The sequence below is a fragment of the Leucoraja erinacea genome, chromosome 11 (genome assembly GCF_028641065.1).
Source record: "Leucoraja erinacea ecotype New England chromosome 11, Leri_hhj_1, whole genome shotgun sequence".
Taxonomy (NCBI): domain Eukaryota; kingdom Metazoa; phylum Chordata; class Chondrichthyes; order Rajiformes; family Rajidae; genus Leucoraja; species Leucoraja erinaceus.
In genome coordinates, this window is record NC_073387.1 from 1,637,841 (window position 1) to 1,709,929 (window position 72,089).

The following is a 72,089-nucleotide window of genomic DNA, read 5'->3' on the forward strand; positions in this document are numbered from 1 at the left end:
GAGTGATGTGGATGGGATGGTCTTTCTCCTAGTCTGCCTCATACATTCTGGGATGAGTAGTGTGACTGCAGGATCCACTGTGATTCGAGGCTAGGATCCACTGCAGAAACCTGTCTGGATTTCTGCAGTCACAAGTGATAGGAGCAGAATTGGGCCACTCGGCCCATCAAGTCTACTCCGCCATTGATGGCTGATCTATCTCTCCCTCCTAACCCCATTCTCCTGCCTTCTCTCCATAATCTCTGACAGTCAGGGCACACAGAGCAATTGACATGGACTGGTCGGTGTGGTGGGAGGGTGCCCTCTGGGCCTGGGTCAGCCATTGGTGGCGACAGGCCAGAGCCCTTCAACCTTTCAGACACTAATGACGGCCAAAGTTTAAAAAAAAAAAAAAAAAGTTTCTTAAATATGGTCTGAAACGTTGGCTAATATTAAACAATCACTAAACCGCTCATTCATGTTCAAAGTGATGTCATCCAAACCATTTTTTGCATTCAGTACCAGACATCAATGTCTCTTTTAGAGGACATGAGATAACTGTTTCCATTCTGATAAATCCAAGCCCGGGAATCCTTGCCATGTAAAAACCAAAGAAAGTTCGATGTTTTTATCTTACCAAATTCCATCTGGCAGCTTTAGCTGCAAGCTATTTTCCTGTGACTGGATATGAGCTTGCTGCGTGTGTGTGAGGCCGAGAGATTTGGCAAGCAGACAACACTTCATAAAGTGGAATAAAGAAGGGGAAATTATGCAGCAGATCGACAGCAGCCAGTTCCTGCTCCGCACAGCTTCTTCATGCATTTCACCGCACCACTCTTTCCTCCAGGACTGTGTGAAGTGCAGATGATTTCTTCAGAATGGCCTTGGATCTTGTGTTGACATAATATCAAGAAGTGCTGGCTTCTATCGGCTTGCACTCTTCCATTGAATCTGGTTCGGTGACTGTACATTCTTGGATGGATTTTATATGCAAAATATTTTGTTTCGATCACTCATCTTTCTGAAAGGTTGAGCGTATGTGGACAGTGACTCTGACCCAGGATATATTGAGACGGGAGTCCCTTGCATTCTGGAGCCACAATGAATTCAGTGCTGTCTGCTGCAGTAATGCTGCTCCTCACTCAGGTTGCACACAGTCTCCCCACCTTTTACCACAGGGGGTGGCTGCGGCTGTTGCACGAAGGGGATGGGTGTGGGGTGTGCCAGCCAGAGCTGTGCCCCCCGCTCGCTGTTTGTGTGGCGGGCACAGTGCAGGATGGGTGTGACTGCTGCCCCGAATGTGGCAATGCCGAGGGACAAATCTGTGACCTGGACCACACCAACCACTTCTACGGAAGGTGTGGAGAAGACTTGGAGTGCCAGCTCGACATCAATGTCCTCGTCTCTGGAGACATCCCTGAACCCCAGTGCACATGCCGATCACAGGAGAGTGTGTGTGCGTCGGATGGAATGACTTACAGCAACATCTGCAGACTGAAGGAAGCATTTCATAGTGGCAAGCATGGCAATCTCAGCCTCACGCACGATGGGCCCTGTGAATCAGGTAACCATTCACTACTCTGTCCTAATGTGCTCTTTACAGCCTTTTTCTCCAGATTGTTTGAGCATCTTACAACATCTGTTTCAATTTATTGCATCAGTGGCTTTTTTCTGATTGTGTTCCCATCATCTACCGAGAAGCAGATATTGTTCTGACCGGGTATTAACCATGTTAATATATTCCTAGATTCCGGGAATTATACATCTGACAGACAGACCCTTCACCCACATTGTCCACGTTGGCCACATGGTCACATAGTCACAGGGTATTAGATTCATCCAGCAAGCAAACAGGCCCTTCAGTCTAACGCATCAATGCTGACCATGGTGACCAGGAGAGCTACCGCCACTCATCTCCCTTTGTCCTATCTACCTTTCAACCTTTTCTATTCATGTATTTTAAATGTTGTAATTATATCTATCTCCACTACCTCCTCTGGCAGATTGTTTCATATATCAACCCACTCTCAGTGTGAAAATACTTGCCCCTCTGGTTCCCAAGACATGTATGCCCTCTAGCTTTAGAATCCTCTACCCTGGAAAGCGGACAATAACCTTTCACTTTCTCTATATCTCTCAGAATGTTATCTGTGTAACATCACCCCTTGCTCCAGGAAACAAAGCCCAGCCCTAATTATAACTCATGCCATCCATTTGCAGTAACACCCTCATGAAACTTTTCTTCACCCTTTCTAGCTAAATAACTAACTTCCTACATCCAGGTGACTAGAACAGCTCACAGTATTCCAGGTGGATTCTCACTAATGTCTTGCATGTCTTGCATGACATCCCAGTTCCAATGTTCAATGCCATGACTGATAATGGCTCGCTTGCCAACTGCTGTCTTCACCACCCTGTCTAACTGTATACACCTAAACCTCTCTATTCTACAACACTCTCCAGGATATTACCATTTACTTGTAAACCCTGCCCTGTTTTAATTGTTCAAATTGTAACATCTCACACGTGTCTGAAGTAAATTCTGTCATTTTCCCAATTGACTATATCTGTGAATTTAGATTTTCATTAAACATTTATACTGAGATTATTCAGTGCATTTCCACAGATCACATTATAATTCAGAATAAAGCTGTGTGATGTGTAGGAAGAAACTGCAGATGCTGCTTTACACCGAAGATAGACACACAATGCTGACCCGCTGAGTTACTCCAGCATTTTGTGTCTGTCCCATATGACAGATGTGTCTTACTCAATAACAATTGTTCCTCGTGTACCCTTCCAAGCTCCTACCTCATAACATTGTTGTTTGCCCTTCTCCAATTTAGCAGCGTGCTATAATGTCCAAACTTCTCTCGATTCAAAATTGTTTTAAAACTTGCGTATTTATGATCGCTATCCCAAAATGCTCATCCACGGAAACACCAGTCACCTGGCCAGGCTCATTCCTCAGGTTAGCTTAACTGTTTCAAGAAAATTCAGATTCAGATTCAGGATCAGATTACAATTTTAATTGTCATTGTCAGTGTACAGTACAGAGACAACGAAATGCATTTAGCATCTCCCTTGAAGAGCGACATAGCAAACGATTTGAATAAAAAAAATAATAGTGTCGGGGGGGGGGGGGGGGGGGGGGGGGGGGGGTGTAGGCCAGCTATCCACACAAGGTCCAGTATGTTCCTTTCTCAGGTTGGACGATCCGCTTACTGTTTCAATAAAACTTCTTGGATATACCTAAAAAATTCTGCCCCATCTAAATCTTTAGCACTGAGCAAGTCCCTGTCAAAATTGGGAAATGTTAAATCACCCGCTAAGATAACCATGTTTCTTTAGCATCTGTCGGTAATTTGTCTCCATATCTGGTCCTCCATCTTCTGCTTGCTATTGGAGTGCCTATAAGTTCAAACTCATTAGAGAGCTTGTACCTACCTTATTTCTAAGTTCCACCCATACCACCTCAGCACACAAACGCTCCAATGTCCTCTCTGATGCAGCCGTGACAGTCTTCCTAACCTGTAGTGCAAATCCTCTTTTGTCTCCCTTTACATCACGTCTGAGACATTGAAATCCAAAACGTTGAGCTGCCAGACAAGTCCCTCCTGCAACCATGTTTCCACGGTACACATAAATGCTGGAGAAACTCAGCGGGTGCAGCAGCATCTATGGAGCGAAGGAGATAGGCAGTGTTTTGTGCCGAAACGTTGCCTATCTCTTTCACTCCATAGATGCTGCTGCACCCGCTGAGTTTCTCCAGCATTTTTGTGTACCTTCGATTTTCCAGCATCTGCAGTTCCTTCTTAAACACCATGTTTCCACAATGGTCACAACATCACAGTCCCATGCGCCAATCCAGGCTCCAGGTTCATCTGCTTTCACCACAATACTCTTTCTTTGAAATAAACACACTTGAGCCCATCATCATCACCATATTCCTTCACCTCTCGCTACCTGTCCTTCCTTTGAGACTTACTGGTCCTGATCTCTACCTTCCCATCATCACACCTTCCAATTTCTGCGCTCCTACTCTGGTTCACACCCCCCCCGCCTCTCTAGTTTAAACATTCCTGAGTAGAACTAACAAACCTCCCTGCAAGGATACATGCCGCCACCATTTCAGATGCAACCCGTCCCTCTTGTACAGGTCAATGCTGCCCCCGAAGTGATCCCAATGGTCTAACAATCTGAATCCTGCTCCCAGCACCTTCTCCTCAGCCATGTATTTACCTGTCCTATCTTCCCATTTCTACCATCACTTGAATGTGACAACAGGATAATCTGGTGATTACTACCCTTGGTCTCTTGCTTTTAAGTCTGCTGCCTAACTCCCTAAATTCACTTTGCGGAACCACATCCCTTTTGCTATCTATGTCGCAGTGCCAACATGCACAATGACTTCCAGCTGCTCAACTTCTCCCTTGAGAATGGTGTGCAAGCACTTGGATCCAAACACCATGGAGGCAACACATGTGGAATCTCATTTGCAGAATATCTTGTCTATGCCCCTAACTAACAAGTCTCCTGTCACAATGGCTCTATCACACTTGTTCCTTTCCTGCTATGCCTCGGAGCTAGGCCCGGCATCACAGGCCCGACCACCGCTGTTGTAACATACTTACTGCAGGTCCTTAAGGGCATTGAAAATCCCCCTAACTTGCAACATCCTGCAGGAAGTGTCTGCCATTATCCCACCTGCCATTTCTCCAAGGCCAAAATGGTGGGAAGAACAGACTAACCTGCTAATACCCTTTCCTCAGTTCTCTCACCAAAGCCTCAGTGTTACACTTTCCCTCAATGACGTTTTCCTCACAACTGTGCCACTCTGTTCTTTATTGGCTGTTGAACCTCTTCCTCAGCCAAACACACTTTTTTTCAAATATCCCACCTTCACTTGAAACAAAGCCTTCTTTCAATCAAAACATTGTTTTCTTTCCATTCTCCTGGCAATTTTGTCTCCTCTCCTCTCAAAATGGCTGCCCACCAACTCTCTCCTCTGGGATTTAACAAAATGACAACCAGTACATTCAGAGTCATGCTCTCCAGCAGACTAAGCCACTGCCATGTAAGATGTTAGGGCTCATTGCGTGTTCACTGTAGAATGGTGCGTATCAAGCCCAGGATGAAGTTCGTGTGCTACAGAATTTTCTCTTCTCGGGAATACAAGGGAGACCTTCGTGAACTACATCCAAGTCCTTTTGGCCATAGTTCTGGCATTGATCTCTGGACTATCTCTGCTGACTGGCCCCTTGAGCAAGTGATTGAAGACGCTTCACTGGGATTGAGGGCACCTCTCCCCCAACAATGGGTCAACGGCAAGACAGCTTTCATGAGGAATCACCCAGTACAATCATTCAGATAAGCACCCCACTCCTTCTATCTGAACTTGGGAAAAGTAAAATAAAATATGGGTTGCCACACTATAGGAAGAATGTGATTTATGGGAAGAAACGACAGGAAGGTTATGAATCTACACAACAAGAATTTAAGATGACAGAAAGGAATATCAGATGATGTAAGCCACTCGGTTCTCGAGTCTGTGCTCCTTTTCAGTTCCATAACTCCTAGAAAGTGGCAATAATAGCGGTGGATGCCATATATCATGATTGCTTTCATAGGTCAGGACATAGCACACCAAGGCCAGCTCACAGCTAACAATGGCCTGATCCTTTAACACCGTTACTTTTTACCATATCTTTCATTTATTTGTACTATATCTCTCTATATCACCATCTACATCTCTCTTATCCCTTTCAGTCTGAAGAAGGGTCTCGACCCGAAACATCACCTATTCCTTTTCTCCAGAAATGCTGCCTGCCTCACTGATTTACTCCAGCTTTTTGTGCCTATCTTCTGTTTAAACAAGCATCTGCAGTCCATTCCTTCACATAGAATATAAAAGATGGGTCAATACAATAGACAATAGACAATAGGTGTGGTAGTAGGCCATTCGGCCCGTCGAGCCAGCACCGCCATTCAATGTGATCATGGCTGATCATCCCCAATCAGTACCCCGTTCCTGCCTTCTCTCCATATACCTTAACTCCACTATCCCTAAGAGCTCTATCTAAATCTCTCTTGAAAGCATCCTGAGAACCAGACTCCACCACCCTCTGAAGCAGCGAATTCCACACACTCACAACTCTCTGAGTGAAAATGTTTTTCCATTAGAAATGGCATACCACTTATTCTTAAACTATGGCCTCTGGTTCTGGACTCCCCCAACATTGGGAACATGTTTCCTGTCTCTAGCGTGTCCAAACCCTTAATAGGGTGGGAGATTGCAACCTTCTCGTGGTCCACCCTGTTTCGACAAATGCAATCAACCAGGTGTGCATATTCAAATAAGATCAAATAGAACAAGTTATCCTACAAGTTTAGGCTGTGCATAAGCAAGAAGAAGAAGAAACCCTTAATAATATTCCATGTTTCAATAAGATCTTCTCTCATCCATCTAAACTCCAGAGTGTACAAGCCCAGTCGCTCCATTCTTTTATCATATGATAGACCCGCCATCCCGGGAATCAACCTCGTGAACCTACGCTGCATTCCCTCAATAGCAAGAATGTCCTTCCTCAAGTTTGGAGACCAAAACTGCACACAATACTCCAGGTGTGGTCTCACTAGGGCCCTGTACAACTACAGAAGGACCTCTTTGCTACTATACTCATCTCCTCTTGTTATGAAGGCCAACATGCCATTCGCTTTCTTCACTGCCTGCTGTACTTGCATGCTTACTTTCAGTGACTGATGAACAAGGACCCCCCAGATCCCGTTGCACTTCCCCTTTTCCCAACTTGACACCATTTAGATAATAATCTGCCTTCCTGTTTTTTATACCAAAGTGGATAACCTCATATTTATCCACATTAAACTGCATCTGCCATGCATCTGCCCACTCCCCCAACCTGTCCGAGTCACCCTGCATTCTCATAGCAACCGCCTCACAGTTCACACAGCCACCCAGATTTGTGTCATATGCAAATTTGCTAATGTTACTTTTAATCCTTTCATCCAAATCATTGATGTATATTGTAAATAGCTGCGGTCCCAGCACCGAGCCTTGTGGTACGCCACTAGTCACTGCCTGACATTCTGAAAGGGATCCGTTAATCCCTACTCTTTGTTTCCTGTCTGCGAACCAATTTTCTCTCCATGTCAGTACCCTACCCTCAATGGCATGTGCTCAAAATTTGTCCACTAATCTCCTATGTGGGATATTACCAATGCTTTCTGAAAGTCCAGGTACACTACATCCACTGGCTCTCCCTTGTCCATTATCCTGGTTACATCCAGAAAATAAATCCAGAAGATTAGCCAAGCATGATTTCCCCTTCGTAAATCCATGCTGACTCGGACCGATCCTGCTACTGCTATCCAAATGTGCCGCTATTTCATCTTTTATAATTGACTCCAGCATCTTCCCCACCGCCGATGTCAGGCTAACTGGTGTATAATTCCGTTTTTTCTCTCTGCCGCCCTTCTTAAAAAGTGGGATAACACCCTCCAATCCACAGGAACTGATCCTGGATCTATAGAACATTGGAAAATGATCACTAATGCATCCACGATTTCTAGAGCCACTTCCTTACGTACCCTGGCATGCAGACCATCAGGCCCTGGGGATTTATCAGCCTTCAGTCCCATCAGTCTACCCAACACCGTTTCCTGCCTAATGTGAATCTCTTTCAATTCCTCCGTCACCCTAGATCCTCTGGCCACTAGTACATCAGGGAGATTGTTTGTGTTCTCCTTAGTGAAGACAGATCCAAAGTACTGTTCAGCTCACTATTTTCTTGTTCCCCATAATAAATTCACCCTTTTCAGTCTTCTAGAGTCCAACTTTGGCCTTAACTAGTTTTTTTTCCCTCTTCACATACCTAAAGAAGCTTTTACTATCCTCCTTTATATTCTTGGCTAGCTTACCTTCATACCTCATCTTTTCTCCCCATATTGCCTTTTTAGTTATCTTCTGTTGCTCTTTAAAAGTTACCCAATCCTCTGGCTTCCCGCTCATCTTTGCTATGTTGTTATACTTGATCTCTTTTATTTTTATACTGTCCCTGACTTCCCTTGTCAGCCCCCTACTCCCCTTGGAATCTTTCTTCCTCTTTGGAATGAACTGATCCTGCATCTTCTGTATTATTCTCAGAAATACCTGCCATTGTTGTTCCACTGTCATCCCTGCTAAGGTATCTTTCCAGTCAACTTTGGCCAACTCCTCCCTCATGGCTCCATATTCCCCTTTGCTCAACTGTAATACCGACACCTCCAATTTACCATTCTCCCTCTCAAATTGTGGATTAAAATTTACGTTACAACTTTACAAACACTGGATAGATTGTATTTGGAATATTGTGTGCAGTTCTGGTCACCACTCTATAGGAAGGATATGATTGCAATGGTGAGAGGCCAGGGGGAATTCAGCAAGACGTTGCCTAGAATAAATGAGTTTAATTATGGGAAGAGATTGGATGGGGTGGATTTGTTTTTGCTGTAGCAATGGAGGATGGAGGGTAACTTTATAGAAGTATATAAGATTATGAAATGCATTGATGGGGTCGATACTCAGAATTTTCCTCTCATGGTGTAGTTATCAAAACATAAACGGCCTGTACCACTTGGGCGTCATTTACGTCATTTACGCGACCGGCTAGCGTGTGGGTAGCATGTGGGTAGCGTGTGGGTAGCGAGTGGATAGCATGGAGTAGTGTGGAGGAGTGTGGTGAGTGTCTAGCCTGTTGCGTAACTGATGGCCAAAGTGGGACAGGCCCAAGACCCTGGCGTGGTGCAACGTCTCACCTCCAACAGCAGCAGAAGCAGGCAAACGATCACCGAGCTCGGCCTGGGGCTCACGGCCGTTGTTTTCCGGATCCGCCCCCACTTCTACTCCCAGAGTGGGACCAAGACGATTGGAGATAGACACAAAATGCTGGAGTAACTCAGCGGGACCGGCAGCATCTCTGGAGAGAAGCAATAGGTTATGTTTCGGGTCGAGACCCTTCTTCAGACTGATTTTGTGTCCATCTTCAAATGACGTCACACGCTCCAGACGGCTGTGCGGACGCATGATGGCGCGCGACCGTTGAGCGCCAGTCACTACCGGCCTGTCGCGTAAATGACGACCAAGTGGGACAGGTTACTTTAGGGCATCGGTTGAAGGGAATCTGGGGGGCACGTTTTTTATTTAATAGTTTGTAGTTAATATTTGGAACTCGCTGCTAGAGGAGGTGGTGGAGTCAGATATAATTATCAAGTTTAGAAGGCGCGTACGCAAACATTTGAACAGGCAAGTCATGGATGGATGCAGTCCCAATGTGGGCAAACGGGATTAGTGTAGATGGGCAAAAAGCTTGGTGTGGACATGATTGGCTGAATGACCTGTTTCAATGCTGTAATGTAATAATTCTCAACTTCGATTTACAATGAATTCTTAAACACCATCCTAAATAAAATCAACCCCAACCCGCCTGAGTAGTCCCACAAGTCACTATGTGCTTTGCATTAATTTATCCCATGTCATTTTCAACCTGACACCTACTTTCTTTTTTGTTGACTCTTGGAAACACTAACGTTAAAAGTGTTGGTTGGATTTTCATGGTTAGACTTGTCCACCAATCTCTCCTTTCTAAATCCCGGTGCTCAGTACGTTAAAGGGCCATTTGTTCATCATTATCCTCCACCAAGCCTCTGTTGGCCACAGGAATTTAAATCTGGGACTTGATGGTTGTCAGTGAACACTGGCCAGGATGCTGGGTAGAAGGTTTTTTCAGTCAAGTTTTGAATTATTCAATTATTTCAGCACCCAGGCATTTATGGAACATCTCCAGATTTTCTCAGTCCTTTGGCAAAAGGTTTCATGAATACTTGCTCTTCATCTGAATTTTCTAGCAGATAGAACTGATTCCTGGCATTTTCCCTTGAGTGTCCCTTAATTATCCTGAAATGTCTGCTGGGTTTACAGTCAACCTTCAGTCTCAGGGTGATGACATGCAAATTTATGTAGTTTAGATACATAATGTTATGTAGAGATTTAGACCCAGAGGAATATGCATGAAAGCCAAAAACTAGAGCATAAGGAAACATGATGCTTGGCAATACACAATACTTTATACTCAAATACTAAGTCAAAAATGAAATAAAAATAATAACATGAGGCCAGCGAGATATGGAAGTTTGTTGGTGACTATAACAGAACTTGATAGAACTGACAACTCAACATTCACGGTTGAAGTATTTTCAGTCCGGCTGGATGGAGCACGAGAAGGGAAACGTTTAGCAATATTGGTTAAAGAAGAAACCAGGAAACATTTGTTTGAAAGATTAACAAAGTCAGTCATTGGTCTGAAGAGGACCCTGACCTGAAATGTCATCTGTCCGTTTCCCTCCAGAGTTGCTGCCCGACCTAGTGAGTTCCTCCAGTAGTTTGCATCTTTGGAGAACATAGATAGGCGACGTTTTGGCTCCAGACCATATTCTCTGGAGAAGCAACCTGACACAGCATTCTGTGTCTTTTTTTTTGAACCAACATCTGCAGTTCCTTGTATCTCATAACAAATTACGCCCAATGTGTTGAATCTACGAACAAAACTTGAGCAGTTTAATTGCTGGAAGTGTGCTTTAGCCCCCTAAATGTTAGATACAAGAAAGTTTCTGACATTGCACAGTAATATGGATGCAATACCACAGGATTTCAATAATCTTAACATTACCTGGGTCGGTTACGGAGCATATCGTACAAAATGGGGCAGAATCCTTCATGTGCTTATGAGGAGACTTCTTTAATGAGCATGCAGTACATGGCCAACAGAAAAGAGTATGGTCTTTGGTTTAGTTTTAAAGAATGAACCAGAACAAATGAAGGAGACAGCTCTGTAAGGTTTGGCATAGTTATGGGAAAGGACAAAGACATCTGGAATAATTGGTTAGAGTTGACACTACCTGGCAGCAAGTTTCAATAAACATGAAGGAGAACAACCAGTTCATGGCAGAACTTAAGTAGGTGTTCAAGGTTAGGAAATAAAATTCAGGCACAGTATGTTCGCAACAAAAAAACAGAGAGAGGTCGTACTCCCGGACATCCCATATATACCCAGGCACAAGGACAAGAAATAAATCGTGGACAATTGTCAAGAGCTCCACGCAGCAGCAAACTAGAAGGATCCAAAACTGTGCCGTGAAAGAGGATATCAAATGAAAACATTGATAAGCCGTGAACAGGACAGGAAACTAAAAGGCAACGGTGAGGACAGGGAGTTGAGGGTCTTGCCATTGATACTGTCCCCTTACATTCAGCTTCACAAAGTCCAACACCTCTTGTTCATATTGGCCAAATCAGAGGTATCGCAAAATGGAGGATCTTGCAGTTGCATCAAAGCAAAATGCTCTGCTATAGGATCTTGCAGTTGCATGGCCTGTTTGGTCTCTTTCTGTGGAAAATATCAAGCGGTGAACGGGCACCATAAAGTCTGAAGCCTAGATAGATGGGCAGGATAAGGTGCGCACTAGATGTCCTTCCTTTGTCTAAATTCATGAGGACATTGCTCAGAGGTGTTGCAAATACATGATGATGATTAGCCGAATGGAGGAGGAGTTGCAAGTACCGTTAACAATGCTGCTGTATACTCAGGACTGTTTACAATTACCTGGGCAAATGTTTCTTTTCATATGCAAGTCCTGTTAACTGAGTACCTGCTAGAACTTTCTGCAGACACAATGTAATGGGGTACTTTGTGATTGGGTTGGGGAACTGTCAATAACTGTATAACGCAATCGATATTTGTGATTGGTTTGTAGGGGCTACCACCCCCATCTAGATTCACGCCACAATGACCTATAAAACAGTGAAGGGTACTGAACATTATGTGCTTGGATTTTATTAAGGTATTTGATAAAGTCCCTCATGCTAAGATGCAAGGCATCCACGGTAACTTAGCAGTCAGGATTCACATGGCCCCGTCGCGCAGAGAAGGTCAGGCTTTCCCCTCTCCCTTGCAAGGGTCTCGTCAAATTGCCTAAGGAACCTTTCCTGAACAAACGTGACAGATTCCATTCCATCTAAGCCTTTAGACTGTAGAGATATAGCGTTGAAACAGGCCCTTTGGCCCATTGAGTCTGTGCCAACCAGCCATCAGTACACTAACTCTATCCTATAGACTAAGGACAACTTACAATTTTTTTAATCAATAGACAACAGACAATAGTGCAGTAGTAGGCCATTCGGCCCTTTGAGCCAGCACCGCCATTCAATGTGATCTTGGCTGATCCACAATCAGTACCCCGTTCCAGCCTTCACCCCATATCCCCTGACTCCACTATCTTTAAGAGCCCTATCTAGGTCTCTCTTGAAAGTATCCAGAGAACCGGCCTCCCTCCGAGGCAGAGAATTGCACAGGCTCACAACTCTCCGTGAGAAAAAGTCTAAAGGGCCTGTCCCACGAGCATGCGACTCCATATGGCAAGCGTGACCTAACATGGTCGCTTGAGCCGTACGGCCTCGCGGGGCCGGTCCCACTTCGATCGCCGGAGCCGTATGGAGTTGTGCGGAGCTGGGCTCCGAAAAACTGACCATGTTCAAAAATTCCACGCGACAATGGCCTGCCGGCCCGCCGCTGCCTCAATGCCGTACGCACCGCCTCGACACCGTATGTCACGCGCGAACTTCCCGCGCACCGCTCAAACTTCACGTCACTCTATCAACCTTCGTGCGGCCCCCGCTTCCGGTTTGGTCGCGCTTGTCGCATGCAGGCGCATGCTGGTGGGACCGGACCTGTAAGGGGATCACTCGATCTCCGCGCGGCTCCCGCTTCCGGTTTGGTCGCACTCGCCGCATGCAGGTCGCATGCTGGTGGGACCGGACCTGTAAGGGGATCACTCGATCTCCGCGCGGCTCCCGCTTCCGGTTTGGTCGCGCTTGTCGCATGCAGGTCGCATGCTCGTGGGACAGCCCCTTAAGTCGATAAACCTACAAACCTGTATGGCTTTGGAGTATGGGAGGAATCTGATGCACCTGGCGATGACCCATGTTGGTCACAGGATGAATGGACAAACTACATACAGAGAACACCCTTGGTCACGATCGAACCCGGGTCCCTGGCGCTGTAAGGCAGCAACTCTTCCCGCTGCGCCACAGTGCTGCCACTGTATCGACAATGTGAGGTCTTGAACATCGCCCAGTCTACCAACTCTGAGCAGTCCCAGAGTTGTTCCACTGCCCTCCGTCTGACCAGCAACACGCAGTCCTCACCACAACGTTACTGCGGCACCACTGTGCCACATGTGGCCCTTGGCAACATGGCAGTCCCAGTCTATAATGGGAAGGTAAAATATCCTTACTATGTAAATCCTATCATTCTTGCAACTAGATAGGGGCCTATGGTTCAACCCCAACAAGTTGATCATCTTTTTAATTCTAGTGTCAAGAGTGTTTTATTATCATAGGTTCCAAACTGAAACTATGAGATTCTTAATTACAACAGCACAACAGATATGTAAACATAGTTCTCTGTAAAACCCCCACTAAACAACAGCAAAGTGTGCAGTATATATACTGTATAAAGGAAACAAACAGACAAATAAATAGCAATAATAGAGCAAAAATACAGTCCCCAGGTCTATATAGTTTGGAGTATCTGGAAGTTGTAGTGTTTAATAGCCTGAAGGTTTTAGGGAGGAAACTACTCCTGAACCTGGACGTTACAGTTTTCAGGCTCCTGAATGAGGGATCCTGAAATGAGTGTGTGGCCAGGGTGTTGTGGGTTTCTGATGATGCTGGCTGCCTTTTTGAGGCAACAACTCTTGTAGATCCCTTTGATGGTGTGGAGGTCAGTGCCTGTGAATAGACTGGACAGTGTTCACCACTTTCTGCAATCTTGTTCATTGCTGGATGTTCGAGTTACTGAACCAGGCGATGATACAACCAGTCAATATGCTCTCCACATGTGGCATTGGTGGGCTTTCTTTATGATTGCATCAATGTGCTGGTCTTTAGAGATATTCACAGTTCTTCAGCGATATGCACACCCGGGAATTTGATGTTTTTGACTCTTTCCACTACCGTCCCGTCGATAAAACAGGTTTGAGGATCCTCGTTCTTCCTCTTCGTAAGTCTGCAATCAGTTTCTTGGTATTACTGATATTAAGAGCAAGGTTGTTGTTCTGGCAAGATTTGACCAGTTGACCTCCACCCAATGCTCAGGCTCATTGTCATCTAAAATTCATCCAACAACGGTGGTGTCATTGGCAAACTTGAAGATGGAGTTCGAACTTTGTCCGGCTGTACAGTCATGAGTATAGAGTGAGTAGAGCAGGGGGCTGAGCAAGCAGCCTTGAGGTGCTCCCATGCTGATGGTTATTGAGGAGGAAGTGTTGCAGCCAATTTATACAGGTTGTGGTCTGTTGATGAGGAAATCAAGGATCCAGTTGCAGAGGGATGCGCAGAGACCCAGTTCTGTGAGCTTGGTAACCAGTTTGGAGGGGATGATGATAGCTGCTGTCTATGAACAACAGCTTGACATATGTGTTTTTATTGTCAAAGTGGTCCAGTGCAGATTGGCCAGAGAGATCGCATTCTCTGTTGACCTGTTGTGGCAGTAAGCAAATAGTTTCAGGTCACAGTTCTGGTTGAGGAAGGATTTGCTATGCGTATAACCACCTCTCAAAGCACTTAATCATCAAGGCACATCACTTTATTATTATTGGGCACCGGTATTATTGATGCCCTCTTAAAGCAGGTGGGAAACTCAGACCGCAGTAATGAGAGGTTGAAGATGTCTGCAAAAACTCCAGCCAGTTGGTTTGCACAGGTTATAAGAACATGACCGGGTATACCATCAAGTCCAAAGTAGACAAAAATGCTGGAGAAACTCAACGGGTGAGGCAGCATCTAAGGAATAGGCAACGTTTTGGGTCGAGACCCTTCTTCAGACTGATGTCGGGTGGGGGTGGGGGGTTGTGGGAAAAAGAAAGGAAGGGGCAGAGACAGTAGGCTGTGGGAGAGCTGGGGAGGGAAGGGGAAGGAGGGAGAAAGCAAGGTCCAGATGCTTTCCAGGGGTTCACCCCCATGAAGGATCTTCTGACATTGGCCTCTGTGACTGAGACTGTAATACCATCAGGTGTATGAAGGCTCGGGAAGGTACATCCCTATCAAAGCGTGCATAGAACTCATTGAGCTCATCAGGGAGTCAGATTCAGATTCAGATTCAGATTCAACTTTAATTGTCATTGTCAGTGTACAGTACAGAGACAACGAAATGCAGTTAGCATCTCCCTGGAAGAGCGACATAGAATATGATTTCAATAAGTAAATCTATTTACATGTACACAGACATAATGTTTTTCCTGTGGGAGGAGTGTCCGGGGGAGGGTGATTGGCAGTCACCGAGGTACATTGTTGAGTAGTGTGACAGCCGCAGGGAAGAAGCTGTTCCTGGACCTGCTGGTCTGGCAACAGATAGACCTGTAGCGCCTCCCGGATGGTAGGAGGGTAAACAGTCCATGGTTGGAGTGGGAGCAGTCCTTGGCGATGCTGAGCGCCCTCCGCAGACAACGCTTGCTTTGGACAGACTCAATGGATGGGAGCGAGGAACCGGTGATGCGTTGGGCAATTTTCACCACCCTCTTCAGTGCTCTCCGGATGGAGACAGAGCAGCTGCCATACCATACTGTTGGTAACGATGTTGGTAACAGTTGGTAACGATGCTCTCGATGGGGCAGCGGTAGAAGTTCACCAGGATCTGAGGAGGCAGATGGACCTTCTTCAGTCTCCTCAGGAAGAAGAGACGCTGGTGAGCCTTCTTGATCAGAGTTGAGGTATTGTGGGTCCAAGAGAGGTCGCTTGAGCTGCCTTCTGATTTTGGCTTGTATGTGGTGATGGTCATTCAAGTCCTGCACCGGTTGCTGAACATCCTTCTCATCCTACAGTTTGGAGTGAAACCTACATGTCCTTATTGGACAATCTTTCAACAACGTAATCTCAGCTCCACCCATATAACCTCAGTAAACGATATCCAGTCATTATTTTTCAGACCACTGCCGTGATATTCTCCTTAATCAAAAAAGCAACTCTTCCTACTTTCAATCTCACTCTTTCCCACCTGCAGCACCTGTCCCCTGATACATTATGCTGCCAGTCCTGTCCCTCTCTTAGACAGGGTCTCATCATGGCTACAACATCCCAGTTGCATGTACCGATCCACACCCTGAGTTCATCCGCTTTATCTGCCAGGCCTCTAGCAATGAAATAATGCAATTTAATCCAATTGCTTTCATTACACCTTGTTAGTCTCCTGCCCATCCTATCCACTGAACTTGCTGTCATTGCCTTGTGTACCAGCCTCCAACTGTACTACATTGGATTCCCGTCCCCCTGCCAATCTAGTTCAAACCCTCAGACTAGCACGAACAAACCTCCCTGCCAGGATATTGGTCTTCCTCTAGTTAAGATGCAACACATCCCTCTTGTACACGTCACCTCTGCCCCAGAAGGAATCTCAATAGTTCAAAATCCCTGACCCCTGCACCAACTCCTCAGCCACATCTTGCTGAGAAGTTATCCTATCTTTCCAGTCCTACCCTCACCAGCAAAGTAGCACCAGGATCCATCTGGAGGTTCCTGCTTTTTTAAACTTTTGCCTTATTCTCTATATTTACTCTGTAGCACTACATCCCTTTAGTTCAAGTTCAAGTTACATTTATTGTCACATGCACCAATTGGTACAGTGAGATTTGAGTTACCATACAGCCATATGAATAAAAAAGAACACAATACATGATAGAGTTTAACATAAACATCCCCCACACAGCGGGATCAACGTGAGGGAAGGCAATGAAGTTCAGTCATCTTCCTCTTTGTTCACCCGTGGTCAGGGCCTTTGAACCCTCTGCAGTCATCGCTACGACGGCCCGATGTTCAGGCCCTGTCGCCGGGATGATCAGAGCTCCGTCGTCGGAATGGAAGAACACACTCAGTGGCTTGGAGTTTCCAAATCGGCCGCTTCCTACCGGAGACTGCGACTCCCGAAATCCACATGCCGAGTTGGACGGAGCTATGGCAAATGGTCCCAGGACTCCGCGATGTCAGCGCTGTACCTGCACTGCAGACCACAGCTCCACGATGTTAAAGTCGGCTGGCCCAACACTCCGGAGCTCCAACACGGCAATCCCCGGTCAGGCATCGCCCGCTCCGCGATGGTAACTCAGTGCTCCGCCGCCGCTGATGCTCTGGCACATCTCCGGCAGGAAAGGTCGCGCCAATCCAGTCGGTAGGCCCCGAGTGGGGGGGGGGGGGGGGGCGACTCGAAGATGCGACTCAAAGAAGTGACTGGACGCATCCTCGACCCTCCAGGAAGTGACTGGGAACGGTTTCCCCGCAGTGCCACCCGATGACGTTTACCCCCTCCCCCACATAAAAAAAATATGAAGAAACCTCCAAAAACATACTAAAACAGACTAAAAATAACAAAAAGGGTGAACTGACGGACAGACTGCTGGCGAGGCTGCCGCACGCAGTGCCACCCGATGACGTTTACCTCCCTCCCTAAGTCATTTGTGCCAATGTGTATAATGACTCTGGCTCATCTACCCGCTTGAGACTCATCTGCTGCCACAGAGACTTCTCGGGCCCTGAAACCAGGGAGACAACACACCATCCTTGTGCTCGTTTGCTGTCACAAAATCCCCGGCCATACACAACGTTAGTCCCTCTGGCTCATCTACCCGCTTGAGACTCATCTGCTGCCACAGAGACTTCTCGGGCCCTGAAACCAGGGAGACAACACACCATCCTTGTGCTCGTTTGCTGTCACAAAATCCCCTGTTAGTCCCATTAACTACTGAGTCTCCTAATGCCATAGGAGTAGGTCTGGCCTGGCCATAACAGTATCCAAAAGGATATGGACACAAAAAGCCGGAGTAACATAGCGGATCAGGTAGCATTTCTAGCGAAAAGGAATAGTTGACGTTTTGTGTCAAGACCCTTCCTGCTCCACTCCTAAAGGATATAGTTGTTGTGGAAGGGAATGCCCTTCGTTCCTAGTTGATGCCTTTTTCTGGTGGCCACCCATCTATTGGGTGTACCTTCCTTTTACATTAGGTATGTCCACCTCACTATAACACCTATCTACGATGCTCGTAGTTTCCCAGACAATCCTGAGGTCATCCAGCTGCAGCTCCAGTTCCCTCATTCCCTCAGTGAGGAAGTGCAGCTGGGCGCACTTCCCACAAGGGTAGTGCTGATGGAGACTGGGAGTCTCCCTGACTTCTTGCATCCTGCAGGAGGAGCATATCACAACCCCATTTGTCACCTCTGCTACACTGGGATGAAGGAAGAGTTACACAAAAATATAGACCTTACTAAATTTCACTCTCTGTTTGGCCCCCTGGACAAAGCCTCACGAGCCAAAACCACTTACCCTCAGTAAAACACTTGCAATTCAACACAACCTTTCCAACACAGCTGCCCCCAATACATTGCTCTCTTATTGCTTGTCTTCCTTTTATACACAAATGGGTGCAACAGCTATCGTACACTCACTCACAAGTGAAACTGACCTGAGCCCGTGCTAACAGCTGCTGTTTAATGCTCCCGCACCCCTGCTCAGCCACTGAGTGAATAATGCTAAGAGACTGAGAGTGATTAAGAGCTGAGACTTTTAAGTTTTAACCAAATTTTCAGCTGGAGGAACTCAGCTGGACAGGCAGCATCTCTGTAATGAAACAGTTGCAAACATTGAGATTGAGAGGCATCGACCTCTCACACTCATCAAACAGTAGTCTTGATCATCAACTACATTCTCTAATGTTCAAACATCCCGTCACTAGCTCTCCCACTGGCCATGATTCCAGCAGTGATAACTCCAAACTGTAGATTGCTTGGTCTCCCAGGCATTTTACTGTGCCAATTACATATCGCAGCACATTGCATAATGTTCCCTGACACTCCACCCTTTCTCCTTTCTATTCCATATACGTTTTCATAGTAAATTGTGAATATCGTAAGGATGAATTTCCTTTGCCCAACTGCTGTAATCTGGGGGTACATTGGAATAACATCGTAGAGGAGGAATTCATGGATTGTATTCACAATTCACAATTTTGGATCACTATGTTGAAGAATAAACTAGAGAGTGGGCCAGATTAGATTTGGTCCTGTGCCATAGGCCAGAATTGTTTTGTTAGCCCCCTTTGGGGAAAAATAACCAACACATGGGAAAATTCATCATTAAGATGGAAAGAGATAGAACTGATTCTGAGCCAAGCTCTAAATACAAATAAAGACAAATATGAAAGTGATGCAAATTGACTGTGATCATAGAAACATAGAAAAAAAGATAGGAGGAGGAGTAGGCCATTCGGCCCTACGAGCCAGCACCGCAAGTCAATACGATGATGGCTGATCATCTAAAATCAGCATCTGGTTCCTGCTTTTTCCCCATATCCCTTGATTCCTTTAGCTCGAAGAGCTTTTGATAAGGTCCCACACAGGAGATTAGTGAGCAAAATTAGAGCACATGGTATTGGGGGTAGGGTATTGACATGGATAGAGAATTGGTTGGCAGACAGGAAACAAAGGGTTGGAATAAACGGGTCCCTGTCAGAATGGTAGGCAGTGGCGAGTGAAGTGCCGCAAGGCTCTGTGCTGGGGGCGCAACTATTTACAATATATCTTAATGAATGATGGAATTAAAAGTAGCACTGGCAAAGTTGCAAATGACACAAAGTTGGGTGGCAGTGTGAACTGTGAAGAGGATGCTAGGAGGTTGCAGGGTGACTTGGACAGGTTGAGTGAGTGGGCAGATGCATGGCAGATGCAGTATAATGTAGATAAATGTGAGGTATCCACTTTGGTTGGAAGAACAAGGAGGCAGATTATTATCTCAATGGTATTAGGTTAGGGAAAAGAGAAGTGCAACAAGACCTGGGTGTCCTTGTACACCTGTCACTGAAAGTAAACAGACAGGTACAGCAGGCAGTGAAGAAAGCTAATGGTTAATGAATGAATACGTTTATTGGCCAAGTATGTACACATACAAGGAATTCGCTCGCAAGCGACAACACGACATACAGTAAACCATTAAGAATAAAACATAAAACGTTAAACCATTAAGAATAAAATGTTATAGTTTAAACATGTGAATTAAATAAAATACCAGAGCAAAAGGAGGCTACAGACTTTTGGTTATTGAGTAGATACTGCTCATGGAAAAAAACAGTTTTTATGTCTGGGTGTGGTGACTTTGACAATCCGGAGTTGCCTTCCAGAGGGAAGTGCATCAAAGAGTTTGTAGCCAGGGTGAGAGGGGTCAGAGATGATCTTGCCCACTCGCTTCCTGGCCCTTGCAGTGTACAGTTCATCAATGGGGGGGAAGGCTGCAGCCAATAACGTTCTCAGCTGATTGAATGATTCAATGCAGCCTCCAGATGTCGTGCTTGGTGGCTGAGCCATACCAGACCATGATGGAACAGGTGAGGACCGACTCTACGATGGCAGTATAGAATGTTGGCCTTCATAACGAGAGGATTTGAGTATAGGATTAAAGAGGTCGCTCTGCAGTTGTACAGGGCCCGGGTGAGACCACATCTGGAGTATTGTGTGCAGTTTTGGTCTCCTAATTTGCAGAACTTCCTTGTGATTGAGGCAGTGCAGCGTAATTCATGAGGTTAATCCCCAGGCTGGTGGGACTGTCATATGAGGAAAGATTGGAAAGATTGGACGTATTCACTGGAGTTTAGAAGGATGAGAGGGTATCTTATAGAAATGTATAAAATTATAAAAGGACTGGACAAGCTAGATGCAGGAAAAATATTCCCAATGCTTGGGGGAGTCCAGCACCAGTAGCCACAGTCTAACAATAAAAGGGGAGGGGGGGGGCATTTAAAACTGATGAGAAAAAACTTTTTCACCCAGAGTTGTGAATTTGTGGAATTCTCTGCGACAGAAGGCAGTGGAGGTCAATTCACTGGATGGATTTAAAAGAGAGTTAGATAGAGCTCAAGGGCCAGCGGAATCAAGATGTATGGAGAGAAGGCAGACACGGGTTTGATCATGCCATGATCACAATGAATGACTGTGCTGGCTCGAAGTACCAAATGGCCTTCTCCTGCACCTATTTAATAATAGAAATCTAACTCTCTCTTGGAAACATCCAGTGAATTGGTTTAGTTTAGTTCAGTTTGGAGCATGGAAACAGACCCTTCTGCCCACCAAGTCCGTGCCGACCAGCAATCCTACACATACCAGGGACAATTTTACATTTATACTCAGCCAACTCTACAAACCTGTACATCTTGGGAATGTGGGAGAAAACCAAAGATCTCAGATGGGAGCGCTTTGGTGTAGAGATGATGTTAGGGAAACTGAATGGAATAAAGACCAATAAGTCTCCAGGGTTATATCACCTGCATCCTAGATTATTTAAAGAAGTGACCCCAGGAATACTGGATGCATTGGTGATCATTTTCCAACATGCTTTAGGCACTGAAACAGTACCACGATTGGAAGACAGTTAATGGAACTTCAGTGTTGAAAAAAGGAGACAGAGAGAAAACAGGCAATTGTAAGTTTCTCTACAATTTCTTCTCCACTTTGAAGAATTTTGTGCAGTTCTCATCGCCCCTGCATAGGGAGGATGTGGAGATATTGGAGAGCATATAGAGCAAATCCCTCTAGTGGTTTGTATCCCCGCTGGTCACGTGGGAGACTGGGGTTCAATTCTCTGACGGGGAATTAATTTTATGTTGTCAAATTTAACGGGACTTTGTTGAGTTATCAGTTCACTGGACATTTGATCTTTGGAGAGCCCGGGACGGGAATGTGTCCCAAGAAGAAAGACACTGTGTTTCTTTTGTCTTTCAGCGCCAGAGACCCGTGTTCGATACTGACTACGGTTGCTGTCTGTAAGGAGGTTGCACATACTTCCTGTGACCGTGTAGGTTTCTTCCAGGTACTCTGGTTTCCTCCCACATTCCAAAGACGTGCAGGTTTGTAGGTTAAGTGGCCCTAGTGTGTGGGACAGAATTAATGCACAGGTAATCGCTTGTGAGCGCAGACGCAGTAGAACAAAGAACCAGTTTCCATGCTGTTTTTCTGAAATGAACTAAATTAAACAGATTTACCAGGATGTTGCCAGAATTATTTTCTCTGGAGGACTGGAGGCTGATGGAAGACCTGACAGAAGTTCATACAATTATAAAAGATGTAGATAATGTAGAGCAGTGGTTCCCAACCTTTTTTTGGCCATACCCCACCTAATCATCTCTAAAATCCTGATGCCCCCCCCCCCCATGTGGTGATATATAATTCTTATAATTTAAAAAGTGAACTCCGTTTCAGCTAAAGAAGCTTAAAACGCCAATACCTTGGTTTAAACAAGCTTCAAAAGAACATGGCATCCATGAAAAAGAAAAATGAAATAAACAAAAGACAGTTAAAGTTCTGAGCAAGAAATTACTAAAACATTGTTTAAAAAAAAGAAAAAAACATTCGGTGGTCAAGCATTGTTGGCATAAGAGGCAGAAAGGTGACCGTTCATCATGGACAGCGGGTATGAAACCAAGTTTTAAATATTCCTCTGAATACTGACGAACTTTCTTCTTGCTTGCACTACTCATTTTAGCACGAGCAGACAAAGAAATAATTCTCAGAAAATGGATTGCTTTCCCTTGAGAGAAAACGGAGGAAATAGATATTATAAGGGTAACTTAGCAAAAGCTCTTTGAATCGCATTTCTAAATCCAATTCAATAAATAAGGTTCTCCCATGACCTCGCGCGCTTCGTGCGACGTGCATGAAGAGCGATGGCGCGGTGATTATGTAATAACTACACAATAAAGACCTTTTTTACCCCAAAAAAATTATTTACTCAAAATAACATCTGAAACATAAACTACATATGTTTACCTGATGGAAAATCCAAAAAAATAAAAATCGAAAATTTGGACCCAGACCTCCTCAGTCGCGCTCAATTGCCCCCCTTAAAAATCAAATTGCCCCCCTGTGGGGCGTACGCCCCACGTTGGGAACCACTGATGTAGACAGTCAGAACCTTGTACCGAATGTGGAAATGACAATGACTAGATAATATGCTATAGCTTTAAGATCAGGTGTGGAAAATGAAAGGAAATGTGAGGTGCATTTCTTTACACAGAGCCTGGTGGGTGTTGAAAGCAGAATCGCTGAATAGAATAGTTTCTTTATTGTCATTGTAACATGGGCCATGTACAACGAAATTTAAAATGTCAGCCAGTCAGTGCAGCATTCAAACATTTCTAAAGCTAACGAAACATCCACGGTAAAATAATAAAGATAAGCAATAAATAAAAAACACAGACAAAGCACGCATACACACCCAACCCTCCATCCTTCTGTCGATTTCACCGTTACCACAGTCCCTTAGTCTGTATCGCCCCTGCGTTCCTTGGCGGCCACATTTAGTGCTTTTATAGCAGTGGGGTAAAAACTGTTTTGTAGTCTATTTGTCCTTGTCCTTGTGGATCTGTACCGTCTGCCTGACGGCAACAGTTCAAACAGGGAGTGTCCGGGGTGGGAGATGTCCTTTATTATATTCTGGGTTTTTTTGGTGCAGCGGGAACTGTGTAGGTCCTCCAAGGTAAGGAGAGGGCAGCCGACAATCCTCTGGGCGTTGTCAATGGCCCTCTGGAGCGCTTTCCTCTGAGCCACTGTGCAGCTGGTGTACCACACGCATACACAGTATGTTAGTATGCTCTCAATGGAGCACCGATAAAAGGACAGCAGCAGCCTCTGTGTGATGTTGTTCTTCCTGAGCACCCGCAGGAAGTGCAGTCTCTGCTGGACCTTTTTCAGCAGCGCAGTGGTGTTCACGCTCCACGTCAGGTCCTCCTCAATGTGGATTCCCAGGAAGCGGAAATCCGCCACCCTCTCTTAAGAGGCTTTTAGATAGGCACAGGGAGATGCAGGGAATGGAGAGACATGGATCACATTCTGGCCAAGTTGATTAGTTTAACCTGATATTGTGGGCCATTTGGATAGCAAACTAGTTGGCCAACAGGACACAGAGTATTTTTCAGTAGCAAGTAAACAACAGCACGGTACAACAGCATGGGTTGTGTGCTGGGACGCCAGCTATTAGTAATATATTTTAATTATGTGGACGAGGGAATTAAATGTAGTATTTGGGCAAGCAAATTAAATATGTGGAGCAAAAAACAAATGCGGGAGGAACTCGTTGGTTTGAGGCAAAGCAGAAAATTACATTTTGAGTGAGTCCCTGCATCAGCCATCAGAGTTACTCAGCTTGTTTTATTGTTCGAGAGAGCAGCATCTGTAGTCTTGTGTACCTTGCCTTATGTGTGATTTACAGCAGTTGCTGCTTCTTGCAACCCTGATGACTTCACAAGACTTATAGGATACATTGTCTGCCATAGCATGTAGATCAAAGATCCTTTGTTATCCATCTCCGACCATAATAGATGGCATTTATTAAAGAGCTATGGAGATTCCGGCAGAAACAGACCTGAGTAAATCATAGTAATTCATAGTCCTTACACCAAGGGGTAACATACACACTGATCTGTGCTTCAACATCCTGAAAAGTTACTGCCAAAATATTAGGAGTGACATTTATGATCAGTGACAGGAAGACAAATTGCAAATGCATTTAACCCATTGGAGCTGTGCCATATCTCAGCCTGCTATGTGGTAAAGTGGGCCACATGTGCTAACCAGACTGAGTGACTGTCACTCCTAATGACTCACACTTGGCAGGTCTTTGTTTATACTTACGTGTCTTCCATAAATTTGCATTTTAAATGCATTTGGAAGCGATATTCCCTCTGTACCAAGCCGTAAAACTAGCTCCACTACCATTGCTTGTCAATGCACATGATGCAATGGTGGTGATTTGCATTTTGTGCCTATTTTCCATGACATTGAAGCAGGCAATGTATAAAAAATCCTATTTCCCAAATAGGGCATATTTTATCAGGCATTACCGTTAGACACTAAAGAGAGGAATTTACTGCACATTTTCCAGTGAGAACAAATTCCTACACAACTCAGGATACAGCGAGGGTTCAGGTTAATTTATCACGTCCAGTCGCCATCTGAAATCTGGTGTGCGGCGTGTAATGATTCATGTGCTGTTTTATCTGCTCGTGCCCAATAATTTCAGGAGTCCCCAGCCCCAGCAGCAAGTAACTGGCCCATTATGGATAGTCAGGATAGACGTCATGCCTAGAAGGCTTCCCGATGGGCCGAGGCTGTGGACTGGGAACGTGGCCAGAGGCCTTTATCACGGCGCCGTTGTCTCGATGCTTTCGAGATTGGATCAGACAGAGGAGCCGGGCCTGGGGAGGATTTTGGGGAGGAGATAGAAGCGGGCAGTGTGGGAACTGTGGAACGACAAGGTTAGAGCTGTGGAAGGGAGATCGCAGGACGATGTGATCAGATACAGGCTAAGAGATGATGGCATGGTGTCTGTCTGTAGAGTCATAGTCAAGGGGTATCACATGGTATTGGGGGAAGAGTACTGACATGGATAGAAAATTGGTTGGCAGACGGGAAACAGATAGCAGGGAAAAACGGGTCCCTTTCAGAATGGCAGGCAGTGACTAGTGGGGTACCGCAAGGCTTGGTGCTGGGATCACAGCTCTTTACAATGATTTAGAATAAGGGATTAAAAGTAACATTAGTAAATTTGCAGGTACACAAAATTGCTGGACATAAATCTATGGAGCGGGTGGCAGTGTGACTGAACTGTGAGGAGGATTCTATGAGGATGCAGGGTGTCTTGGACAGGTTGGGTGAGTGCGCAGATGCATGGCAGATGCAGTTTCATGTGGATAAATGTGAGGTTATCCACTTTGCTGGCAAGAACAGGCAGGCAGATTATTATCTGAATAGTTAAGAAAGAACTGCAGATGGTGGAAAAACCGAAGGTAAACAAAAATGCTGGAGGAACTCAGCGGGTGAGTCAGCATCTATGGCGAGAAGGAATCCTTCAGAGAGAGGAGGAGAACTTGTTCAAAGTAGACATACCATGAGAAGATTTTGCAGTGGATTAGATGAAATGTTTAAGAAAGAACTGCAGATGCTGGAAAAATCGAAGGTAGACAATAATGCTGGAGGAACTCAGTGGGTGAGGCAGCACCAATGGAGAAATGTGAATTTCCTTCTCTCCATAGATGTTGCCCCACCCACTGAGTTCCCCCAGCATTCTTGTCTACTTATTATCTAAATGGTGTCAAGTTGGGAAAAAGGGAAGTACAACGATATGTGGGTGTCCTTGTACATCAGTCATTGAAATTAAGCATGCAGGTACAGCAGGCAGTGAAGAAAGCTAATGGCATGTTGGCCTTCATAATAGGAGGAGTTGAGTGTAGGAGCAAAGATGTCCTTTTGTAGTTGTACACAATCCTGGTGAGGCCACACCTGGAGTATTGTGTGCAGCTTTCGTCTCCAAATTTGCGGAAAGACATTCTTGCTATTGAGGGCGTTCAGCGCAGGTTCACGAGGTTAATTCCCGGGGTGGTGGGACTGTCATATTTAGAAAGAATGGAGCGACTGGGCTTGTATACACTGGAATTTAGAAGGACGAAAGGAGATCTTATTGAAACATATAAGATTATTAATGTGGTGGACACGCTAGAGGCAGGAAACATGTTCCCGATGTTGGCTGAACCAGGGGCCATATAGAACGGAGATGAGGAAAAACTTTTTCACTGAGTTGTGAATCTGCGGAATTCTCTGCCTCAGTAGTCGGTGGAGGCCGATTATCTGGATGCTTTCAAGGGAGAGTTAGATAGAGCTCGTTAGGATCGCGGAGTCAAGGGATATGGGGAAGAAGGCAGGAACGGAGTACTGATTGTGGTTGATCAGCGATGATCACAGTTAATGGCGGTGCTGGCTCGGAGGGCCGAAAGGCCTACTCCTGCACCTATTGCCTATTTTCTATTGGCCTTTCTGTCCTGGGCCTCCTCCACTGTCAGAGTGAGGTCCAGCGCAAATTGGAGGAACAGCACCTCATATTTTGCTTGGGCTGCGTACACACATCCTACATTTTCTTATCAACATCTACTTGGATCTGTTGTTTTCACACCTTACCCTTCCATATCTCAAGACTCCCTCTCCCCATACTCTCAGTCTGAAGAAAGGTTTCAACCCAAAATGCCCATCACCCATTCCTTCTCTCTAGAGATGCTGCCTGTCCCTCCAGCATTACTCCAGCATTTTGTGTCTCTCACTCGTGTAAACTTCCTCTGAACCCTTTCCAAAGCCGCCAAATCTTTCCTGTATTGGGGCAATCAGAAGTACACACAATACTTCAAATGTGGCCTAATCCACAACTCATTCTTGAATTTCATTGACTTGCTACTGTCAACAGGGCTCTCAAATCTTAAGGAGGAATACACACCTTGAGTATTGCGTACAGTTTTGGTCTCCTAATCTGAGGAAGGACATTCTTGCCATAGAGGGAGTACAGAGAAGGTTCACCAGACCGATTCCTGGGATGTCAGGACTTTCATATGAAGAAAGACTGGATAGACTTGGCTTGTACTCGCTAGAATTTAGAAGATTGAGGGGGGATCTTATAGAAACATACAAAATTCTTAAGAGGTTGGACAGGCTGGATGCAGGATGATTGTTCCCGATGTTGGGAAAGTCCAGAACAAGGGGTCACAGTTTAAGGATAAGGGGGAAATCTTTTAGGACCGAGATGAGAAAAACATTTTTCACACAGAGAGTCGTGAATATCTGGAATTCTCTGCCACAGAATGTAGTTGAGGCCTCATTGGCTATATTTAAGATGGAGTTAGATGTGGCCCTTGTGGCTAAAGGGATCAGGGGGTATGGAGAGAAGGCAGGTACATGATACTGAGTTGAATGATCAGCCTTGATCATACTGAATGACGGTGCAGGCTCAACGGAATGAATGGCCTACTCCTGCACCTATTTTCTATGTTTCTATGTTTCTTTGGTGTGAGATGAAGGATGAAGAGGCAGGATGATGCTGACTTTGTAGGAGTTGACAGAGATAGAAAGGGGAGTAATATAGTACCTAAAGAAGCTCAGAGGCGATGGGTGAGTAGTAATTTGCTGCAAGTTAGGACATGGCGGCAAAGTATTGAATAATTCAACATGATGGAGAATAGAACAAATAATTACATCCAGGAACAAATCAGGTCTAGAAGCAATAAAACATGGACGAGTGTTACGGCATTAATTAAACTGAGTGGTTGGGAATTAAAGCAGCTGGTATTGGTGATGGATATGTGGTCTGAGCTTCAACTCAGTATCATATTGGGGATAATATAGTTTCGCTGGTATAATATAGTTAGTTCACTTCTACTTGGTTTCCAAGATGCAGCAAGAAGCTGATGGCGGAGGACAGAATTTGTGGCATTCTAATGCAATGAATGACCCTCTAATCAAAACCCTTGAGTGATCTGATGATGTCTTACAATGGAGATCATTGAATCTGTTACAGATAATGACCCTAAGATCGAATGTATTGTCTCAATGGATAACCCTATAGCTACAGTATGTGATCCATGTGATCTATTATAATGAAGTTTAAAACAATGGATTTTCCTGCAATCGCTAATAACGATAGGCGCTATGATCGATTGGAACAGGTCTCTTTAATCTTTTGAAACAACTGATCAAACATTCTGCTAATTATTATAAGCCTGTGCCCTAATACTATAGATGATCATGTACTCTGCTGCAACTGATGGCCTTACAAACCAATGTAGACATTTAGGTTTGAGATCCATTGTATCAGATTATAGATAACCAGAGTTCCTCTGCTTCATCGTAAACAATGATGCTCCCGCAAGCTGCTACAATTGTATTGTATTGTATTGTATTGTATTCAATTTATTGTCATTGTCTCAATTTGAGACAACGAAATGAATTTTCCTTACAGGCAGTATCGTTAAAAAAAAATCACAAGAAAAATAATAAAAATAAATAATAAATAATAAATAAATAATAAAACATATTAAAAATAAAATTGAAATTGAATTAAAAAATTTTAAAAAGCACAAACACATAAAGTCCACAACATAACATAAATGGCACCCAGGTGAGGAAGGCACCATAGTCCAGCCAGCCTCCCCTCCGTGTTCATCCGTGGTCGGGGCCTTCCGAGCACCCGCAGTCGCCGCCCCGGGTGGCCCGATGTTCAGGCCCTCACGCCGGGCTGGTGGAACGCCGACGCCGAACCCCGACGGTGAGCATCCTCCTCCTCAGCGGCCCGGACCTCCTGATCAGCCGCCTCCCGCTGCCGTAGTCTGCAGCTCCTGAGTCCGCAGGCCGAGCCGGGCAGAGTCGCAAGACCCCGCGCTGTCCATCAGCGCCGCCCGCGTTGGGAGCTCTGCAAACCGCAGCTCCATGATGTCGGCAGCAGGTCCAGCACTCCGGGCTCCAAACGGCGACCCCCGGTAAGGCATCGCCAGCCCCGCGATGTTCCAGCGCTGTCCCGCCGCTGCTGGAGCTCCGGTCGATCCCGGCAGGAAAGGCCGCGGCAATCCAGGTAGGTAGGCCGCTGTGGGGGGAGGGGGGGGCGAGGACGCGACTCGAATAATAGTCGCGTCCTCATCAGGAAGTGGCTGAAGGACGGTATCCCCCGCACCGTGCCCTCTTCCCCCACATAAAGACACCAAAAAAACACAAAAAAATACACTTTAACATAACTAAATAAACAAAAAAAAACAAAAAGATACCGGGCTGTAGGTGGAGGCTGCTGGCACCAGCGCCACCGGAAGTACAATACAAAGGATGACTTTAAAATCATATATTACTTTCAATAATTCAGAGAACTGAGGATTCAATTTATTATAATGTGTGACCATGTGATCTAATGTAATGGACAAGTATAAAATCACTTGCAATTAAGTAAAAACAGATAATGCTGGAAACACCCACTAGGCCAGGCAGTACCTTTGGAACGAGAGCAGATATAGTTTCAGGCTGATGATCCACGAATGGATGAATGGATGAACAATTTATTATGATGTATGATGTAATGTATAATAAATTGAATAATGCAGATGGGCTTGCTTTGCACAATTTGTTACAGCAGATGGCCAGGCAATGTGTTATATGCTATGCACACTATTTTATTTTGATACATGGCCATATAATTAATTTCAGTGGAAGGCTTTGCAATGGAAGCTTGTAGAAGATGCTTTAATTGGCAGCTCTATATCTACAGTATTACAACATCTAACCATACCATCTATAATCTTGCATGGTGCTGCAATTGATCACAATGTCTGGGCTTTAAATTTGGAACAATTTTCCTCTACCATGGTTGGTGTGTCCTAGTTCAATATGTGAAAACTAATTTGCATCATGCACTCCAATTATTAAAACTGTTAGTTTAGTTGCGTTTAGTTTAGAGATGGTGCGCTGAAACAGGTCCTTTGGCCCACCGAGTCCGCACTGACCAGCGATCCCCGTACATTAGCACTATTCCACACACACTAGGGATAATTTTGCAAATTTACCAAACCAGTCAACCAACGAACCTGTACGTCTTTGGAGCGTGGGAGGAAACCGGAGCTCCCTGAGAAAACCCATGCAGGTCACGGGGCGAAACGTACAAACTCTGTACAGATAATACCCATATTCACCAAAAATATATTCCCACATGGGGACCGCTGAAAAAATCTACCCAGTGTCTTTCAAACAAGTCTTAGTTTTTTATTCTCTTCATAGAAAAACAGGGAGGTCCAATGCAGCTCCAGTATGTCTCATTATCATCAGTTAATGCCTTAGATGTCTTGCAACCTTAGAGAACTCAATAGCTTGGCTGCTTCTACATTGTGTTCATGTACATCAGATTGGTTCTAGGTTGTTGCTTTATCACATTTCTCATCATGTGTTGCATCTATCATCGCCAGATAATGTGTAACAGAGAACATGAAGTTATGAGGCACAACATGTTAGGTGTACATATATTTATCCTTTTAACTCTCCTTCTTCTGCATTACAGACTTTGAGAAATATGTTCTGCGAAAAAAAACAAGAAATCTGAAAATAATGAGATACTGTGGGAAGTGAAACTAAGATATAACATTTATGGTGAAAAGGAATCAAAATGAGGAATGACAGTGAATATAGAGAGTCAGGCAAAAAGTTAAAAAACAGGTCCTTGTGGGTAATAATCTTTGGATTACTACTGGTTCCTCGTGCTTATGAGGGTATGAATGGGGAGGTGGGATGGATTAATGCATGGCTGAGTTGGTGCATGGGACAGGGATTCAGATTATTGGACTGTGAGGATCTACTCTGTGGCAGAGGTGACCTCTCCAAGAGAGACGAGTTGCACCATGGGGTCTAATATCCTTGCAGGGACATTCGCTAGTGGTACTCGGGAGGGTTTAAACTAGGGTAGCAGGGGTGGGGAAGCAAAGAGGAAAGTCAGAAAATCGAATGTAGAGGTTATGTCCCAAAGGACGGACAGGCACAAAGAGGCTCAAGAATGGGATGAAACTGATGGGCTGAAGTACGATCATATCATCACAAGGAATATTGTCGGTAAGGCAGAGCTTAGAGCTTGGATCCATGCTTGGGACTAGGTTGGCTTACTCCTGCACCTATTGTCTAATGTCTATTGTCTATGCTGTTGTGGATATTCTTGGTTACAAGAGGAATAGTATTGGCAGCTCAACAATGCAGGGTTTCAATGTTTCTGATCTAATAGAGAGGGAGGTAAAAGAGGTGGAGCAATTGCTTTAATAACCATTTAATTGGGATGTGGAAGGAAATCAGATCACCAGCGGAAACTCATGTGGTCACAGCTAGAATGTGTAAACTCCACACAGACAGTATCCAAGGTCAGGATCGAATCGGGGTCTCTAGCACTGAGGCAGCAGCTCTACCAACTGCACCACTGTGTTTTCCTAACTACTGAAACGGGCCGAGAAATGGCAGATGCAGTTTTGCACTTTGGGAGGTCGAATGTAAGGGGGAAATATATAATGAATGGCAAGACCCTTAACAGCATTAATGCACAAAGGAATTTTGGGATCTAAGTCCATAGCTCCTTATAGGTAGCAACACAAGCAGAGAGAATGGTAAATAATGCTAGTGGTATGTCTGCGTTCATGAGTATAAGATGCATTGAGTATAAGTGTCTGGAAGTCGTGATGCAGCTTTATAGGACTTTAGTTTAGTGTTGCTCACAGTTCTGGTCACCCCATAGCAGGAATAATGGTGCGGCTTGTTAGAGGGCATTAGGTATAGCAGAGGTTGGCCAAACTTGGAATTGTTTTCACTAGAGCATGGAGACTGAGGGAGAACTGATAAAAGTGCATAAAATGACGAGTGGCATAAATAATCAGAATCTTTTTCCCAGGGTGGAAATGTCAAAGACTGGCGGGCATAGTTTTAAAGTGAGAAGTGCAATGTTTAAAGGAGGTAGTGGGTTCCTGGAAGACACTACCAGGGATGGTGGTGGAGGCAGATACGATAAAGCCATTTAAGAAGCTTTTAGATGGGCATGTGGATGTGCAGGAAATGGATTGATATGGATCATGTGCAGGCAGATGAGATTAGTTTAGTTTGGCATCATGTATGGCACAGACATTGTGAACTGAAGAGCCTGTTCCTGTGCTGTAGAAACTTACAACATTCTTAAGGGGTTGGACAGGCTAGATGCAGGAAGATTGTTCCCGATGTTGGGGATGTCCAGAACAAGGGGTCACAGTTTAAGGATAAGGGGAAATCTTTTAGGACCGAGATGAGGAAAACATTTTTCACACAGAGTGGTGAATCTGTGGAATTCTCTGCCGCAGAAGGTAGTTGAGGCCAGTTCATTGGCTATATTTAAGAGGGAGTGGCCCTTGTGGCTAAAGGGATCAGGGGGTATGGAGAGAAGGCAGGTACAGGATACCGAGTTGGATGATCAGCCATGATCATATTGAATGGCGGTGCAGGCTCGAAGGGCCGTATAGCCTACTCCTGCACCTATTTTTTATGTTTCTATGTGCTGTGTGCTATGTGCTAAATAATAGGTGACTTGAAGAAAATAGAATAATTACACCATCAGCATAGATTTGCTGAGGGGAAATTATGTTTACCAATTTATAGTATATTTTAGCCAATGGTTAGAGTTGTAGGTAGAAAAATTGACATGATATAGGACCTCCAGAAGACTTTTGATAAGTGTGACAGAACTGACAGTAAACAGTCTGAAGAAGGGTTTCGGCCCGAAATGTTGCCTATCTCCTTCGCTCCATAGATGCTGCTGCACTCGCTGAGTTTCTCCAGCATTTTAGTGTACCTTCGATTTTCCAGCATCAGCAGTTCCTTCTTAAACACTGACAGTAAACTTGAAGCAAATGGTAATAAAGGACCTCTGATGCCACAGAGAAATAATTAATTACTTTAAATAACGGATGTTGAACGTTATTAGTTGTTTTTCAGGAAGGGAGATGGTGAATAGCAGACTGTAGCTCTGCGGGCATTAATGGTGGCCCCTTACATTTTTTAAATATATTAAAGATCTAGTTGGGGGCTGCAAGCTGAAACTTAATGCACAGGAAAGTGAATGGATGCTGTTCCAAAAGGGATGGAGGATCAGAAGAACCAGAGGGTATGGTGCATAGGTCACTGAAAGCAACAAGATAAGTTTAGAAGTTTAATAAATCCATTCACATTTCTGGCAAAGCACAAATTGCTGGAGGAACTCAGCAGGTCAGGCAGTACCTAAGGAGGTCTGAAGAAAGTTCAGTTTCTGTGTAGTTTATTGTTACATGTTCCAAGGTACAGTGAAAGGTCCCGGCCCAAAACATTACCTATCCAATCCCTCCCCAAATGCTGCCGAGTTCCTCCAGCACATAATGTTTCGCTTAAAATTCCAGCATTTGCAGTCTCTTGTGTTCCCATACAGATTCTGGACTTTATTAATGGAGGGATAGAGGGTAAAATCAGGGAAGTCAAGTTGAATTTAATAAGCCTCAACTAAAATGTTATGCTCAATTCTGGTCACTGTATTATAGGAAAATGACAAGGCATTAAAGAGGGCCCAGAAAACATTTATCAAAATTATTGATGGAATACAATGACCGGAATAGGTTAGGGGGAGTTGGGATGTAATGTTAAAATTGTACAAGGCATTGGTGAGGCCAATTCTGGAGTATGGTGTACAGTTTTGGTCGCCTAATTATAGGAAGGATGTCAACAAAATAGAGAGAGTACAGAGGAGATTTACTAGAATGTTGCCTGGGTTTCAGCAACTAAGTTACAGAGAAAGGTTGAACAAGTTAGGGCTTTATTCTTTGGAGCGCAGAAGGTTAAGGGGGGACTTGATAGAGGTTTTTAAAATGATGAGAGGGATAGACAGAGTTGACGTGGAAAAGCTTTTCCCACTGAGAGTAGGGAAGATTCAAACAAGGGGACATGACATGAGAATTAAGGGACTGAAGTTTAGGGGTAACATGAAGGGGAACTTCTTTACTCAGAGAGTGGTAGCTGTGTGGAATGAGCTTCCAGTGAAGGTGGTGGAGGCAGGTTCGTTTTTATCATTTAAAAATAAATTGGATAGTTATATGGATGGGAAGGGAATGGAGGGTTATGGTCTGAGCGCAGGTATATGGGACTAGGGGAGATTATGTGTTCGGCACGGACTAGAAGGGTCGAGATGGCCTGTTTCCGTGCTGTAATTGTTATATGGTTATATATGGTTATATAATAGCTGGGAGAAGAGAAAGCTGAGGGGAAATGATGGACTAAATGAAGAATGTGAGGCACTTCCCATTGATGGAGAAGTGGAGGACAAGAGGTAGCAGCTATGCAGTGGCACAGGTGGTAGAGCTGCCAGAGACCTGGGTTCGATCCTGAGTTGGGGGATTGTCTGTGTGGACGTTGCATGTTTGCCCCGTGACCACGTTGTGCACCGGTTTCCTCCCACATCCCAAAGACCTGCAGATTTGTAAGCTAATTGAATTGTGCAAAATTGCCCCCAATGTGGAGGGAATGGATAAGAAAGTGGGATAACATAGAAATAGTGAGAACGGATGATCGATGGGCAGAGTGGACTTGGTGGGCCAAAGGGCCTGTTTCCATGCTAAACTAAACTAAACTCAACTCAACTAAATAGTAGAATAAAAGGTAAAGAGACAAGATTGACACATGAACTGCTGTGGTTGAGACCTGGACAGAGAAAATAGGCCAAATTGCCCCCTTTTCATGTTGTAATCATCCTGGGAAAAAAGAAAAACAGGGAAATTATGTCAAACATAGAGAATCTAGGTTCACAAATTCACATGTTACAGGAGTAGAATTAGGTCATTTGCCCATCGAGTCTACTCTGTCATTCAATCATGGCTGATCTCTGCCTCCTAATCCCATTTTCCTGCCTTCTCCCCATAACCTGGACACCCGTTCTAATCAAGAATTTGTCTATCTCTGCCTTAAAAATTTCCACTGATTTGGCCTCCAAAGCCCTCTTTGGCAATAGGTTCCACAGTGAATTACCCTCTGACTAAAAAAGTTCCTCCTCACTTCCTTTCTAAAAGAGTGCCCTTTAATTCTGAGGCTATGACCTGTGGTCCTAGACTTTCCCACCAGTGGAAACATCCTTTCCACATCCACTCTATCTATGCCTTTCATTATTCTGTGAGTTTCAATGAGGTCCCCCCTCAACCTTCTAAACTCCAGCGGGTAGAGGCCCAGTGCTGTCAAACGCTCATCATATGCTAACCCACTCATTCCTGGAATCATTCTCACATTCTCTCATGTTGTGGAGACAGAGGAAAATGTGTTCCCTCCATCAAAGGCATTTACACTTCAAACTACCTGGTGAAAGCAGCCAACGTAATTACAGACCTTTTTTACCCTGGTCCTACCCCCTCCCATTGGGCAGAAGATACAACAGCTTGAAAGTATATACCACCAGATTCAGGAACATCTTCTTATGAACTGCTAACAGACTACTGAGTGATCCTCCCATAAACTAGGGTGTAGTCCTCATGTGCCAACCTATTTCATTGTGGACCTTGCACTTTTTTTAATTTGCGCGCCCTGTGTGTAATTGTAACAGGATAATGCTGCAACATTATATTCTACACTCTATGCATTACCTGTTAGAAACATAGAAAACATAGAAAATAGGTGCAGGAGTCGGCCATTCGGCCCTTCGAGCCTGCACCGCCATTCAATATGATCATGGCTGATCATCCAACTCAGTATCCTGTACCTGCCTTCTCTCCATACCCCCTGATCCCTTTAACCACAAGGGCCACATCTAACTCCCTCTTAAATATAGCCAATGAACTGGCTTCAACTACAAGTGTATGGCTTGATTGTCCTCATGTATAGCATCATTTGACTGAATTTGACTGAAACAAATACTTTCACTTTATCATGGTACACATAACTATAATAATAAACCAATACCAACATTGCCACCTCGTTGTGGTGGAAAAGCTGAGAGCAATGCCGTTTGGAGCTATCCTCCTGGTAGAGCCACCCATTGTGGTAAGGTCGAGGGGGAGGACTGTGACAAAGAGCGATCCAACCATGACCTCAATTGTGGAGCAAGCGGAGGATGATGGCTGACCTTAGTGGGGCGTGACAACGGCTGGGAAGGCGGATGAAGGCTGCAGCAGCAAAGGGTCTCCAGTCGTCTTGGACTCCATGCCACTGGATCCTGACCCAGATCTGTCAAGGACCGTGGGGTGGCTGTCTGTGCACCAGTGTCCCCACGTTAAACAAAGTCACGCACAGACGTACTCTAACCCTGGAGACATCCATGGTCAGCCATGAGTGAGGGGGGGAGCCTAAGAACCAACATTAAAAAAAGATTTATGAAAATAATACCAGAAATGATAGATCATGACCATGGGGAAAGGTTGGATCGGCTGATGTTTATATCGCTAGAAAGAAATTGAGGAGTGATTTGATAAAGGTTTTTAAATTTATGAAGTGTTTTGAGAAAATAGACATAAGTTTTCACTTGAAGAACAATCCAAAATTGTGTCCACCGTTAATATGAAAGTGACTAATAAATCCCATTCAAGATTCAAAAGACATTTCTTTACACAGAGAGACTTGATTTTATGTGACTAGCTTCAATGCGGAATAATTGTGAACACTAAAACTGCAAGCTGGGTAGGTAAATTGATATAAGAGAAATGGAATAACGTGATATGCAGATTGGGTTGGATATAACGATAGATGGTTCGGGGCTAGGGTGGAGAATTGAAATCAGCCTAGATCTGGCAGGTTGAATGGCTGTAAATTGCGTATCAACAGTTCCAGCAAGTGGAGGCCTGAAAACTATTTCTGAGTTGACATAAATAGGATCCTTGCCTATGTTTACTGTGAGTGCCCCTCGTCGCTCACATTCCACTACTCCATGATTTATAAGAGCTAGTAAAACCTTTCACAATACAAGTCTCACTGCGTCATGCATGGAAGGTGTGCTCATATTACAACTTACCAGGCTGTTCGTTAGTCTACAAATATTTTCACACCATGCTCCAGGGAAAAGTTTGAGGAATATGAGCAATTACACCATGGATCTCTGATGGCAAAGAACAAACTTGCAATTATATAGCAGGTCTCACAACAGCAGGGCTTTTCAAATTGCTTCACAGAACTTTAGGAGTTCATAAGTTCATAAATCATACAGCGGAATTAGGCCATTTGGCCCCAATTAGAAATGTAGAAATGTTGAAACGTAGAAACTAGGTGCAGGAGGAGGCCATTCGGCCCTTCGAGCCAGCACCGCCATTCATTTTGATCATGGTTGCTCATCCCCTATCAATAACCCGTGCCTGCCTTCTCCCCATATCCCTTGATTCCACTAGCCCCTAGAGCTCTATCTAACTCTCTCTTAAATCCATCCAGTGAGTTGACTTCTACAGCCTTCTGTGGCAGGGAATTCCACAAATTCACAACTCTCTGGGTGAAAACGTTTTTTCTCACCTCAGTCTTAAATGGCCTCCCCTTTATTCTAAGACTGTGGTCCCTGGTTTTGGACGTCCAACATTGGGAACATTTTTCCTGCATCTAGCTTGTCCAGTCCTTTTATAATTTTATGTGTCTATAAGGTACCCCCTCATCCTTCTAAACTCCAGTGAATACAAGCCTAGTCTCTTTAATCTTTCCTCATATGACAGTCCCGCCATCCCAGGGATTAATCTCGTGAACCTACGCTGCACTGTACACAATACTCCAGATGTGGTCTCACCAGAGCCCTATACAACTGCAGAAGAAATTATGGCTGATCTATCTTTCCCTCACAAACCTATTCCCCTGCCTTCTCCCTGTAACCTTTGACACTCTTGCAGCCTCCACAGCTTTCTGTGGCAATGAATTCCACAGATTCACCAACCTCTGGCTAAAGAAATTCCTCCTCATCTCCTTTCTAAAGGTACGTCCTTTCATTCTGAGGCTGTGCCCTCTGGTCCTAGACCCTCCCAATAATGGAAACATCCTCTCCACACACACTCTACCCAAGCCTTTCATTATTTGGTAAATTTCAATGAGATCCCCCCACATTATTCTGAACTCCAGCTGGCACAGGCCTAGAGCCTTAAAACACTCATCATATGTTAACCCAATCATTCCCAGGATCATTCTCATAAACCTCCTCTGGACCCTCTCCAATGCCAGCACATCCCTCCTCAGATATGGTGCCCAGAACTGCTCAGAATTCTCCAAATATGGTGTGACCAGGGTTCTCTATAGCCTTAGCATTAAATCCCTGCTTCTATATTCTAGTCCTCTCAAAATGAATGCTAACATTGCAATGTCCTTCCTTAGTACCGATTCAACCTGCAAATTAACCTTTTATTGAATCCTGCACCAGCACTCCCAAGTCCCTTTGCATCTCTGATTGTTTTAGACATCCCCCCATTTAAAAAGTGGTCTACTCCTTTATTCCCATTATCGAAGTGCATAAACGCATACTTTGCTAAGCTGTATTCCACCTGCCACTCTCCTAACCTGTCCAAGTCATTCTGCAGATTCCCTGCTTCCTCAACACTATTTTTCTCCCCTATCTATCTTCATATCATCCGCAAACTTGGCCACAAAGTGATCAATTCCATTATCCAAATCATTAATATACAACATGAATTGTAGAGGACTCAACACCGATTCCTGCAACCAGCCAGAGAAAGCTCCCTTTATTCCCACTCTTGGCTTTCTGCCACTCTGCCAATCTTCCATCCATGTTAGTATCTTCCCTCTAATACAATGGGATCTCATCTTGTTTAGCAGCTTTACATGTGCTACCTTAGCAACCACCTTTTGAAAATCCAAGGATTCCTGAAATAATTCCAATAGATTTGTCAGGCAAGATCTCCCTTTAACAAAAGCAGGCTGACTTTGGCCTATTTTATCCTGTGCTTCAAGTACTTCGAAACCTCACCTTTCATGATGCTCTCGAAAATCTAAATCCAGCCTAAAGCCAGGCTAACCGGCCTATAATTTCCATTCTTTTGCCTCTCTCCCTTCTTAAACAGTGGAGTTACATTTGCAATTTTCCTGTCATCTGGGACTACCCCTGACTCTAGTGATTGTTGAAAGATCACCACAAATGCCTCTACAATCTCTAAACCTACTTCTTTGAGAACGCTTGAGTATAGTCCATCTGGTCCAGGTGACTTATTTACCTTCAGGCCTTTCAACTTCCCAAGTACCTTCCCCTTAGTAATAGGCACTCGACTAACTCCCACTGTCTTGAATTTACTGTACGTTCCTGGTGTCTTCCGCTGTGAAGATCAACGCACAAAATGTATTCAATTCACCAACTATTTCTTTATTCCCCATTACTACTTCTCCAGCATCATTTTCCAGTGGTCCAATGTCCACTCTTGCCTTTCATTTACTCTCTATATATCTGAAGGTACCTTTGGTATCCTCCTTTATATTATCAGCTAGCTTATCTTCATATTTCTTCTTTTCTGCCCTGTCTTTTTAGTTGACTTTTAAGCTTCCCAATCCTCTAGTTTCCTGTCAAAATTTGCAACAATATATGCCTTCTCTTTTACTTCTATGCTATCTTTGACTTTCTTTGTCAGCCACTGTTGCCTTATTCTCCCCTTAGAATCTTTCTTCCTCCAGGGATGAAAATACTCGATATCTTCTGAAACACTCTCAGAAACCCCTGCCATTGCTACCCCATGTAATTCCTGCTAGGGTCCCTTTCCAATCAACATTAGTTAGTTCCTCCTTCATGCCTCTCTAGTTACTCTTACCAAACAATAATAGCTGCACATCTGATTTCACCTTCTGCTTCTCAAACTACAAGTTTAATTTTATATTATGGTTACTGCCTTCTCAGACTTTCTTTACCTTAACCACCCGAATCAAATCCAGAATTGCCTTTTTCCTACAATGCTCGACCACAAGCTGCTCTAAGAAGCCATCTTGTAGGCATTCTACACATTCCTTCCCTTGGGATCCAGTACCAACTTGTTTTTCACAGTCTACCTGCATATCAAAATTCCCCATGATCTCGGTAACATTGCATTACTGACATCTTCTGATGAAGTGTTTTGACAGTTTTTATGTGGGCAAATATGCAACCAACATGTATGCTGCAAAAATCACACAAAGACCAGGAATTATCTGTTTGTTAGGGACACAAAGTGCTGGAGTAACTCAGCGGGTGAGGCAGCATCCCTGGAGAACATGGATTTGTGACATTTTGGGTCGAGATCCTTCTTCTGTCTTTTTGTAGTCCAGCATCTGCAGTTGCATGTTTCTGCAAATATCTAAGTTGTTGCTAAAAAATACCCCAGGAGAAACATCTGTTTATCTTCAAGATTTATAAGGGAATCACTTAACTAAATGACTTCATCCAAAAGCCACCACTTCCAATAGTGTAGCATTTAAATATTCAGGCTACAATATGTGATGATACTGTAGTAAAGACAAGTGGTCTACAAGCTGAGCTGAAGGGGCTTGACCCAGAACGTCACCCATTCCTTCTCTCCAGAGATGCTGCCTGTCCCGCCGAATTACTCCAGCATTTTGTGTCTACCAAGTGTGAAACCTGGGTGTGAACTGAATGGGGAAGCATAGTGTGATGGAAGCTATTTCATGAAGTGTTAAAGTATTTGTAACTAATTCTACATCAGATAGAAGTATATAAAATTCTACGAGGCACAGATAGGTTAGATTGTCAGAACCGAGTTCTCTATTTCGAAATGTCAATGACTAGAGGGTATGGCCTTAAGATTAGAGAGGAAAATTTAAACAAAATGGGCAGGACAGGTTTTTTTACACAGAAAGTGGTGGGTGCAAGATATGTACCGCCAGGAGTGGTGAAGGAAGCAGTTACAATAGTATTGTTGACATTTTTAGCTATGCACATGGATGTGCAGGGATTGAGAGGATATTGATTATGTGCAGGCAGAGGAGATTAACTTGGCATAATGTTTGGGTCATAGAAACATAGAACATAGGCGCAGGAGGAGGCCATTTGGCCCTTCGAGCCAGCACCGCCATTCATTGTGATCATGGCTGATCATCCACAATCAATAACCCGTGCCTGCCTTCTCCCCATATCCCTTGACTCCGCTAGCCCCTAGAGCTCTACCTAACGCTCTTTTAAATTAATCCAGTGAATTGGCCTCCACTGCCTTCTGTGGAAGAGAATTCCACAAATTCGCGACTCTCTGGGTGAAAAGGTTATTTCTCATCTCAGTTTTAAATGACCTCCCCTTTATTCTTAGACTGTGGCCCCTGGTTCTTGACTCGCCCAACATTGGGAGCATTTTTCCTGCATCTAGCTTGTCCAGTCCTTTTATGATTTTATATGTTTCTATAAGATCCCCCTTCATGCTTCTAAATCCCAGTGAATACAAGCCTAGTCTTTCCAATTTCCTCATATGACAGTCCCGCCATCCCAGGGATTAACCTCCTGAACCTACGCTGCACTGCCTCAATAGCAAGGATGTCCTTCCTCAAATTAGGAGACTAAAACTGCACACAATACTCCATGTGCTCTAGGGACGAAGGGCCTATTTTGTGCTGAACTTTTCCATGTGCGTTCTATCTTCTAGTTCCATGGATTGCCATGCCTCCACGCAACACACATAATGTTGCAGGCAATTATGTCATCTTCAGCTGTGAAGTGTCAGCTAATCCCATGGCCCTGGTGGAATGGAGGAAGAAAGGGAATGAAAACTTCCTGCCTGGAGATGATGCACATATCTCTGTTCAGGTGAAGACTCTGCTCTGCAAATCGGGAAGGGTGCTTCAGTACACATTCCCGCAGGATGAATAAAATAAATAGATTTAAATTAATTTCTTAATCTGAATATAATTTGAGTATAGAAGCTGGGATGTAATGTTAAAATTGTACAAGGCATTGGTGAGACCAAATCTGGAGTATGGTGTACAATTTTGGTCGCCCAATTATAGGAAGGATGTCAACAAAATAGAGAGAGTACAGAGGAGATTTACTAGAATGTTGCCTGGATTTCAACAACTAAGTTACAGAGATAGGTTGAATAAGTTAGGTCTTTATTCTCTGGAGCGCAGAAGGTTAAGGGGGGACCTGATAGAGGTCTTTAAAATGATGAGAGGGATAGACAGAGTTGATGTGGACAAGCTTTTTCCCTTTGAGAATAGGGAAGATTCAAACAAGAGGACATGACTTCAGAATTAAGGGACAGAAGTTTAGGGGTAATATGAGGGGGAACTTCTTTACTCAGAGAGTGGTAGCGGTGTGGAATGAGCTTCCAGTGGAAGTGGTGGAGGCAGGTTCATTGGTATCATTTAAAAATAAAATGGATTGCCATGACACATAGTTGCATATGGATGAGAAGGGAATGGAGGGTTATGGTATGAGTGCAGGCAGGTGGGACTAAGGGAAAAAAAAAGGGAATCGGCACGGACTTGTAGGGCCGAGATGGCCTGTTTCTGTTCAGCTGTAATTGTTACATGGGGTATATTGTTATATGGTTATATGGTTAATCTACATGTCAAAATTTATTTCAAAATGATTAAAGTTCTTGAAACACCAAAAGATGAATTGGTGGAACCTTAACAACCGATCAATCTGGCCCTCAATTCCATTGGGTCACCTTTACCCTATAATAATTATCACTCTGAATTATGAAATGTTCAATTGATTTCTGACATTTACAGCTGTTGGGGAAAATATATTCTGTTCTAATAATGCTAGATGTGGGATAAGTGCTAGTTAAGAGCCTGGGAGACATCTTCTGCTCTTCATCAAATTCTGCTATAAGATCTCTTAAATCCAACCAAACGCCTAATTTAGTCTAAAATATCATTGGGAAGACAACTCCTGCAGTAATTCCAGCATCCCCTCATTGTTCCAATTAGAGTAGTGGCTTGAATTATGTACTTACGTTTGAACAATGGTGCTTGAATTCATGATGGAATCATAGTCATACAGTATGAAAACAGTCCCTTCATGCCCACCAACATGCCCCATTTACACATCCCACCTGTTTACATATGACCTGGGTAGGGTCCTGGGGCAGGGAATGTGAGTGAGGGGAGGAGGAGGGGGATGGGAGAAATGAGGGCAGGGTGGGGAGTGGGGTGTTAGATGGAGTGGGGAGGGGGGGGGGGGGGAACATGCCCCCTCCCTATCTACCCCTCTCTACCCCCTCCCTCTCTACCCCCTCCCTCTCTAGCCCCTCCCTCTTTTTACCCCCCCTCTCCCTCCCTCACCCTCTCCCTCTCTACCCTTTCTCCCCCCACTCTAACCCCTCCGTCTCCCTTTACCCCCCCCCCCCTCTCTGTCTCCCCCCACCACCTCCCTCCCAGCCCCTCTCCATCTCTACGCCCCTCTCATTTGTTCTACCCTCTCTACCCCCTCCCTCTCCCTCTCCACCTCTACCCTCCCCCTCCCCCCACTATCCACCTCCCACTACCTCACCTCCAGTTCTCCCTCTACCCTAATCCATCTATGCCCCCTCCCTCTCTACCACCCTCCCTCTCCAACCTCGTCCACCACTTTGTCTCTACCACCCCTCCCTCTATACCCCCCTCCCTCTCTAGGGATTGAAGAGGGTGAAGAGAAGGAGTAGGGTGTGCTGGGGATGAGGAGAAATGAGCCGTCCCTGCACAGTTGGGGGCTATGCGTGAGTGATGCAGTATTGCGATGGGGGAAGGACTTGCTTTGGGGAACGAGTGAGTGGCGGAATCTTGCATTGGGGGAGCAGACCCAATGGATCTGCACTTGGTCTAGTATCCTTCTAAACCTCTCCTATCAATGTACTTGTGCAAATGTTTTTTAGTTTTCTATTAAATCAAGTTTCTATTAAATCTTTCCCCCCTCATCTTAAATCTATGTCCTCTGGTTCTTGATTCCCCAACTCTGGGTAAAAGACCAGTTACCCAGTGTTCATTTACCCTATCTATTCATCTCATGATCTTATATACCTCTATAGATTACCCCCTCATTCTCCTGCACTCCAAGGAATAAATCCCTATCCTGCTCTCCCTACGGCTCACACTGTCAAATCCTGGCAACATTCTTGTAAACCTACTGCACCCCCTTTCTAACAGGATGACCAAACCTGAACTCAATACACCATGTATGGCCTTACCAATGACTTGCACAACATCTGAAGATTTAAAGACAGCAATGCAAAATAAATTGAAATAGCATCAATAATGCACAGCTCGATGGTAGCTTTAATATTGTGAAATTTACAAAGCATTTCACAGGTAATCAATTGAAAAAGTCAGTGAAAGAAATATTAGGACGTGTGATCATAGAAGCATGCTTTAAGTAGCACTGTTCAGTAGGAGAGGGAGTCAACACATTTCCAAAGGACATTCTTGAATTTGGTGTGAAAGCAGGAGGAGTTGTAAAAGAGGCCAAATTTGAAGAGGCCAAATTTGAAGAAGCACGTTGCTCGTGATTTAAAAAGCAAGTCCCAGTGAAATCCGACACAGGGGAAGGGGATAAATGTTCAGTGCAAAATAAAGTCCAGTGAAGTCCGATTAAAGATAGTGCGAAGATCTCCAATGAGGTAGATGGTACGTCAGGACTAGTTGGTGCTACGATGGTTCAGTTGCCTGAAAACAGCTGGGAAGAAACTGCCCCTGAATCTGGAGGTGTGTGTTTTCACACTATTGTACCACTTGCCTGAGGTGAGAGGGGAGAAGAGGGAGTGCCTGGGGTGAGACTGGTCCTTGATTATGCTAGTGGCCTTGCCCAGGCAGCGTTAAGTGTAGATGAGGTCAATGGAAGGTGGGTTGGTTTGTGTGTGGTCTGGGCTACGTCCACAACTCACTACAATTTATAGCGGTCTTGAATGGAGCTTTTCCGAAACCATACTGTGATGCATCCAAATTATGCTGTGATACTGCAGCTATTCAGGGCCAGCTATAGTGGGCTGAAACAGATAATTCAGCCCATCATGTCCATGTTGCCCAGTGGCCACACGTTCATATTATTCTCATCTTCTAGCATCTGGCCCATAGCTTTCATTGCCTAAGCGATTCTTGTGCTCATTTAAACAGTTCTTAAAAGCTATCAGCAATCTAGGTTCAGTGTATTCCAGGTCATCACAACTGTGAGTGGAAAAGGTCCCCCCTCAGCTCCTACAAGTCTCCTACTCTTTACCCCAAATATCTGTCCTTTAATTTTGTCCATATCTGGTATAGGGAAAATATCCCTTCAGGTTATCCCAATCTATAATCCTGTTCACACGGGAGGGCTGGTCCCCCAACGCAATTTTCCACCTCTCCACCAATTCCAATATTGGTGGCCAGTGGAGTGGGTGGGAGGGGGGGGGGCTTTCTGGAGCACTAATATGGGTATTGTGGGCAGAAGGGACTGGTTTCCAGAGGGCTTGTATGGACATTGTGGGCCAAATGGATTATTGAGGTGACAGCTCAGTCACTCATGCCTGATGTGCTGGCAGCTCACTCACGGCTGGTGGACGAGCAGTTGACTCACGGCTATTCCTTGAAATTCCATTTCAAGCAGGGTGCAATCCCACCAAATTCAAATGCAGTTTCATATTCAAATGCAGGAGAGGCAGTTACCATCAGGGGGGGGGAGCAAAGAGAGGGGGACAGTTTAGAGGAGAGGGGGGAAGAGAGGAGAGGGGGGAAGAGAGGAGAGGGGGGAAGAGAGGAGAGGGGGGAAGAGAGAGGAGGGAGGGGGGAAGGGAGAGGAGAGGGGGGGGAGAGAGGAGAGGGGGGGGGAGAGGGGGAGAGAGGGAGAATGTGAGAGAGGGGGAGGAGAGTGGGAGGAGGGGGGAGAGGGAGAGGGGGGGGGAGGGAGAGGGGGGGGGGGAGGGGGGGAAAGGGGGGGGGGGGGGGGGGGGGGGGAGGAGAGGGGGAGAGAGGGGGAGGGGGGGGAGGAGAGGGAGGGGGGGATGGGGGGAGGAAGAGAGGGGAGGGGAGGGAGAGGGAAAAGGGAGGGGGGGGGAGGGGGGGGGGAGAGAGGAGGGGGAGAGAGAGGAGAGAAGGAGAGAGGAGGGAGAGGAGAGGGGAAGAGAGAGGGAGAGGGAGAGGGAGAGGGAGAGAGGGAGAGGGAGAGAGAGGGAGAGGAGAGAGGGAGAGAGAATGTGTGTGTGAGAGAGAGGGAGTGAGGGAGAGGGAGAGGGAGAATATGCCTTTTTACTTCAACCCAAACACAAACAACCATTTGCAGGCAGTGCTTTTTTACCTCAAATTAACCATATTTTCATTTTCAAACCAAATTAAGGGTACTCACAGTGCTGTTCAGTGTCATTCAGAACTCTGATTGAGGCACACCACTTGCAGAGACTGATTGAGGCACGCCACTTCCTGGTTTTATAGTCCCTCTCCCTCCCTCCAGCAGGGGCAGCAGAGAGAATGGGGAATTTAGTAAAAACAGTAATATCTCTGTCATATTTCATCGACGGGAAAAATCTTCAGCACACATGCGGCGGAGGGGGGCTCTGAGCGAGGTTGCCAAAAATGACGGCCGTGGGTGGCGGCGTTCTCTCGGAAATCGCAGCACAGAAAGCCAAACCCGGTCAAGAACAGAGTTTTAGTAATATAGATTGTGTACCTTCATCAGCATTCGTAACCTCCTCCACTACAGAAAAACAGGCCTAGCCTCTCCAGTCTCTCCTCACAACTGAAACACTCCATACTGGACAACATTCTGGTGAATCTCCTTCACCACTTGTCATAGTCATAGTGATACAGTGTGGAAACAGGTCCTTTGGTCTAACCTGCCCACAATGGCCATCATGTCCCAGCTACTCCAGTCCCACCTGCCTGCATTTGGCCCATATACTTCCAAACCAGCCTTATCCATGTACCTTTCTAACTGTTTCTTAAATATTGGGTTAGTCCCTGCCTCAACTACCTCCTCCGACAGCTTGTTCCACACACCACCATCCTTTGTGTGCAAATGATACCACACAGATTCCCATTAAATCTTTTCCCTACACCTTAAACATCTGTCTTCTGGTCCTTGATTCACCTACTTTGGGCAAGAGATTCTGCATCTACCCGCACAGTGCTATCATAGCTTTGCCTTTTAGCAGAAAGGGTGGCAGGAAGAATGATCACAACAATTCATATTCCCTGTGTTTAAGAAGGAACTGCAGATGCTGGAAAATCGAAGGTACACAAAAAAGCTGGAGAAACCTCAGCGGGTGCAGCAGCATCTATGGAGCGAAGGAACTAGGCAACGTTTCAGGCCGAAACCCTTCTTCACACTCATATTCCCTGTTTTATATATTTCCACAGGCTCGAGGAGGCCCGGAACGATATGGTATCACAGGATGGTTGCAGATTCAGGGTTTGAAGAAGTCTGATGAGGGAATCTATACTTGTTACACATGGAATAAGTTTGGAGAAGCTCACGCCTCTGCAAGTTTGAGCGTCAATGATCCTGGTAAGATGAAGTAACGGAATCCCGTCCAATCTCACATTAACCTGTCACTGAAACATAACATTCTGGATAAAGTATTCCTTCTTTATTTACCCAACATTATTCCATCTTGTTTCTCAAAACTATTACAAAAATATAGTAAGGGAAGAAGCTTTTCAACCCATCAAGTCTGAGAGATTTTCCAAAGATCAGTCAGGTCAGTCTCACTCCCTGGCATTTCACCCTTTTGTCTTCATACTTTTCCCTTTGAAAGTCGAAATTCTATCAAGTAGTTGCTAAACAAAAATTCCCTCCTCATGTAGCCCTTGGTTAGATGTTTCTTAAATCATTGCCTATGTTTCAATAATTGCGAACAGCTCCTCCTCTTTTATAAATAACGATTAAATACCCTTTTAGCCTTCTCTGCCCCTAGCTTCTCCAGTCTTTCCATACAGCAGCAATCACTCAACCCTGGAAAAAATCCTGGAAATCTTGTTAAATTACACTGTTTAAAGTATTATTCATCATTGTCCTTTCCAACAAATTGTATATCCTCACTATTGTCTGCATTGCATCTCATCTGTCATTCTTCTCCCTTTCTGTTTTAGACCCTTTTTTGAACTCTTTAAACTTCAAAATTGTGCCCTGTCTCTGAAGCCTGAATTACTAAATGTATGTAGACTTCAGCAGTCATACTGATATTGAACCCTGGGGAAGTGCATAAACCACAATATTTTCCATCCTTAACCAATTCTCTCTCCACGCTGATGGTGCAACAGTATTGCAACCACACTAAGAAAGTTAACATGTCAAATATCTTTTGGAAGTCCACAGACACAACATCACATTACTGCGTATTTCTACCTACTGTTACATTATTAATGGTCAGAAAATTAATAATTTCTATTTGAGCATATTCTACATGATGGCGTAAGGCAGGCAAACTACAGGAAAATTGCATGGGCCGAATGGCCTACTCCTGCACCTATTTTCTATGTTTCTATGTTTCTATAATGCTCAGGACACAGTGTAAGAAACAGCGACCAGGTTCAGCCATGAGAGCTTGTTTGAAAGGGGCTTCAAGTGAGGATGAAGTGAAGGTGGGTAAGGGGCAAGTGTTATCTGTTGAAGATCATGGTGGTGGTGGGGTGATTGGAAGGATTGATGAAGAGATTTTGACATTAACCTGTTGAGGATCTCAGCAGAATTGGAGAAAGAGTCAGTTCAAGGTTTCAAGGTCAGTTTATTGTCACATATACCAGTTAAGATACAGTGAAATCTGTGTTACTATACAGCCATACTAAGTGAAAAGCAACAAGACACACAACCACATAATAGTTAACATAAACATCCACCACAGTGGATTCCACATTCCTCACTGTGATGGAACGCAATCATTTAAACCTTCTACCTCTTTGTTCTCCTGCGGTCGGGGCAGTCAAACCATCCGCAGTCGGGGTGATCAAAGCTCCCGCAGCCAACGTTCGAAGTCCCTGTTGGGATGATCGAAACTCCCACCTCCGGGTGGTTGAAACTCTCTACGCGGCACGGAGCTCCCGAGTCGGCCTCTTCTTACCAGAGACAGTGGGCTTCATGATGTTAAACTCCACAGGCCCCGCATTGGAGCATTCAGAAGAATGATTCACTAAAGGGTTTGGAGCTAGTGTTGGCTACTGAAGATCAGTGGGAGAAATATAGCAAAGATTAGGCACTGAAGCTCGATAATGGGCGAAGCCTGAAAGGCGGTGGTGGTGGTGGAAGGGGATGCTGCTGGTGGGGAGAGGCAGTTCTGTGCCAGAGGAGTGTCGGACAGGAGATCAGTAAGTCCTGATCTGAGCTTGGTGATTACAATACAAAACATAGAATATAGGACAAATAATAGTCCATATAGACCTTCAAATGCCCCAGACTACAAACGCCCCAGACTGCCCCATGACTAATCCTTTGTCCCAATATTCCTGCTCTTTTTGTTACCTCTTTCTTGATGCCTCTTGTCTTTTGAGATTTATTTGCCTAATTCTTAAATATTGGGAGTAGATGAGGATGGGGGGCTCTGGGAAGACCCAACATACTTTGGGATTTAAGACAATCTTCATGAATAGCTGGACTCTGTGGCTTGGAGATTTTTGAGACAGGTGCATTCAAGTAGTCTGGAAGCAGTGTTGACAACTGCCATGGCAGCTTGCTTCTGCCCGAGTGAGCAGCATGTCTGCAGGCAACAGAAACCAAACAGGAGCATTCCACCGCCGACTGCAACCCATTGAACGGCAACACCCATGTCTAGGGTCCTCCGTGCAAGAAATACATTTACAGTGTATAGAAGCTTAAAGAATTATCAAGGAAGCACAATGGGCCCTTGATTATACTGTCTGCTTAATTGTTTGTTATAAATAAATCATGTTGCGCACAAAAGCTTCCAACACAAATATTTCAGTTGTTAATTAAACATAGTCTCCCCTTAAAGACACTGAATTTTCAAGATTTTGGATTCGACACATTTGGACAGGGAGGAACTGAGAAACGGAAGGATTCAGTCCCTTGACCTCAATGAATAAAATAGTAGCTTATCATCAACAAAATTCCTTCAAATCTAATTGAAAACGCTTCACGAAATCCAATAACCATGTCCTTCTGTGGGAAGATAACTATCCTTTGTGCAATAAAGTGTTTATCTTTATTCCTGAAGGGTGGCCTCTTATGTTAAGGTTAGTTCATAAAAATAAAAGTGACTGCAGGGGCTCCGCAGGTCAGGCAGCATCTATAGACCCAGAAACAAAGCTGAAGTTTCAACTACAGGGGTTCAGGGGGATACTGGAGCACCCAGAAATAGCCCATGCATTCACAGGTAGAAAAGCAGATGGCACTGAGCCAAGCAGAGGTTGGGCGATCGTTTCGCCGAACACCTCTGCTGAGTCCGCAATAACCTACCTGAACTCCCGGTGGCTCAGCACTTCAACTCCCCTTCCCATTCCCAATCCGACCTCTCTGTCCTGGGTCTCCTCCATTGCCAGAGTGAGCAACACCGGAAATTGGAGGAACAGCACCTCATATTCCGCCTGGGTTGCTTGCGTCCGGATGGCATGAACGTTGAATTCTCCCAATTTTGCTAGCCCTTGCTGTCTCCTCCCCTTCCTTAACCCTCGAGCTGTCTCCTCCCATCCCCCCGCCCTTGGGCTCCTCCTCCTCTCTTTTTCCTTCCTTCTACCCCCCCACCCCCCATCAGTCTGAAGAAGGGTTTCGGCCCGAAACGTCACCTATTTCCTTCGCTCCACGGATGCCGCTGCACCCACTGAGTTTCTCCAGCAATTTTGTGTACCTTGGCACTGAAGATAAGACTGCATCTGGGTCAGTGGAGCTCTGAGACAGCAGCCCTTACTACTATGTGACGGTACCATAAGGCACTGGATTGATTTCCTCTCTCTTAATGATAGTGCGATGGAATCTTTTACATTTACCTAAGTGAGTTAGCAAAATCTCCTTTCAAATGAGAATAATTTCACCCATGACTGTCTTGGTTGTTCAAACGCACAAAGATCCGACTCAAAAGTGGAAACATTCGCACATCAAAGTAACTTATTGGCTAAGAAAATTCAGCATGACTCGATTGACTCTTACCAATTTCTATAAATGCACCATAGAAAGCATCCTATCCCGATGCAACAAAAATTGGCATGGCAGCTGCCATGCCCAAGACCTGCCCAAACCTCTCCCCCATGGACTCCATCTGCACTTTACGCTATCTCGGAAATGCAGCCAACATAACCAAGAATCATTCACACTCCAGTCATTCTTTCTTATCCCCTCTCCCGTCAGGCAGAAGAAACAAACATGTGAAAGCATGTACCACCTGAACCTTCTCCGCTGTTACCAGATGCTTAAATGGACCTCACATGTTCCAAGGATGAATTCCTGATCAGTCAATCTCTTAGAAACATAGAAAATAGGTGCAGGAAGAGGCCATTTGGCCCTTCGAGTCAGCACCACCATTCAGTGTGATCATGGCTGATCATCCACAATCAGTAACCCGTGATTGCATTCTCCCCATATCCCTTGATTCCACTAGCCCCTAGAGCTCTATCTAACTCTCTTTTCAATTCATCCAGTGAATTGGCCTCTACTGCTCTCTGTGGCAGAGAATTCCACAAATTCACAACACTGGGTGAAAAAGTTTTTTCTCACCTCAGTCTTAAATGGTCTCCCCATTATTCTAAGACTGTGTGGCCCCTGGTTCTGGACTCGCCCAACATTGGAAACATTTTTCCTGCATCTAGCTTGTCCAGTCCTTTTATAATTTTATATGTTTCTATAAGATCTCCCCTCATCCTTCTAAACTCCTGTGAATACAAGCCTAGTCTTTTCAATCTTTCCTCATATGACAGTCCCACCATCCCAGGGATCAATCTCGTGAGCCTACGCTGCACTGCCTCAATCACATTATTAACCTACGTTTATTGGCCATTGCATCATCTTGTCTGAATGTGAAACCAATATCTTACATCATCACCAGCACAGCACCAGTTCAAATGTGATGGTCACCATCACCCTTTAGATGAACAAATGCTAAACTTGCTTGTGAGGCCCGTACCCAAGAAAGAGAACCTAAAATTGGCATGCAGGAATACAGATGTTATATGATATGTGTCCCATATAAGTGGCATGGTAACAAGGTGACAAGACTCACACTGTCCTGGACACACAAGCGATTACAAAACATTACTTTTTTTTAGCTCGCAGAATATGTTTAACGAAAAAACCTCAGCTCATCGTGCCTGTGTCACATCTTTCAATGAGCTAACCAAATAGTTCCAAATCCCCTGTAAAATGCACAGTACTGAAAGAGACACAAGAACTTGCAGATGCTGGATTCCCGAACAAAACACAAAGTGCTGGAGGAATTCAGCAGGTTAAGCAGCATCTGTCGAGGACAAGTCAATGTATATTTTTAAGGCAGTGATAGATCGATTCTTGATTAGTATGGGTGTCAAGGGTTATGGGGAGAAGGCAGGAGAATGGAGTTAGGAGGGACAGATAGATCAGCAATAATTGAATGGCAGAGTATACTTGATGGGCCGAATGGCCTCATACTCTTCCTATCACTTATGACCTTATGAGGGAAAGGATGGACAAAGTTGCAGGTTGGGATCCTTCTTCAGACTGACTCGATAAGTCGTCTGTGGATTTTCCTCCACAGCGAGACAATAGACAATAGGCGCAGGAGTAGGCCCTTCGAGCCAGCACCGCCATTCACTGTGATTATGGCTGATCATCCACAATCAGTACCCCATTCCTGCCTTCTTCCCATAGGCTTTGACTCTGCTATCATTAAGAGCTCTATCCAACTCTCTCTTGAAAGCATCCAGAGAATCGGCTTCCACTGCCTTCTGAGGCAGAGAATTCCACAGATGCACAACTCTCTGGGTGAAAAAGTTCTTCCTCATCTCCATTCTAAATGGCTTACCACTTATTCTTAAAATGTGACCCCTGGTTCTAGAATCCCCCAACATCGGGAACATGTTTCCTGCCGCTAGCATGTCCAATTACTTAATAATCTTATATATTTTAATAAGATCCCCTCTCACCCTTCTAAATTCCAGTGTACACAAACCCAGTCACTCCATTCTTTCAACATATGACAGTCCCGCCATCCAAGGAATTAACGTTGTGAACCTACGCTGCAGTCCCCTTCCTCAAATTTAGAGACCAAAACTGCACACAATACTCCAGGTATGGTCTCACCAGAGGCCCAGAAGGACCTCTTTGCTCCTAAACTCCTCTTGTTATGAAGGCCAACATGCCATTAGCTTCCTTCACTGCCTGCTGCACCTGCATGCTTACTTTCAGTGACTGATGTACAAGGACACCCAGATCTCGTTGTACTTCCCCTTTTCCTAATTTGACACCATTCAGATAATAATCTCCTTCCTGTTCTTGCCATTAAAGTGGATAACCTCACATTTATCCACATTAAACTGCATCTGCCATGCATGTGCACACTCACCAAACCTGTCCAATTCACCCTGCATCCTCATAGTTCACATTGCCACCCAACTTTGCGTCATCTGCAAATTTGATAATGTTTCCTAACCTGCTAAGTTCCTCCAGCACTTTGATTTTTGCTCAAGATTTCAGCTGTAGTCCCTTGTGTCATGGATAGGTTCAGCTTCAGAATCCAAGAAACACCAATCCTAACTGTCTCCGAAAGGCCAGTGAAGAGTCTTAGCAAGGTGTTTAACAGCAGCCTGAAAGATACTGCATCAGTCCAGGCAACCTGTTAGGAGCTGGAGAGCTGGTTGAGAGCGGTGGACTGGTCGGGGCTTCTCGGCAAGTTCAAGGCATTGATTTACCAGCATGGTATCCTGCCAAGGATACTCTGGCCACTGCTTGTCTACGAAGTTCCAATATCCATTCCGTAGAGAGGATGGAGGAGAAAATCAGCAACTTCCTCAGCCTTAGCAGCATCTAATACCAAACTCCAGCTGCCCCTGAAGTCCCTGGAGGAGGAGTTTAAGGTGACTCGGGCCAGAGAGGTGATGCTGTACAGGGGCTCCAGCGACCCCAAGGTGGGTCAGGCAGGGGTGGAGGTGAAAACTGGGAGGAAGTGGAGAGCGGCAAAGCCGTGCTGCAAGCGGCGTCTCGGATACGCCACAGAGTCCTGGCGGGAGCAGTGACTCGGGGAAGAGATGGTCTGGGAATCTTCCCAACTCCCCAGCTGACAAGGCCAAGGGGAAGGAGAGGCGCAGGCTGGTCCAGGATACAACAGTACTCATACTGTCCATTGGACTCCATACATCCTCCTGATTTGGCCCCCTGATTTTTGTTAGCCGCCAAAATTGATTTAACTTCATTTTTCTTGACTTCCTTGATTTTACTTGATTTCCTGAGCTTCTGATTTTTCCTCTCAACTCCCTTTACCTCATTCTCTCCACTGTATAGCTAACCCTCCTTTCCTGTTCCTTCGTGAAAGTTAAAATTCTAGAATATTTAATTCACAATCTGGGTGACTTTGCCTTTTTCCATTCAACATCATCAATTTTATGCCAGGCAACATGTTGAATAATTCATCCCCAGATGTATCTTGTTCATAAAGATCTTAAATACAATGGCTTTCATTTTAATTTCCTCTGTTTGATTCCCATCCATTATAAGGGAATGTTGCTCAATTAATGATTTCCCACTCTGATTTGACTGACTGTCATTTTATACTTCATGGCAGGTGTGGGGAAAGGACACTTGTCTCACCTGAAGCCAACTAGGTTTTCAATTAGTTTGCAGAGGGCACAGTAACCGATTTACAACACAAACAGCTTAAAAAGAAATATTCAGCAGGTGACTTAAAGTCTGTTTGAATGATTTCCTCTCAAATCAGACATCTTAGTGGTCATGGATGGCCTGAAGAATCCCAGCAAGGGGATATTTTTTGATGGTTCTTGGTTTTCGTGCACTCTGGAAATGTGTTCCTTTAGTCCCCATAAAACCTAGACCTTTCTTTATGTCAGATTATTGAGAGAGACAAGAATGGAGATTGCAGGGCCCTTGACAGAGATCTTTGTATCCTCCCTAGCCGCAGGTGATGTCCCGGAGGGTGGTGAAGAGCCACAGTTAGGGATAATCCAGCAAATTATAGGCGGATGATCTTTACACCAGTGGAAGAGAAGCTATTGTAGAGGATTCTTATGCCCCTGCCCCACTTAGGAAACCTGAACGGAAACCTCTGGAGTCTTTGCGCCCCACCCAAGGTTTCCGAGCGGTTCCCGGAGGTTTTTGTCAGTCTCCCTACCTGCTTCCACTACCTGCAACCTCCAGCAACCACCTGCATTAGAGATAGGATTTACTTACATTTGGAAGACATGGGTTTATTAGTGATAATCAGCATGGCTTTATTGAGGGGAGGCATCTTTTATGAGAATACTTGAACTTTTTGAGGTGACAGAGATGAAAGATGAGAGTAGGACTGTCTCTCCATAGATTTTGACGGCATTTGACAAGGTCCCTCATGGTAGCCTGATCGAAAGTATTAAGGTACATGGGTTCAACAAGGTAGATTGGATTCAAATTTGCCTTGAGAGCAGTGGTAGAGGGACGTTATTCTGACTGGAGATCTGTAACCATTCACCAGGACTAGAGGGTCTAAGCTATAGGGAGAAGTTGAGTAGATTGGGACTCTTTGCCTTGGAGTGCAGGAAGAAGAGGAGTGATCTTATAGTGGTGTATAAAATCATGAGAGGAATAGATTGGGTAGATGCACAAAGTCTCTTGTCCAGAGTAGGGGAATTGAGGGCCAGAGAACATTCGTTCAAGGTGAAGGGGGAAAGATTTAATAGGAATCTGAGGGGTAATTTTTCATATAAAGGGTGGTCGGTGTATGGAACAAGCTGCCAGAGAAAATAGTTGAGGCAGTGACTATCCCAACATTTACAAAACAGTTAAGACAGGTACATGGATAGGGCAGCTTTGGAGGGATATGGACCAAATGCGGGCAGGTGGGACAGTGTATCTGGGACATGTTGGGCCGAGGGGGCCTGTTTCCACACCGTATAACTCTATGACTGATATATAAATGACTTGGATGAAAGCGTTGGTGGACTCATAAGTAACTTTGCAGATGACTTAAAAATTGGTGGAGTTGGGGATTGAGAAGAAGGTTGTCAAAGGCTACAGCAAGATAGAGATCAGTTGTGAGATACAGTATGGGCAGGAAAATGGGAGATGGAATTTAATCTAGACAAATATGAGGTTTGGGTGTTCAAACGTATGGGGAAAGTAGACAGCAAATGATAGGGCCCTTAGGAGCATTGATGTACAGAGGGATCTTGGGATGCACGTCCATAACTCCTTGAAAGAGTACACAGGGTGGTAAAGAAGGCAAATGGCATTGAATATATGTAAGAACGTCATTTTGCAGCTGTATAAAACTTGGTTTACATTTTGTTCTGTGTTCAGTTCTAGTTTCCACATTATGGGAAGAATAAGGAGGTTTTGAGGAATGTGTAGGATAAGTTTGAAGGAGATGTATGAGTCGTTTTTTTATACAGAGAGTGGTAGCCATCTGTAACCCACTTTCAGTGTAGAGGGTGTGAAATGGTGCAAAACAGACATACTAGTCTCATATAAAATGTGGTGCAAAACAGACATGCTAGTCTCATATAAAATGAATTTAGAGAAGCTAGCATGCAGGGAGTGCGGGATATGCATCATGTGAAGGCAGATGGGGTTAGTTTAACATCATGGTTGGCTCAGAAATTGTGTGATGAAAGGCCTGTTCCCATGCTGTACTGTCCTGTGTTCTATCATTCACATTCTCCACTGATATTCCCTTCCCTGAGTATTAACTTAGTAGCACCCAAAATGCTGGTCAATTGAATAGGCCATCCTGGCTCCTGCGGAGGCATGGGCTGAGAGGTAAAACCATACTTCATCATTTGGGTGGTGTTCACTGCAGTGATTCCACCATGTGGTAATATCAAAACCCATGTCAATTTATAACTTATCTTATGTGATTAATGCTTGTTGTTTTAATGTGCAGATTCTTCATCAGCAATGGAATTGAATTTGCCTACCAGAAATAGTAAATATATCACAGATGATGAAGATGAAGAGGATAATGATGAAGATGATTATGAGATCTCTGGTGACAACGGATAATAATAACATGTGAACATCCTGTGTCAATGTGGCATGCAAAATGCCCGTGGAGCATAACTATGTAGACACAAAAAGCTGGAGTAACTCAACAGGGCAGGTAGCATCTCTGGAAGAAGGATGTTGCCTGTCCCGCTGAGTTACTCCAGCTTTTTGTGTCAATCTTTGATTTAAACCAGCAACTGCAGTTCTTTCCTACACACCTGAGCATAACTATGTGTTCATTCGCCATTTTAAAAAAACAGCTTTCTGCACTATGAGTAATGAACTGACCTGTATATAGTTAAACCACTGAGATTCTCTCAAAGGGACCTGGAACTGTTATTATATCTTTTGTACAACACGCAACTCTATTTTTACAAATGTCTGAACTCATGCAGGTGATATTGTTTGCTGCATTGTCCAGGTGCTGACTCTTGCTGTGAGCAACAATCTGCTGCTCCTGCAGAGTCCAGCGCAGACTGGATCTGCAAATCATCTGTTCTGTGTCATTTACATATTAAAGGTGTGGGTTAGTCAGTAGGTATTGGATATCTTCATTTCTTCCAGTAGCTATGAGGAGACATTTCTAAAGATCCTGGCTCTTGCACCATACATTAATCAGCTTTTTTTCCTAGTCATACGTAAGCAATAAATGTAAGGTTGCAGGATTTCAGATTTGGTTATCATAGATTGCAGGTGTTCTAACATAGAGGCAGGTAGGTGTCTGTGCATGCTCATTGTCTTAAAGTTCTGTTGAGTTACTGGTTTTATTGCTTATATCATGCAGGTTTGTAGGTTAATTGTTTTTCTGTAAATGGACCCTAGTTTGTAGGATAGAACTAGTATACGGGAAGCACTGGTTGGCATGGACTTGGTGGACCAAAGGGCCCGTTTCTACAATGTATCTCTAAACTAAACTAAATCTAAAGCACACCTAATGAAGCAAGCATCTTAAAATGTAGACTAAGCAAAATTAAAATGGGAATGATAGAAGATGTGATTTACGAATTGGGAAAGGGATTTAACATAAGAGAAATATAATTGGTCAAGAAATAAACATTAATGTAGGCTGGTGGAATGATGAGGATACGAGTGTGCAGGAGAAATGGCTGGGGCCATTGCAAAGCTTCCATAGTAACCCATTGATCTCCAGTCTAAAAAATGTAACCATGATCTTAGTAGGGTGTAGGAAGCTTGTGCAACTTTACAATTTGTATTCTTGGCTCCTTTACATGAGCTTCATGTTACTTAAATCAAATCAATTCCATATTTACATCTCTGGTATTTGAGTTTGATAAACCGACATTCATATCAACAATAAGAGTTGCTGTGTTTAGATTTTAACATTTAATAATTTTCCCAGCACTGCATCATCAAATACTCCCATAGGAAATAGTATGACAGCTATAAATAATCAGAGACACAGCATGGAAACAGTCCCTTTAGCTCACTGAGTTCACTGCCATCTAGCACTCATTTACACTAATACTTCTCAAATCTGATTATATTCTCCTCACATTTCCATCAGCTCTCCCCTGATTATACTACTCTCCTGCATGCTAGAGGTATTTTATGGTGGGCAAATAATCCTTTTTTTAATTTATTTTATGTCCCAATATTTGGATTGCAATGTTCATGTGTCAATATTCACCAACCATATTAAAATACTTTTTCAAATCATTGTCTGGAGTGAAGTCATATTGAAATTCAACTGGTTAAATTAACAGGATTCAGTGTCAAACAGTGGTGTTAACATACATTTAAAAATAATCACTTTCAAGATGTCTGTTAAACTCTTCTCCCTCTTTGATAGGGGTTGTTAATCTGTTCAAATTGAAGAGTAATAACAAAAGATGTTAGAAATACTTAGCAGATAAGGCAGGTTTGGAAGAGAAAACAGATTTTACCTTTTCAGATCAGTGATTTCTCAAGTTTATCAACAGTATTGCTACTGATTACTTGTATTATTATGGACAATACAATTATTAGAAATTATTTTAAAATATACATGCATATTTTTTTAAACTACCCTTAGACCGTAGGCCAATTTTTCGTTTCAATTTGTGACCCACATTCCATATCTACCTGCATTTATAACATATTATGCAAAAATATTATAGAAATCATATCTGAAACTCATCAAGAAAAATACCTGCACATATTTTTTAAATAAGGAAAAAAACTCAAATTTTCCGAGTAGTAATTGTCCAATCAAAACACGTTTGACATTGAGTTGGATGCCTATTGACCAATCATGCACTTTGTTTCAGGCTAGCTAGGCAGGGAGCCCGCTGGGATCATGGCAGAGAGGAAGGTTACTGCAGGAGGTTTTAACTGTCAAACCAATAATACAAATAACCTCACATGATTATCGCACACCATAATGAACCATGACAGTATGATTGATGATTACTGTCAACTTTCAGCAAGGGAGTGAACTGCAGATTACTGTGCATGCATATGTTTGAAAGAGTTCAACTTTAAGTAATACCTAACTGTATTAAAGTAACAATGTTCTCCAAAGAGGAGACTGGTCCAAGACATGACTATTATTGTGAGATTGTCGTGTTTTATTTTGTACACCGCTTGTTCTGATGTAAACAAATAAAAATGCAATGTTTCTGAATTTATAAACTTCCATTAGCTGTTGCGTCTGGAACAAGATGTAAAATTGTTTTTTTTAATCAACTCAATTCTTTTTTTTTTAATTTTTATTTTATTAGAAGTAAGTATAAAATAATGTGGTACCTTGTAGATACCTAATATATATATACACGTTACATTTTATGTACAACTTCTTATCTTTTTTTCTCAATAAAAGAAAGAAAAGAAAGAGAATAGTAGAAAAATAGAAAAGTGTGTGATATCGAACAGTGAGAAGAAGGATAGAAGAAAAGAGAGAGAATAGAGAGAGAAAAAGAAGAGATAGAAAACAGGAGATTGCAGGAGAAATAGCTATTTATTATTCTTGACCACCCTTCACCCGATCCTGAAACAGTTAATTTCTATGGTTATGTTGCACCATATGCTTGTAAGAAGTCGATAAATGGAGACCAAATCATTAAGAATTGGTCTGCATTGTCTGTTAGGAGGAGTCGCATTCCTTCAAGATGTGAGGTTTCCGACGTTTAAAATCCACATTTTCAACGTTGGTATGGATGTATTTTTCAAAATTTAAGTATGTTTTTTTTGCCGTTATTAAACCATAATTAAGGAAGGATTTTGAAACATATTCAGTTTATTCCCATCTTCCATTGATCCGAATATAATCATTTCAATGTTAGGGTCATCAACTCAATTCTTAACCATCTGCTGTACATTCCTTGTTTATGACAATCAAGAAATGTGCCAATCCCACATCAAAGAACAAAACACATTTTGGTCTTCAACAGATGCAGAAGAAACTTTCCAATGAGTTGGTGGAGAGTTCCTTTCCACAGCATGTGAGGAGTGTGGTCCGGGTCAGCACGGCCTGGGCTGCACAAAGTAGCAAACTTGGCTGGGCAGCTAGCGGTAAAGTTGCGGGGAGGGCAGGAGGGTTGAGAAGGAGGGGGTCGGGGATCATGCCAGCAAGTCACTCACTCACTCACTGCTGCCGCAACGTTCCGGGCGTGGAGCCAGCGCATGGTGGCCAGGGAGGGAAGTAGCTCAGGTGGGTGCGAGCATCCACTGGGACTTGACAGCGGAACCGACCGCCACCTCAGTGCCTTCTGCCGGCCCGTCTGCCAGCCAGCCATGGTGTTCTACTGCACAGCAGGCGGAACCGGTGGTGGTGGTTGGCGGAGAGCGATCTCTCCCTCTCTGACTTTCTGTCTCTCTGTCTCTCTGTCTCTCTCTGTCTCTGTCTCTGAGTCTGTCTCTCTTCCACCTCGCAATAGATCAATATTGCTACCTATTATTGAGCACGAGGGTGCTGTTACTTTTTGTAATAGATTTTTGAATTATCTGAATTAATTAGTGTGCAACCTTTGGCACTGATGAATCACAAATTCCTTCTTAATGATATTTTATGCAAATCTGTGCCAAATTTCAGGAAGATTCCAGACATGGGTCACAAAATTTAAATTCTAGGCGCTTTTTCAATGCGTTAAACTTCCATAGAAAACTTCCTTTCAAACATTGTTAGCTACACTGAAAACATTATATATATTCACCATTTTACAATATTCTTATCTATAGTGTACACCTGTGCTCCAGAACATGTGCTCCCATAATCTTTGTGACAAGGCTGTCTTTTCTGGGTTAGAATAATTTGGATTTAGGAAGTATGAACAATTCTAAACTACCGTCTTTTAAACCAGGCCATGGTCTTCCGAATTGAAGGCAGTCACTAGGTTTAGGTTTATTATTGCCACCTGTACTGAGGTACAGTGGAAAGCTTTGATTTGCTTTGATTTGCTTGCTATCCAAACCCAAGTACAATAGGTTGAGCAAAGGGAAAGTTACAGATAGTTCTTAGAATTGTAGGCACCAGTTCCGGAGACAACGTCAAAATGGGATAGAGGTGAATCGGACAGTGCCCCAGTTTATGGAAGGATCGTTAAGAATGCTGATGATGGAGTCGAAGCTGTTCCTAAAGCTGATGGTGCAAACATTGAAGCTTCTCTACCTTCTGCCCGACAGGAGCGGGGAGCAGAAATATTGACTGTGGTGGGACATCTTTTATTATGATAGCAGCTTTTCCGAAGCAGTGTAAGGTGTGGATGAAGTTGATGGTGGGGAGTCTGATGTGTGGTGTGTGTTGGGCTGGGCAACATCTACAGTTCTCCAATTTTTATCGGTGTTCGGCCAAACTGTTCTAAACCAAGCTGTGCTGTAACCTGACAGTATGCTTTCGATGGTGCACCTGTACTAAATCTGCTAATCTCGTCCATATTCTTTGTGTCTTATTTGAGTTATTTTTCCCCTGCAACCTCAGGAGATGCAACCTGTTCATAAACATCTTCCCTTGACTCCATCCAGGGGCCCCGACTGTCCTTTCATGTGAGTAAGAGGTTTACTTGCACGTCCTTCAACTTCATTTTACTGTCTCCTGTGTTCCTGGTGTGGGCTCCTATACATTGGCGAGACCATGCATAGACATGGTGATCGTTTCCAGACTCCCCTGCTGTGTGGAAAATAACCTGTCCATCCTACTTATCATTAGTTTGGCTACTCTCCGGTCCTCCGGGACTTTGCTTGTGGCTAGAGAAGAAATAAAAATCCATGTCAAGGCACCTACAAGGCAAGAGAGGGGAATACCAAGATTCAAGGTCATCTCTTTGCTTGCCTCCCTCAATAATCTGGGATCGATCAAGCCCTGAAGAATTATCCACCTTAATGCTCTTCAAGAGCCTCAGCATGACCTCCTTAAAGCCCTGTCCCACAGTACGAGTTCATTCCAAGAGCTCTCCCGAGTTTGCCCTGATTCGAACTCGGAGATTTACTCTTAATGGCCACTCGTCGGTACTCGGGGCTCTCGTGGACATTTTTCAACATGTTGAAAATCTTCACGAGTCTTCCCGTGCTTGCCTGTCATTAAGCGAGTCTTCCCGAGTACCTGCCATTAGCGTTACGAGCCGCTAAAAAAGTCCCCGAGCTCCGACGTACCCGCTACGTTCATTCTCCGTGCTTACCACGAGTTTGATTTTTTTTAAACTCGGGAGAGCTCTTGGAATGAACTCGTAACCTGGGACAGGGCTTTTAATCTCAAACTGCCCTGGCAGTTTTCTTTTCTCCACACTAATCTCGTTGTCCTCCAGGCCCTTCTCCTCAGTGAGTACAGATGCAAACTACTCTTTTAGCCCCTCACCTACATCACCTGACTCCAGGGGCATGAGTAATCCAAAAATATTTAATAAATATATCAAGGGGAAAAGGATAACAAGAAAGAATAGTGCCCCTGTGAAATCAATTTTGCCATCTATGTTTGGAGACGCAAGAGATGAGCAAAACTCTCAATTCTCACAAATTCCTTTGTTTTTATCCTGGAGAAAGATATGAAGAATGGGGACCTTGGGAAAGTTAATGGAGATTTTTTGAGGACAGTATATTACGGTCGTACAATAATTAATGACTACATTTGTTACATTTGTTACATGTACTTAAATACAATGAAATTGCTTTGCATACAATCCAGTAAAATCATTGTATACATAAGCGCAATCATATAAGCAAAAACACAAAGAGTGCAACAATAGTAATGTAAAAAGTTGTAGATTTCTTCTGGGGTAGCACACAAAGAGGCACAACATTTCTTAAAAAGTCCTTAAAAATATCGAGTGTTATCTTGACCTTAAAGGCCCATTGACTGGCGGCGGGATTGGTTTGGTGATGTAGGGGTTGGCCTGCCCTGGCAAAGTTGTCAATGTCTTCTACTGATGTTCCATGTTGCTGCAAGCCATGCTCCCTCTACGCACGTGTTTGACTTCCGTGTGGCATTTGATCAATGCAATCCCCCAGCTGTTGCAGGGCTGCTAGGGACCTCCTTGACTGACACGTCGACCTGGCAGCACGTCGATATGCCATCTCCTTGCCTTATGCTGACCTCAATTATTGGAGATCTTCTAAGGGTGCGAGAGTGGAGTTCACTGTCCACTGACGTGATCTTCCCATAATCTGCTGCCGCCACCATCCTGACGAGGACATGCTGAACCTCCCGAGATGAATGAAGGTAGATAAATCTTCTCGTGATATATCCGTCGCTGTGGGAAGAAAGTGCAGGAGTCCTAACTGAGAGATATGAATCAGCGTTAGAGCTGGGTGAGGTGCCGGAAGACTGGAGGCTGGCTAATTTATTTATGAAGGGCTGTGAAGACAAACATGGGAATTATGGACCAGTACCGCAAACATCTGAAGTTGGAAAGTTATTGAAGAGATTCTGAGGGCTAAGATATATATTAATGCTGTGATGAGAGTTGAGTGGATGGGGGCGAGTGTCGGGGGTGGGAAAGAAGTGAAGGCGGGGGTGGTGGGGTTTGGTAAGTTACCTAAAATGAGATAATTCAATGTTAACTCAGTTGAGTTGTAAAGTACCTAGACAGAATTTCAGGTGGTGTTCCTTCAATTTGTGCTTGGCCTCACTCTCAGCTTTCATGAGGCAGAGTGAAGTATAGATGGAATCAATGGTTGGGAGTCTGGTCTGTGTGATGGACCCGTCTACATCTCCAGCTCCCTACAATGTCCTGCAGTCTTGGGAAAAGCTGTTCTCAAATCAAGCTGTGATGTAACCCGACAATATGCATTCTATGTTTTATCTGTAGAAGCTTATACACATCATGCCAAATTTCCTCAGGCTCCGAAGTAAGCAGCTGTGTCGGTGTGCCTTCCTGGCCATCGCTGGTGCACAACAAATTGTTGGTGATCTTAACGTCAAGGAACTTGTAACTGATGATGATTGGGGCAGGAACTCCACCACACTTCCTGAAGTCGAGTTTGCTGACATTGAGGTAGAGGTTAATGTTCTGTCCTCTATCTCCTTTCCATATTCCATCTTGTCATTGTTTGTGATCCGGCCCCCACAGCGGTGGCATCTGCAAACATATAGATGAATATAGAACCAAATTTGACCACACAGTTGTGAGTGTGTAGGGGAGTATAGTAAGGGACTGAGAACACATCCTTATAGGGCACTGGTGTTGAGAATTATGGTTGAGGAGGTGTTTGTCACCTATTCTTACTGATTATGGTCTGTGGGTTAGAATGTTGGGGATCAAGTAGCAGAGGGGGATGCTGATTCTTAGGTCCAGGACTTTGGAGATGAGTTTGCATTGGATTATGATGTTAAAGGTGGAGCTATAGTCGATAAATAGGAGTCTAATTTAGGAGTCTTTGTTGTCTCAGGTGTTCCAGAGATGAGTTCCATTGATGAGATGAGGCAGGGAGATAGTGTTGCTCTGGACTTGTTGCGATGATAATCAAACTACAGTAGTTTGGCACCCATCAGTCAGGGGATTGAGTATATATGTTAGCTTACAGTTGCAGTATTGTGTTCAATTTTGGTCATCCTGCAAGAGGAAGGATGTTTTTAAGATGGAAAGGGCGCAAGTACAGATTCAGATTCAGATTCAGATTCAATTTTAACAGTGTACAGTACAGAGACAACGAAATGCATTTAGCATCTCCCTGGAAGAGCGACATAGCAAATGATTTGAATAAATAATAATAAGTGTCCGGTGGGGGTGGTGATTGGCAGTCACCGAGGTACGTTGTTGAGTAGAGTGACAGCCGCCGGGAAGAAGCTGTTCCTGGACCTGCTGGTTCGGCAATGGAGAGACCTGTAGCGCCTCCTGGATGGTAGGAGGGTAAACAGTCCATGGTTGGGGTGAGAGCAGTCCTTGGCGATGCTGAGTGCCCTCCGCAGACAGCGCTTGCTTTGGACAGACTCAATGGAGGGGAGCGAGGAACCGGTGATGCGTTGGGCAATTTTCACCACCCTCTGCAATGCCTTCCGGTCGGAGACAGAGCAGTTGCCATACCATACTGTGATGCAGTTGGTAAGGATGCTCTCGATGGTGCAGCGGTAGAAGTTCACCAGGATCTGATGAGACAGATGGACCTTCTTCAGTCTCCTCAGGAAGAAGAGACGCTGGTGAGCCTTCTTGACCAGAGTTGAGGTATTGTGGGTCCAAGAGAGGTCATCGGAGATGTTGACTCCCAGGAACCTGAAGCTAGAAACACGTTCCACCTCCGTCCCGTTAATGTGGATGGGGGTGTGCGTGCCGCCTCTAGACTTCCTGAAGTCTACAATGAGCTCGTTGGTCTTCTTGGAGTTAAGGGCCAGGTTGTTGTCAGCGCACCATGCTGCTAAGTGCTGGACCTCCTCCCTGTAGGCCAACTCATCATTGTTGCTGATGAGGCCAATCACCGTTGTATCATCTGCATACTTGATGATGGTGTTAGTACCATGTACAGGTGTGCAGTCATAGGTGAAGAGGGAGTAGAGGAGGGGGCTCAGCACACAGCCCTGTGGAACGCCGGTGTTCAGGGTGAGGGTTGACGAGGTGTGCTTGTCTAATCTAACAGACTGGGGTCTGTTGGTTAGAAGGTCCAGTATCCAGTTGCAGAGGGAGGGGTCGATGCCCAGGTTACCGAGTTTGGTGATCAGTTTTGATGGTATAATGGTGTTGAATGCTGAGCTGTAATCGATGAACAGCATTCTTACGTAAGTGTCTCTGTTGTCGAGGTGGGAGAGGGCGGAGTGAAGTGCCGTTGAGATGGCATCCTCCGTACTCCTGTTCTTGCGGTAGGCAAACTGATAGGGATCCAGTGTGGGGGGTAGGCAGCTTTTGAGGTGTGCCAGGACCAGCCTCTCGAAGCACTTGGTGATGATTTACTATGATGTTGCCAGTACTCAACGGCATGAGCTATCGGATAGGACGTGTAGAACTTTATTCCTTGGGGCGCAGGAGGCTGTAGGGTGATCTTATAGAGCTGTACAAAATCATGAGGGGAATAGATCGGGTGAATGCACAGAGGCAGGGTATGGGAATCAAGATTTCAGATTAGAGGGAAAAGATTCAATAGGAACCTGAAGGGAAAGTTTTTCACAGAGAGTGTGGTGGGTAAATGGAACAAACTGCCAGGGAAATAGTTGAGGCACGCACAATGAAACATTTGAAAGATATTTGGACAGGTACATGGAAAGGAAAAGTTGAGAAGAAAGTAGACCCAATGCAGGCAAATGGGACTAACTTAGATGGGGCATTTAGGTCGGCATGCATGAGATGGGCCGAATGGCCTGTTTCTATGTTATACAGCAGGTGAATAAAATTGTAATGTAGAAACAAAGAAATGTAGATGGTTTAATACACACAAATGGAGTAACACAGCAGATCAGACAGCATCTCTCGAGAACATGAATAGGTGGCCATTTGGGCCAAGATCCTTCTACATATTAATTGTAGGAGGGGAGAAGAAAACTGGAAAAGGGGACAGGCAGGACAAAATGTGGTAAGTTGTAGGTCGACATAGGCGAGAGAGTTGTTGATATGCAGTTGGTTGGAAGAAAGGCCAGCGATAAGAACAGTAGGTGTTAGGCAGGTTACAAGAGTCGCAGATTGTGAAAGCAGACGGAGGAAAGTAACAGTTGTGCGGGGGGTGTAGAGAAATAGGTGGGAGTCCTGTGGAGCACAGGGGAGGATAGGGAATGGGAGAGAGAGAAAGGCGGGTGGGGGGATACAAAGGATACAAAGGACATTTATTATCACATACACCAATTGGTGTAGTGAAATTTGACTTGCCATTGCAGCACACGAATAAAGATAAGAGACAACATCAAAGAATTTACCAGTAAACATAAAAACATCCCCCCACAATGGTTCTCACTGTGGGGGAAGGCAGCAAAAGTCCAGTCCCGTCCCCTGTTCACCCATAGTCGGGCCTATTGAGGCCTCTGCAGTCACCGCCACAGCAGCCCAACTCCTCAGGCCCTCTCGCCAGATGATGGTGCTCCGGCGTCGGGTGAACACTCCCAGTGGCCCGGAGTGTCTGGAGTGGCTGCTTCCTCCCCGGAGACCGCGGCTCCTGAAGTCCACACGCCTCTGACACTGGTGATCTCGTCGTGAGATCCCAGGCTCCGCAGTGTTTAAATTCAGCGCTGCCCGCAGCTGGACGCTCCACAGACCGCAGCTCTGCGATGTTGGAGTTGGCGGTCACAGCACTCCGGAGCCTACTGCACGGCGACCTGTGAGGATCACGTTAGAGATCCTCTAATGTGGTTGGTTAGAGATTACCTAGAATTGGAGAATTCAAGGTTCATACAATTGGGTTGTAATGTAAAGTGGAATACAAGATACTGATACTCCAGTTTGTGTGTGACCTCAGTCTAGTAATGAAGGAGGCGCAGGTCAGTGAGGGAATGGGAAGGGAATTAAAATGGTTAGCAACCAGAAGATCAGTGGGCCTTGACAGATTGAGTGCAACCGTACAGCAAAATGGACGCTGAGTCTATGCTTGGTCTCGTCGATGTACAGGAGTCCACCAGATGTGGTAGATGAGGGTCACAGTACTGGGTTAATGTATTTGGGTTTTTCTTTATTAAGGTGTCACATAAAGCCTTATGTTATTGAGGGGAACATATTAGCATGGATAGAGGTTGGGTCAGAACAAGAGGAATAATTGTCTCATTTTCAGATTGGGAAGCCATGGAGATACGGGCTAGGATCGTGTTGTAAAATGGGTTATCTGTTGGAACATGACATTCCAATAAATTATAATGTCTTATCTCATTAAAATATTTGTGTTCTGTAAATAGGGCAGCACAGTGGCGCAGCTGTAGGGTTGCTGCATTGCAACACAAGAGACCTGGGTTCGATCCTGACTACGGGTACTGAATGCACGGAGTTTGTACGTTCTCCCCGTGATCACATGGGTTTCCTCCGGGTGCTCTAGTTTCCTCCCACACTGTAAAGACAGACAGGCTTGTAGATTAATTGGCTTTGGTAAAAATTGTGAATTATCTCTTGTGTGTAGAATAGTGCTAGTGAACGGGATCTCTGATCGGCATGGACTTGGTGGGCCGAAGGGCCTGATTCCGCACTGTATCTCTAACTAGCCTAAACTAAGTATTTATATATTCATTTGAAACACAGTTGAAGACTATGTGCCACATGCATCTGGATTATCTAGATACTGTAGGTATTTCATGGCTAGCATATATTTGTCAGGCTGAACAGCCTGTTTCTATGCTGTTTAATGTAATGTATGTTAATTTAAAAAAAATAATTGACAATTCTGTGTGAAAATGAAACATCACTTTTGGATGATGCTTTGGAAACACTTTGTCTTTTTAAGTGCCAGTGATTGGGATCTATGAGCTCTTGTTGAAATCTACTATTCCAGAAGCCCTACTTGTGGTCCAAAGATCTCTGTCTTTCCCCAATACAGGTCCACTCCTATTTTCCGGCACCCTCGGGTTCTAGAGCCTTGCCGTATTATCTATTTTGCTGGAATACAGAGGTCATGCAATAATAATGCAACAGTACACCTCTGACCCACTAATTATACCCCTCCAGAATCTCTGAAGCACCATGGACAGCAAGAAACTTAAATAAAACAAATATGAAAAGTAAATCACTTTTACAGCGCAAGCTGCATTTCTTGAGGGCCTGTTAATGTGTTGACCCCGGAAGTCCCAATGAGGCCTCTGATTGAGTGGGGTTGAGGCACCGCTTTTCTGCCAGAACTATGGGCTGACCCCGACTGACCTGAGAATTGCTGAATGTGTGGCAAATGCAGTAGGGCGGGCGCACCCACTGCCCCCTGCCATCTGACGCGGTCCTCCAAGAGGAGTCTGATGGTACTGGAACCATTGGTCTAGGCCTCCAGGGGGCCGAGATACCAGTGTGCAAAGTCGGGCTTGGAAGCCGGCTATGGGAATGGATCTGCCATCTCCAGCCCTGCTGACGTTCCAGAGCACTGGCCACAGGGGACAATTTTGATCTGCCAATTGGAGATCTGTCTGCAGAAGTGGGCTATGGGAATGGATCAGCCAGCTCGAACCGGAGCTCCAGGGCACTGGCCACAGCTGGCAGTGGACCCGCTAATCGGTCGTGGAAGTCCCGATGAAGTTGAGGTTGGCCGCCCCACCCGGCCTACAAGCCTGCGTTCTTTGTCTACTCCCCATCCTTGTGGTCACTCACCTCCTCACTTCCTGTACCTGAGGCATGACCACTTTGCTGTAGGTTTTATCTAAGAAGGTCCCGTTCTCCCAAAGGATCTTGAAGTCATCCAGCTGCAGCTCCAATTCCCTAATGCGGCCTGCAAGGTGCTGTGCCTGGACACTATTCCCACGAGTGTAGTCATCAGGGACACCATTAGTTTTCCCTGACTTCTCACATCTTGCAGGAGGAACATTGGACCGACCTGCCATTAATACTGCACTAAACTAAGAAAGATAAAGCACATGAATCACACACAACAGGAGAATGTAGAGAACGTACCTTTACCTCCTGTCCGCCTCTGCTCATCCTGCTTGTCTCAGACTCTTTGCCGAAGACTTGCAGATGACGATATTCAAGTTTGTTGCGACCCACTCTGGTGTGTCCTATGTAAACCATAAACCAAAATGAACATCAAAGAGGAATGGGTGTTGGCTCCATTGCCATCCACCCTCAGATTGGCCTTGACCTGCCGCTTGCAGGTCCAAATCCCGAACAGATCCTTTATATTGACACAGCTTTCTGCTCCCTCACTGTCCATCTTCAAATCCAGTGTTAAAACACATTTGTACTCCCTGGCTTTTGACCGTGCCTGAGACTTTGCTTCTGTTTTTGGTGTTTTTGATGTTTCTTTATTTTACATGTCTTTTCCTACTATTTCTTTTGATTGTTATTTTTGGTGTGTATTGACTTTTTTTTATCAATGATTAGTGATGTACAGCACTTTGTTGCAACTATGTTTGTTTTTAAAATGCTCTATAAATAAAATTATTATTATTATTATTATTAATGTGCCAGGAAGGTGAGGACATCCACAACCGGCATATGTGGGATACACCTGCTCTGTAATTACACGTTCCTCTGAGTGGGAAGGTTGAAGAGTAGCTGTACCTTCAGCAGCAACAGCAGAGCTTCATTCCCTTTTTCCCGGAAATCCTTGAGCATTTCCTGCCATCCCGCTGGTACATGATGACATCAAAGTATCCATTACCCGGGATGTCCTGGGGCAGTAGACGTCCTTTGCCTCGAACTTGCAGGCTTCCAGCGGATCCTTCTTGATGAAGAGGTCCCTGCTGAAGGGGTTCCCCTCACTATGGTCCTTCACAGTCATTCTGAACGTGTTCCAATTTCCTTGACCTCCCGAGGCACTAAAGGCCGCAACCATCCTGCCTCCAACTCTACGACTCCCTCCGAAGACAGTTTAATAACCTCCTCTCTGACTGCCCCCCCTCTGTGAATCCCTCTTCCTTCCAACTCTACGACAGCACTTCAACTCCCCATCCCATTCTGAATCCGACCTTTCTGTCCTGGGCCTCATCCATGGCCAGTGAGGACCACCGGAAATTGGAGGAGTAACACCTCATATTTCGCTTGGGCAATTTTTCCCCCAGCGGCATGAACATTGACTTCTCCAATTTCAGGTAGCTCTCACAGTCTCCTCCCCTTCTCAGTTCTCCCTCAGCCCTCTGGCTCCTCCACTCCTCTTCATCCCACCCCCCCACCCCACCCTTCATCAGTCTGAAGAAGGGTTTCAGCACGAAACTTTGCCTATTTATTTCGCTCCATAGATGCTGCTGCATCCGCTGAGTTTCTCCAGCACTTTTGTCTACCTTTGATTTTCCAGCATCTGCAGTTCCTTCTTAAACATCCTATTCATGCTGGTTGGAGTAAAATTCTTAAGCTGGAAAGAGGTGATAGATTGGTCCTCCCAATCTGCATGGATCCACCTCTGACTCAACAGTTTAAACTCTCATCAGGCATCAGCTTGATCACAAACTATTCTTGCTGTCATCTTTCTCCTTATCTTGCAGATATGTGTCCAATGATCTCAGGCGGTCACGGTGGCGCAGCGGTAGAGTTGCTGCCTTACAGCAAACGCAGCGTCGGAGATCCGGGTTTGATCCCAACTACTGGAGCTGTCTGTACGGGGTTTGTACGTTCTCCCTGTGACCGGCGTGGGTTTTCTTAGAGATCTTTGGTTTCCTCCCACACTCCAAAGACATACAGGTTTGTAGGTTGTGTTCAAGAAGGAACTGCAGATGCT

The 72,089-nt window shown here is 44.6% G+C and overlaps 1 protein-coding gene across 1 annotated transcript; it reads left to right on the forward strand.

Moving 5' to 3' along the window:
• The first annotated feature begins 473 nt into the window (after nucleotides 1–473).
• On the forward strand, nucleotides 474–60,092 carry LOC129701411 (kazal-type serine protease inhibitor domain-containing protein 1-like). Its single transcript, XM_055642565.1, has 4 exons — nucleotides 474–1,543; nucleotides 42,001–42,161; nucleotides 47,663–47,810; nucleotides 57,310–60,092. Exons 1-4 carry the CDS (start codon nucleotides 1,081–1,083, stop codon nucleotides 57,426–57,428), a joined length of 891 nt encoding a protein of 296 aa, XP_055498540.1. The 5' UTR covers nucleotides 474–1,080; the 3' UTR covers nucleotides 57,429–60,092.
• Nucleotides 60,093–72,089: the final 11,997 nt, after the last annotated feature.

Excerpts from the sequence above, each read along its gene's own strand:
- LOC129701411 (XM_055642565.1), top strand. The coding sequence starts at position 1,081 with ATGAATTCAGTGCTGTCTGCTGCAGTAATGCTGCTCCTCACTCAGGTT. Across the intron at positions 1,544-42,000 it reads CGATGGGCCCTGTGAATCAG|TTCCATGGATTGCCATGCCT; the intron begins GTAACCATTCAC and ends TCTATCTTCTAG. Across the intron at positions 42,162-47,662 it reads ATGCACATATCTCTGTTCAG|GCTCGAGGAGGCCCGGAACG; the intron begins GTGAAGACTCTG and ends ATATTTCCACAG.